The 51068-nt window shown below is 35.1% G+C and overlaps 2 protein-coding genes across 6 annotated transcripts; both read left to right on the forward strand.

Annotated features, from left to right (window-relative positions):
- Positions 14179 to 15306, forward strand: LOC109326775. The gene is made up of 2 exons (XM_019559579.1): positions 14179 to 14756; positions 14871 to 15306. The coding sequence occupies exons 1-2, from the start codon at positions 14179 to 14181 to the stop codon at positions 15304 to 15306; spliced, it is 1014 nt and encodes a 337-aa protein (XP_019415124.1).
- Positions 19482 to 39776, forward strand: LOC109335617 (CST complex subunit CTC1). 5 transcript variants are annotated; one of them, XM_019571793.1, is made up of 17 exons: positions 19484 to 20654; positions 20789 to 20907; positions 21233 to 21307; positions 21413 to 21491; positions 21588 to 21650; positions 21742 to 21819; positions 28748 to 28945; positions 29155 to 29259; positions 29369 to 29647; positions 34028 to 34513; positions 34625 to 35266; positions 35353 to 35444; positions 36107 to 36308; positions 36382 to 36496; positions 37277 to 37542; positions 37690 to 37729; positions 39145 to 39238. In XM_019571793.1, exons 1-16 carry the CDS (start codon positions 19566 to 19568, stop codon positions 37714 to 37716), a joined length of 3915 nt encoding a protein of 1304 aa, XP_019427338.1. In that variant the 5' UTR covers positions 19484 to 19565; the 3' UTR covers positions 37717 to 37729; positions 39145 to 39238. The 5 variants fall into 5 exon arrangements, with proteins under 5 accessions (XP_019427345.1, XP_019427338.1, XP_019427322.1 ...); XM_019571777.1 differs by lacking the exon at positions 37690 to 37729 and adding an exon at positions 39461 to 39776 and having other exon boundaries at positions 19486 to 20654; positions 39145 to 39331; XM_019571768.1 differs by lacking the exon at positions 37690 to 37729 and having other exon boundaries at positions 19486 to 20654; positions 39145 to 39776.

Raw genomic sequence — 51068 nt, forward strand, 5'->3', positions numbered from 1 at the left:
CTGCTGTTCCTGGACAGCCCTCCACACCAGCACCTTTTGCAGTCCCTACTGTTCTTATTCCTACTCCTGAAATAGTGCAGCAAATTGTAATCTCATCACTCTCTGCCTTAGGTATTCAAGGTAAGCCCAATCATAACTCTACCCCCTGATTTGTTGATTCTGGGGCCTCAAATCATGTGACTGGTTCCCCAAACTATTTACACAATGTTCAATCCTACACGGGAACACAAACCATTCAAATCGCTGATGGTAATACCCTTTCAATTGTTGTTGTGGGGGATATTAATTCCTCTTTTCAAAATGTGTTTGTTTCTCCGGGACTTGTTTGCAATTTAATTTCAGTGGGACAATTAGTTGATGATAATTACAATGTGAATTTTTCTCGGGATGGTTGTCTTGTGCAGGATCAGGCGTCAGGGAAGGTGATCGCGAAGGGGCCTAAAGTGGGCAGATTATTTCCGTTACAATTTACTCTTCCTAGTATTTCCTCTTTTGCTTGTACTAGTATCTCAAATAAATGTGAGGCCTGGCATCAAAAGTTGGGTCATCCAAATTCAGTTGTTTTGTCTCATTTACTTAAAACTGGTTTGTTGGGAAATAAAAATGTCATGTCTAGTGTATCCTTTGACTGTCCTATATGTAAGCTTGCTAAAAGTAAAATTCTACATTTTCCATCTAATGGTCAGCGAGTTGCACACTGTTTTGATATTATTCATAGTGATGTTTGGGGCATATCTCCAGTGATATCTCATGCCAAGTACAAATATTTTGTGACCTATATTGATGACTACAGTCGATTTACATGGATATATTTTCTCCGTTCTAAATCTGAAGTTTTCTCAACATTCCAGAAATTTTTGGCATATGTTGAAAATCAGTTTAAAACATGTATTAAGACTTTGAGAACTGATTCAGGTGGCGAATATATTTCTAATGAATTTCAGGACTACATGCAGCAAAAAGGAATTGTTTCTCAGCGTTCATGTCCGTACACGCCTCAACAAAATGGCATGGCTGAACGAAAAAATAGGCACTTGCTTGATATCACAAGAACTTTACTTCTTCAAGGCTCTGTTCCCCCTCAATTTTGGGTAGAAGCTTTGTCTACTGCTGTCTACTTGATCAATCGTCTTCCTTCTCAGGTTATTGACTTTGATTATCCTTTCTTTCGTCTCTATAATATGCAGCCTACTTATGATAATCTTCACACCTTCGGTTGTGTCTGCTTTGTTCACTTACCATCTATTGAACGTCACAAACTTGGGCCACAATCTGTTAAGTGTGCATTTATGGGTTATAGTAGCATTCACAAGGGGTTCAAGTGTTATGATGTTGCTGCCAATCGTATACGCACATCAAGGAATGTGATTTTCTTTGATGATCAATATTTTTTTCCTAGTCAAGCACCTAGCTTGCTTGTTTTGGCTACTCTTCCTAACTTTGATGAGGTGCCTCGTGTTATCGAGCGCTTTACACCAGGGATTGTTTATGTAAGACGCCAACCCACTTTGCCACATCCTGACGCTGACCCCTCTCCTGAGGATGCTGATATATCTCCTGATCCTACACCACTTCGAAAGTCAACTCGCATTTCTCATCCCCCGGACAGGTACGGGTTTTCTCATACTTATCTTAATGCGTCTTTATCTACCATCTTTGTCCCTACGTGTTACTCACAAGCTGTTAAGGATGTGATTGGGTAAAAGCCATGCAAGATGAGTTGTAGGCACTTCAGGAGAATTATACTTGGGATATTGTTCCATCCCCACCAGGCGTCAAACCCATTGGCTGCAAATGGATATATTTTGTGAAGCTTAATTCTGATGGCTATCTCAATCGTTACAAGGCTTGATTGGTTGCTTTAGGTAACAAACAGGAATTTGGTGTGGATTATGATGAAACATTTGCACCAGTGGCTAAAATGACCACCATAAGAACTGTTCTTACTATAGCTGCCTCCAATGGATGGTCCCTCCATCAAATGGATGTGAAGAATGCATTTCTTCATGGTGACTTGACAGAAGATATTTATATGACTCCGCCTCCAGGCTTATTTTCCTCTTCTGAAGGCGTATGCAAGTTGAACCGTTCACTACAAGGCTCCTCGGGCATGGTATAACAAGTTTCGGTCTACTCTACAAGGCTTCTCTTTTCTTTAGAGCCAATATGATTCATCTTTATTTATTCATAAAACACAAGTTGGTATTGTTCTTCTACTTATTTATGTTGATGACATGGTCATCACTGGCTCTGATGATGTTTCCATACAACACCTCAAACGCCAGCTCCAAGCTTTGTTTCAGATGAAGGATCTAGGTTGCCTACACTACTTTTTGGGCCTCGAGGTTCATTCTAACTCCAAGGGTGTTTTACTTCACCAACATAAATATACAGAGGATTTAATTTCTTTGGTTGGTCTTCAAATGGCTAATCCCGTTGACACTCCTATGGAAGTCAATGTCAAGTATCATCGTGATGAAGGTGACATTCTACCTAATCCTCTACTATATCGCCAATTAGTAGGCAACCTAAATTACTTGACTATTACCCGTCCTCGCATCTCCTTTGCAGTCCAGCAAGTTAGCCAATTTATGCACACACCTCGCCATCTTCATTTGACTGTTGTTCGCCGTTTCATTCGTTACTTGAAAGGAACTTCTCATCGGGGGTTGTTTTTCCCAGCCGGTTCCTCTCTTCAATTGCTTGGCTACAGTGATGCAGATTGGGCTGGTTGCCCAGATACTCGATGATCTGTCACTGGCTGGTGCATGTTCCTAGGTCCAGCACTTATTTCTTAGAAGAGCAAAAAGCAATCACGGGTTTCTAAATCTTCTACTGAATCTGAATATCGGGCTATGTCTCTAGCATGTTCTGAAATTATTTGGCTTCATGGTCTTTTGGCTGACCTTGGCTTTCCTCAACCCAATGCCACGTCTCTCCTTGCTGACAATACTAGTGCTATTCAAATTGCCGCCAATCCCGTTTTTCATGAACGTACTAAGCACATTGAGGTAGATTGTCATTCCATCCGTGAAGCCTATGATGATCATATCATTTCCCTTCCACATGTGACCTCTACACTTCCGCTAGCAGATATTTTTACCAAGGCTGTTCCTCGTCCTCGTCACCAGTTTCTCATTAGCAAATTGATGCTTCTGGATCAGCCGCATCAATTTGAGGGGGGATGTTAGGCAAGGATTCAGAAGAATCCATTTGATCTTATTGGCTATAAATGTATATAGTTGATTTCCTATTATTAGTTATATAAATTAGGAAATCATATATTCACATATTCATTGTATTTATTTAGGTTTCCTAATATTCATACTAGGAAATAGGAAATGCAATAATCATGTAATTATTAGTTGTAAATGGGAAAGATTTCCATTAAAGAATGATGTACTATATATATGAGGGAGGAATAAGAGAAAAAGGCATCAAGCCAATTTTGTGATACAATGCTCAAAGAAATCAAAATCATTTTTAAGGAATTGGATATGTCTAAAATGCAAAGTTAAATTGCTAAGTAATGAGTTACTTGACCTGTGTAACAGGTTACCAGAACTAGGTAACAGGTTACCTGAATTGTGTGGCAGTCGATAATAGGTTACTAGAATTGTGTAACAGATTACCTGACAAAGAAAATAGTTACAAAGAAAAACTGACTGATAAAACCGATTAATCAAGTGTATTAATCGATTACCACGTTGAACAGAACATTTGGATAATCGATAACCACATCGTGACAATCGATTACACAGAGCTATTGAAACCATATTTTCAAATTCAAATGAACAACGTTCATCCAAAGTGAATAGGTTTCATTCCAATGGTGTCTCCCCATCATGGAAGGATATCTTGGCTGATTGGAAGCCTATTTAAAGGCATTGTGACATCCAAATTCAATATACACGAAACACACAATAACATACAATCACACAAAAACTTTTAAAACTTAGTAAACAAAATTCTGCATATTTTGTTAGCAACTTTGTTCCTAAACTTTCAGATTTTCTGAAGTTGCTTCTAAAGTGCATTTGTTCTAAACTTTAAAAAGATTAAGAGCATTGTATACTGAGTATTTATATTGTGAGATTAAGGATTGCAAGTTATAGAATTGTCAAAACTTGTAAAGGCAATCCAACCATTGTTATATTCTTCATCTTGGTTGTAAACTTTTCATCACAAGGATGTCTTGAGAAGGGGAAAAGAGTTCACTTGAAAATAGAATTTTCAGGGTAGATAAGTTGTGAGTGTGTAAGGCATAAGGGTCTCGGGGAGAGAATTTGTAATTACAACTCAAATTATCTAGTGGAAAATCTTTTGTGTGGCAAGAGTATTGGATGTAACCTTCGATGGACAAGAAGGTGGACCATTATAAAATTCTCTGTGTACTCTTCTACTTTTTCTCGATATTTATTTTTGCTTTACTTGGTCAAATTCTGCATAAATAATCTGCTGCACATACACTTTGATAACATAGTAGAAAAATCAGCTATATTTTCCCAACAACTAATTCACCCCGCTCTTAGTTGGCATCTTAAACTTATAGAAAGAAGTAGGCATATAGAATTAGATTATCATATAGCAAGGGAAAAGTGTGCTACGAGATAAATCAAGCTTCTACTAGTCTCATCCAATCTTCAGCTAGCAGATGCATTGACCCAAGCTATAGGAGCCAAGGTGGGCCTCATCAATATATGTGCCCCGTCTAGGAGGGGTATCAAACAATATTAATATTAAGCAAGACAATATGCCCAAGCAAGTTAAATTGGTGCCCGAGCAAATTAACTTGCTGATCAATGAAGTTGGTGTTAATGCGCCAAGTAAGGGCCATGGTGTGCCAAGCCTTACTGCTCATGCGCCAACTCTAGGATCTAATTGTGTCCTTATGCAGGCCAAGATTGTTGGTGCGGAGTCTCTAACTGAGGAAACTAGAACCAAGGCCAAGGTTGCTGATGTAGAGTGTCTGATCGAGGAAGCTGAAACTGACGCTAGGATTCTGACCAAGAAAGTTGAAGTTGGCCTGATCAGGTCGAGGCACCCACGCCCCAAGCCGTCTGATCGAGTTATCTTGGTCACGACCAATGACACATTTAAAGACCATCTGACCGAGGTTTCTTGGCCACGTTTCCCTACCATGCCACATCAGGCCTGAGTCACTTGGTACACCTATGATTACGTGAAAGCCAAGCAATGTTGTTTTCATCAGTATTTTCCAATTTTTCACATGTGTAAATTAAGTTAGTTAATTATTTAGGATTCCTTTTTTCTATTTTTGTATAAATACTTGGGTGTTCTCTTTTGAAAGTGTGCTTTGTATTCTTTCCATATATCAATAAAAGTAAAGAGGTATTTTTTCTCCTTCCTCTCTTGTTCTCTCTTTGTTGGGATGTCATTAACACCCACCATTGGTTTTTGGAAAAATCAGGTAGCTTCTTCCATTTTTTAGATATTTGAATCCTGAAAATTGGCAAATGAAAATTGTGTTTCGGACAACAAAAAATATTTATTTTACTATCAAGGGTATTCATTTACTCTTTTTTTGTACAACAAAATGAGTTTAACTTGGCAAAAATTCAGGGGATAATAGGTTATGTAATCAATTTCTCTCCATTCCATTGATTATTAATGGATTAGACACATGATCTTGTGCAATTTTGGGTTAGTTAATTAATTATTGATTGATTAAGCACGCGCTTTTGATACCTAGTGCATTAGATAATTCATTATTAATAAATTATGATGCATTTATACCTTATTTTCACTTAATCTTGTCAATTCTGATATTCATACTTCTAAACATTAAAAAAAATCATATAATCAAGGATTTCAATCAAAATAGATAAAGAAAATGTGGAACAAACATATATAAATCTAAGACATGAAATCATTTAATCAGATTCTAATTAAGCTGAGACTTTGAAACAATTAAGCTACCTAGTTTTCATTTAGAATACCTAGTTATCGTATAATCTTATAATATAGAGGAATATGTTTTTAGGAAGAGGTTTTGTACAAATATCAACTCATTGCTATCAAATCTCAACAAACTGTATAATGCAATCTCTTTTTTATACAAAATCTCTTAAGAAATAATGGCTAATCTCTGTATTTTAGTTCAAGAATGCAAGATAGATCTCTTAGGTTGGATAAACTAGTATTATCATATCGAGTTGGAATATGGGGTTGTTGCTTTATCCAAAAAAAGTTGAGCCTATGCCAATATATTTCGCTTTAGTCATTGAGATATTGACAAAGCTACCTAACATTGTTTTTCGTTATGCCAATAACCTAAAGATCTTCCTAATAAGTGATAATTACCACCAATATATTTCCGACCTATTTGTATTTGGTAAAGTCGGAATTAGAATAACATATTAGATTTAAGTTTGTACTATTGGGATACCATAATCTTATAATTATTATTTCTTTACAATATTGCAAAATCCTTTTAGTGGTTTACATATGTTAATCTTTTAAATTAGATTGATATCTATCACATATACATATACTAAATAGAATATTGGTCTAATGGTCATTAATTAAATATAATAAGTAACTAATTAAGTCATGACACTTTGTGACCTCAATTGCTTGTCCTCTATCATCTTTGTCTCAATAACATGATATTTCATTCTTATTGTGGCTTTCTTAATTTTCACCATATCAAACTTATTCAATAATTCTTTGAAATATTTATCTTGATTGACTAAAGTTCCATCACCCAACTGCTTGATCATAGTCCCAAAAAGAAATTTAGTTCTCAACATAACACATAGATATTTCAACTCGCTCGTCACATAGTTTTAAAAGTTCTTGTATAAAATATTGTTAGTAGTACTAAATATAATATTATTAAGATAGGTTTTGTACTAACAATATGTAATTCTTACTTTTATAAATAAAGAGTGTTGAATCAACTTTCCTTCTTTAAAAACTTTTTTCTAAAAGAAATTTGCTTAGCCTATCATCTCAAGATTTTAGGGTTTGTCTCAAACCATATAAAGTCTTTTTAAATTTGAAAGAATGATTTGAAAATTTAAAATTTTGAAACTAAGGATTGACAAACATAGACTTCCATTGAGTAAAACCATTTAGAAATGCACTTTTCACATTCATTTGATAATACTTAAATTTCATAGAAGATGCAAATGTAAAAGCATTGCGATGACTGTTATATAGCTACGAGTTCATAAATCTCATCATACTCTATTCCTTATTATGTACTAAAGTCTTTTGCTACAAGTTTAATATTGTTGTTAATGATAAAGCTCGATTCATCGTATTTGTTTCTAAAACACCATATTGTACCATGGGACGATTCTTGGATTTAGGAACTAAATCCCAGATCTCATTTCGTTCAAACTGATTTATTTTGTCTTGCATAGCTAATTGAATTACAAATATTGCGAAACAAAAACTAAAAAATTACAAATATTGTGAATTGAATTTAAGGCTACTACTCCATTACTTATATTGCCTATGATTTTGTCAATAAGATGACCCTTTACCATTTAAGATTTGGGAAACTCTTCTTGCACTAATTGACTTGATGTATTGGTTCTTCCTCGCCTTTTTCTACTTCTTGTTCTTTCAGAAATCTTCTTCCCAATATATTTGAAAGCTCAACGACAACAAATCACCTTTCTCGTTGAGAGTTAGATTCATCAAATGCAACTTGTATAGACTCCTCAATAATCATGATACCTTTTGAAAGATTATATTTGCTTTTTTATGTAAGGAACAACCCAAAAGTATGTCTTCATCACTTTTATATCAAATTTTCACAAAGCTTTTTTTATTATTTAAAATAAAAAATTTCACACAAATATATGGAAAAATGAAATTTTTGATTTTCTATCTTTGTAAATTTTATAAGATGTTTTCTGAAGAATATATTTAATTAGAATCATATTCATCACTTGACTTGCAATATTAATTTCACTCCAAGTAAATCTTGAGTAATCACCACCAATAAGCAAAGCATAATAATATTTACTAAAACTCATAACTTGAGATAGCCCAAATAAATTCATGTGAAGATCCAAACAAATGGTCTTGTTGTGGATATCAAATTAATAGAAGGAAATAATTTTTAGTTTACTTCAACTTTTGACATGCATAACAAATTTTTTCCACATGAAACTTTATTTTTGTTAAGCCAATTACTAAATATTTTAAAACAAGTTTACTGATATTTATATGCATAACTCTGCTATACTAAATCCACATATCATCTTCCTTTGTAGATAAATAATTAATATTCAAAAAAGTAATATAATCCAAATTTATTGCATACTTATTATTATCTCTATGACCTATAAAATTAATTTCAGTTTTCATGTTTTTATCACATAAAGAATTAGAATTAAATATCACCTTATTACTTTCATCATAAACTTGGATAATTCTCAAAAGTTTATGCTCTAAACCTTTAATATACTGATCTTTTCAATTAGAGTTTTAAAGACATTACCAATTTTACCGACTCCAATTATTTTACATTTGGTGTTATCTCCATATGTGACATGTATTTTTTTCCTGGGATACAATTCAACAAGCTTTCTTTTATCTTTGTTCATATGCTTCGAGCGCCCAATACCTATATGTCAATAAGTTCCATGGGTCTTAAGGCACACTTTGAAGATAGAGTTAATTTGGATATTTAAGCATCTAAATAGTCTCATACCTTTTAAAGTTAGCCTTGAGATCTTGTCCCTTCCCAATCCATATATAATCACTTGGTGGAACACTATACTTTAGAATATTACATGAGTAAGATGTATATTAAAAGTGTCACAATATAAATAAGTAGGAGATGAATCAAATGATTTATAAAGAATGTGCTACAAGTTTCCTATATGAAATTTTTGTGATTATAATTTTTATAGCTCAAATCATATTTGTGAATAAATTTCATATTTTTGCCAAGCAATGCATTTAGATTGTTATGCCCATTGTGAATCTTACTACAAACATTTTCAAATCGTTATTCTCATTTTCCAAATCTTGCAATTTTTAGTATGTGGTATAATAAGTAAGATGCATAATTACATGTGGAATTTGCATAAATGAGGTCTAAGGTTTCATTTTGAAGATCAATTTTTTTACTTCACTTTGAAGCTCAATCATCCTTTTGTAATGCAACAAAGTTACGTTTTCTTTCCAACATCTATATTTTTTGAAAATTTCTTAATTTTCTATTGCAATTCAACACAAATATCATAAGTTGATCATAAGTGGGGAATTATCAAAATCATTTGCACTCATCTCATTATCATTTTGTCTTCTATCACATTGAGTCATTAGATATATCATTTCACTTTTTTCATCGTCCGGACCGTGTGAGTAACTTTCCTCTCCATCGCACAATACAATGTAGGATCTTCTGCCTTTCTCATCCTTATTATTTTAGGCTTCTTCTATTTGACATTTCTCTTAAAATAACCATGACAAGTAAATTTAATGTGTCCTTTTCCACATTCATAGCATGTGACTTTTTCTAGAGAAGTGTTATTGTTCCTCTTGCTTGAGTCTTTTTTCCTTGACGTTGGAATTTCCTAAAGCCTCCATTCTTATTTAGTAACTTTCCAAATGTTCTCACAAATAAGTGTAGGTTGTCTTCATCAATATTGGATGAATCATAACTATATATGTTGGAGAATTTCTCCATCTATAATTCTTAGATTGAATGCGGAAGTCCTAATGATCATGACTTTGTTCCTTTAATACAATGTTTATACCCATACATAAATCCAAATGGAACAACCATGATTCAGACCGAAGAAACCCCAATTGATTTCATGGTGAAGAAGAAGAACATACCTTGATTAGCCATTTGGAATCTCGAAGGTATGAGGGTGTGATAGCACTTGATGGTTTTCCTGATCCAGACCGAAGAAACCCCAATTGATTTCACGGTGAACAGGAAGAACATACCTTGATTAGCCATTTGGAATCTCGAAGGTATGAGGGTGTGATAGCACTTGATGGTTTTCCTTTTGCTTCTCTAGAGGAGAATGAGAATGCCAAAAGCTTAGTGTGTTAACCTTATGGTGAGAGTGTTTTCTTTATTTCTATTTTATGGATAACCTGATAGTGTTTTTATCCCTATGAATAACATTATTCTAATCCACCTTTATTCTCTTTAACCCCACACCTGAGAACCTATTGCTCTACAAATGGGGAACGTAACCCATAAAAGTAACCGAAGCGGTTACTGCTTAAGTTGCAATAATTCTGATTCAGTCCCTTCATCAAATCAGAAATTGCCTGAAGGTATCTACACTTATAATATTTCATGACACATATGCCCTTAGCCACCAAATTAATTACTGAAGATCATTTTTATATTTTGGCAAATTAAATAATGGCCATAACACAATTATAGAATTATATTTGTGACCCACTAATTGTCAGAAATTCTAACACTATATTCATCTTGATAATGTTGCTCTTCATCATTTTATGTTCTTGAGAATGTTGCTTTAAGAGTGATGTCATTCTTCTTTTGGTCAATTTCTTCATGTAGTATTAGACATCAAGTTTCATTTCATGTTTCTTTATCTTCCCAAACAATATAGTAATGGATATAATAACGATCACCTTGGATTGTCAATTCCCATCAAGACATCTCAATACTTTATTAGCGAATTCATCATCACAATAACTTTACTTAGATTGGTAAGATCACTAATAACATATGAGATGAGAAATATTTTTTAATATTACTAATGTTTTCAATTTGTAACATACAAACCAATTCATTTTCATGCATTATTGTGGTGATTCTAGAAAAAAATTACTTCATAATACCTTACGGGTAGCTTGCAAACTATCAAACATATTATTGGCACTAAATAATGATATCCTCTAAAGAATTCATCATAAGATAATGTAGAACTAATAATGTTGGGTTTATTCAAGTGCGAAGTTCCACATTGGATATGCGGGGATGAGTGAAAGAGTTTATAAGAAGGAAAGACCCATAGAACTAAGACCTTAAGGTTTTGGTTCAAGATGTGGTGTCTCACTTGTGACTCTTCACTCTTCCCATACCCATGTAACAATGGAACTCCCCGGTAATTGGAGGCTCCTCGGTCGCAGTCTGGTCCAACATGTTCTTAACCTAAAAATTGTTTATACTTTATTTTCCTCATCAATGATCCATAGAGATTTAAGCTTAACCATAACCATGTCATCAACCAAGTATTGTTACACATTAGTCCATTCTCTATAGATTCTCATATATCAATATATATAGCTTCAATGAATATTTTTATTCTTGATTTTCAACAACCATAAACTTCACACTCGAAGATTGATGGCCTATGAATTGAAACACTTTCATCATTAGAGCCAATCACTTTGGATCTCTTCATATCAATTATGTGAATCTCTCAAGAGTAGCTTTGATACCACTAATTAGTAAACATGGGCTCTACACATAAATAGAGAGGATGAATATGTGCTAGGCTACTTCATTGTCTCAATTTGCCAAAAATACCAAAGAAGCCAGACAATTGATGTTTAAACAAATATAGTGACTTAAAGTAAAATTTTAATAGATTAACATACTCATATTAGTTATGTTCAGTTAATCGAATAAGAAATATTTTGCATATATTATTTCTACTTAATTGATAGATAATAAATTACAGATCAATTAGCAACAACAACAAAAAATCAATTAAATCAGGAATGTGGCTTTAAATTGTAGATTCAAAGTTTAACAATGATTAACATAAAGCGAACATGAAAGGTACAAATTATCATAAGTAACTGAAATGAGGTTTAAAAGAACTTAACATATTATTTTATCTATGTTCATGCCAATCCATCAAAACTACATTCAGTCCCACACTCCCACCTTCTAAAGTCAACAACTATGGATTAAGTTGAAAGTAAAGGGATAGCATATTAAGACATCCTAAAAAAGAATTGAATGGACTAAATATTATTTCTCAATTTACAAATCTCTTCCCAAAATGGATATACTCGATCATGCAGATCATACTACGAAGCACACTTGAAGAAGACCATTGAAGCGACTAGACTGAAATAGAACATTTATTATAAATACTGAAGACTTCAATATTAATAGCGGGACAACTCATATTAAATATATACATCTAAGAAAATTGTTAGTGACACTCTTTCTTTGTACGAGATATTTGTAAAGAAGTAAAGAGAGAGAAAAAAAAAAGAGTTGAGTTCATAGAACATATCTAGAGAAAGCTCTTAGGATAAACGCCTAGAGTTTAATAAGCTCTAATATGTTTATATAGAAGAACAATATAATTTAAGAAACTCTATTGTGATTCTAAATAATATTTAAGACGGATCAAGCACAACAAACTACTACATTAGATTGGATACTTGGGGTTAAAAAAGGGAGTTAGGATGGAGAGACTTTGTAAGAAAGAACACTTGGAAACAATTCTGGAGATGCTTGTTTAGAGAAAAATATTCAATAGACCTAAAGACGTGAAAATACTTGTACTATTCAACACAATAAATGATTGTATTTCAATTGATGCTGAAATAAAATAATCCTTGTTTGGAAGTTAGGAGGGAAAAGGAAGGAAAGAGATGAAATGGTGAGAAGGGAATGAGAAGGGGAGGCAAATTCAAGTAAACTCCTCCCTTGTTTGGAAGTATGAAATTTAGATAAGAGTTGAATGGAGGGTTAATGTAATACAAAAATATTATTTTACCCTCCTTTAAAAAACAATAATATGTTATGTATTATATAATGCACAACAAAAAGACATAAATGTAATTAGAAAATATTAGTAATGATAATTATGTATTTAACATTGTTTTCCTCCCAAAAAACCTCAATTTGGGGGAACAACAAAAAATGGTATAACGAGGGCTTTGGCGGGTTTTAAACATTCTCCAAAATTCTTCCTCTTCTCTAACTAAACTCTCAAACAAGAGAATCCTCTCCTATGCCCCCCCCTTCCTCCTTTTCCTTCCCTTCCCCTTCAATTGATCTCTCAAACAAGGCCTTAGTGAAGAGTGTTGTTAAAACCGCATCGATTATCAAACCGATCAAGGCACTACTAGTATAGTGGTACAGTGGTTCAACCAGTGGTTTAGTGGTTCAACCAGTGGTTCAGTAATTAAACCGCATGCCGATTAAACCGGACATACCAGCTTATATTTATATATATAAAAATCTATAACAATTTTTTTTAAATAACTAGATACTCAAATTTATAATTCATATTCATAATCTACTCAAATTTACATAAACAAACAATTTAAGTCTTTACCAAATTCAAAGTCTAAATTGCAAAACATATATCAATCCAAAAGTATCACTTAACAAACACAAAATATAAATAAATGATACAAGTTCATAACTCACCCTACAAAACAAATAAATTTGGTTTTTTAACATTTAACACCAAAGAGTCAAAGTTATCTCATATCGAGGTTCCATTTTTGCACCAAATCCTACCTTCAGATAGTTGACTCCAAGATTACACACCAATGTTAGGAACCAAAAAGTATAATCTACATATGCCTTGAAAGCTTGTGCCTTGAAGTGTTGAAGAATGTTTGGAAAGAGGAGTCACCATGTAATAAATTTTTAAGTATTTTAAAAAAATGTGTATAAACCGACCTGTTTAGTCAAATTCCGACCGCTTCATCGGTTTCGACTGATTTTGATCAGTTTTCAACCGATTTTAATACTTGTATTTGAACATTTTAACTCTAAGTAATGATTTGTATCAATTGTAATTTGCCTTCTTATTATTCTTTCGGTTTCTAGAAAGTAGTTTCTAACTATGGCAGTTAGCCATTTCTATTTTTAGCAAAACAGTTAATCATTTGTATAAATAGGGTCTTTGGCTCTGCATTCTATGAATGAATAATAGAATAATTATGATGTGCACAAAACCAATATGGTATCAGAGCAAAATGCTCTGAATACTGCTGCAACCTCTGATAACTACTGATAACCGCTTCTTCTCTTCTCTTCTTTCTTCGATCATTCCTTTCTCACAAAGTTCTTCAACTTCTTCCAATTTCTCTCTGAATTCTCATAAGCATCATTACAATTGCGGATTATGTTTCAGAAACACAAGATCACAATCCTCATATCACTGCTTATAACAATGAAATTCGATCACAAAACCCTAGGAGTCCATATTATTTGCATCCATGGGAGAATCTGGAGCGATTCTTGTGTCAACAACACTTGATGGATCAAATTACCAATCTTGGAGTAGAAATATGAGGCGTGCGTTAGGATCAAAGAATAAATACAAATTTGTTAATGGTTCAATTCCAGTGCCTAATCATTTGGATCCTGACTTTGATGTTTGGGAGAGATGCAATAACATGGTAGTATCATGGATTACAAGATGTTTATCTGCACAGATTGCACAATGTGTAGTGTACATTGATAATGCTCAAGATCTATGGGAAAATTTGAAGGGGAGGTTTTCTAAAGGTGATCATTTTCGAATTTCAGATTTATTACAAGAATTACAGTCAATTAAACAAGGTGAAAGAAACATTTCAAGTTATTTCACTGATTTGAAAACTGTTTGGGAAGATTTGGAGTCATTAAGGCCACTTCCATCATGCACTTGCCTCATCAAATGTAAGTGTGACGCTATGAAAATATCAGAATATGTAGTGTGCTTCTTGAAAGGATTAAATGATGATTTCAATGTAACAAAGGCTCAGATTTTATTGATGGAGCCATTGCCTACTATAAACATAGTATTTCATCTGTTATTACAACAAGAAAGACAAATTGGTGATCCTAACACCAAAATTTTGTTCAATTCGAATGAATCAAGAACTCAACAAAACAATAGTCCATGACAACAATGGAAATGCAACAGAGGAAATACACATGGTAGAAACAACAATAACTATCAAGATAGAGGAAGAGGCTTTGGTAGAGGATATGGTGCAGGGAGAAATAATAACACTAAGGTTTGCACCTTTTGTGGTAAGGAAAGACATACTGCAGATGTTTGTTATTATAAACATGGTTTTCCTCCTAACTTTGGGATGCAAAGATTGAAATCAGATGGAAGTAGTACTCATAATACATCAAGTACCAATATTGTATCAGTTGGAAATTATGATGAAGTACAAACAGAAACCTTGTCTCAACCTACTCTCAATTTCAGTCCTGCTCAATATGCAAAACTTGTATCATTGATGAATAATTCCGTACAGTCCAATTCTACACAGTTACCTTTGACTCACAAAATTAACCAGCTTAGCATCATGCCACTTGATGAAAATGATGCTAATAATGACACTGGATAGAACACATGTAATATTTACCCTTGGGTTCTTGATACTGATGCTACTGATCATGTATGCCCACACTTGTGTAGTTTTGTTACCTATCATTCAATTAAGCCAGTCATTATTAAGCTGCCTAATGGATCAGTTGTTAAAGCCAACTATTATGGGATGGTTATGTTTTCTGAGTCCTTAATCTTACACAATGTTCTATTTGTTCATGAGTTCAAATTCAATCTTATCTCTGTTAATAGACTAGCAAAAGGATTAAATTGCAGAATGATTTTTGACATATCTCAATGCATGATTCAGGATATGAGTACATTGAAGATGATTGGACATGCTAAAGTGTAAAGCAATCTCTACATTCTAAATGCTCCCTAAAGATCATTGTTGAAAGCAAACTATTTTGTTAATTCAATAGCTAATGGACCAGTTTTTGATTTGTGGCATTTCAGATTAGGTCATCCTTCATTTTCTATATTGCAAAACATGTGTAAAGACTTTGCTTATGTTCATTTTGATTCACAGAAGATCTATGATCTGTGTCACATAGCTAAACAAACAAAGTTGTCATTTCCAAATAAAATGCATAGATGTTCTGAACCATTTGATCTTATTCACATGGACATTTGGGGTCCTTTGTCAATCTCTTCTATGCATGATTATATATATTTTCTTATTGTGGTGGATGATTTTAGTAGGCATACCTGGTTGTACTTAATGAAAAAACCAAATCAGAGGCAAGGGGATTAATGCAAAACTTTGTCACATTAATACATACCCAATTTCACAAAACAGTCAAGTCAATTCGTACCGATAATGGAGTTGAATTTAATGTGCCATCTTACTTTGACAATCTTGGTATTATCCATCAAACATCTTGTGTTGAGTCTCCATAGCAGAATTTAGTTGTTGAAAGAAAACACATACATTTACTTAATGTGACTAGAGCCTTGTTATTCTAAGCCAAACTGCCAAAAGTATTTTGGTCACTTGTTGTGCAACATGCAGTTTTTCTTATCAACAGATTGGTAAGTCCTAGACTTCAGAATAAGTCACCATATAAACTCATACACAAGCAAAAACCAGATCTTACTGAGCTGAAAGTGCTTGGTTGCTTGTGTTTTGCAACTACTGCAATAAATCATAGAACTAAACTGGATGCTAGAGGAAGAAAATGCATATTCTTGGGATTTAAAACTGGTGTCAAAGGTTACTTGTTGTTTGACTTACAAAGCAGAGAACTATTCCTATCCAGAGATGTGCATTTCTATGAAGATCATTTCCCTTACATTAATACTTCCCTTACTGCCACTAACACCAACAATCCTCTTAGCCATGACCCATACATATTTGATCCTCTTACTCAGCAACCTCAACCACAATACACATCCAACAACCTAACATACCAAACAAATACACCCATCCATTCACCAATTGCACACATAAACATACCTGACCCTCAAACAACATCCTCACATATTCCTTCCTCACATCCAAAAGACCAACCTGAACAAAATTCACAAACACCCACTATTAGAAAATCAACCAGAATACGCCATCCACCCAACTATTTATATGACTTTCACTATAATCTTCTCAACACTTCCACCAATTCCTCTTTAAAATCCAACATCACCCATCCTCTCTCTTCTGTATTATCATACTCATCAATATCTTCATCTCATTTAAATCACGTTCTCTCTGTGGCAACCAACTTTGAACCCAAGTATTATCATCAGGCTGTTAAATCTTCACATTGGATTACTACTATGGAAAATGAACTAAAAGCACTTGAACTCAATAATACTTGGAGCATAGTGGATTTACCAAATGACAAAGTTCCAATTGGTTCTAAATGGGTGTATAGAATCAAGTATAGATCAGATGGAAGTATTGAGCGATACAAGGCAAGGTTAGTAGCTAAGGGTTACAATCAAACCGAAGGAGTTGATTTTTTTGACACCTTTGCTCATGTGGTGAAGCTTACTACTGTAAGATAAATTCTGGCCACAACAGCTTCAGAGAATTGGTTCTTACATCAGCTGGATGTCAACAACGCCTTTCTACATGGAGATTTCAATGAAGAGGTGTATATTCATATCCCACAAGGAGTGGTCTGTTCCAAGCCAAATCAGGTTTGTAAGCTCCATAAATCACTTTATGGTTTAAAACAGGCCAGTAGGCAATGGTAAAGCAAGTTATCTAGCACACTTTTATACCTGGGATACACACAATCTTCTCATGATCACTCACTCTTCACTAAAACATCCTCCAACAGTTTTACTGTCTTGCTTGTGTATGTCGATAACCTGATATTAGCAGGGAATAACATCACAGAAATCAACTTGGTAAAGCATCAACTACATGATCTATTCAAAATTAAGGATTTGGGACCATTGAAGTACTTTCTTGGCTTAGAGATAGCTAGATCTAGTAAAGTGATCATCTTAAGCCAACGAAAATATGCATTGGACATTATGGCAAATACTGGTTTTTTTGGCTTCTAAGCCTGTTTCCACCCCAATTGCAAAAGGTACTTCTCTTTCACTTGATGCTTCTGGTGCTTATTCAGATCCTGCTTCTTATAGATGATTAGTTGGAAGATTGCTCTATCTTACGAACTCAAGGCCTGATCTTAGTTTTGGAGTCCAACAACTTAGTCAATTTATGAGTAGCCCTACCAATGCACACTACCAAGCTCTCACACGAATTCTGAGGTACATCAAGGGAACTTCTGGACAGGGATTGTTCTATCCCTCATCATCGTTTTTATAGTTAAAGGCCTTTAGTGATTCAGACTGAGCTACATGTATTGATTCAAGACAATCCATTTTTGGGTTTTGTATTTTTCTTGGTAATTCTCTTGTGTCTTGGAGAACCAAGAAACAAACTACAGTTGCTAGATCCTCGTGTGAAGCTGAATATCGGGCTCTTGCTGCAACAACTTGTGAGATTCAATGGTTGTCATACTTATTAGAAAGTTTTCCTATTCTTTTCATCACACAGACTTTGCTCTATTGTGACAATGATTCAACACGTCATATAGCTTCCAATTCCATATTTCATGAGAGAACGAAACATATTGAAATCGATTGTCATATTGTTCTGGAAAAACTTCAAGCTCATCTATTTCACCTCATGCCCATACCAACACTTGAGCAACCAGTAGAATTATTTACAAAAAGCATTGGATGTTTCAACCTTTTCTTATCTTCTTGGCAAGCTAGGAGTGATTAACATTCACTCACCAACTTGCAAGGGGGTATTAGAGCATTTTAACTCTAAGTAATGATTTGTATCAATTGTAATTTGCCTTATTATTATTCTTTTTGTTTCTAAAAAGTAGTTTATAACTATGACAGTTAGCCATTTCTATTTTTAGCAAAACAGTTAATCATTTGTATAAATAGGGTCTTTGGCTCTGCATTCTATGAATGAATAATAGAATAATTATGATGTGCACAAAACCAATAACTTGGCCGATTCAACATCCGTACCGTACCAGTTAGGGGTTCAGTTCGTCGCTTTTCCGTTGAACTGGCCAACACGGTACGGTTTTAACATTAATGATCAAAAGTATTGGACATATCCTATGTTGAGTGAACCAATGTGAGTCATTTTCCTTTTCTTACCCTTAACTCTTTATTGATTTGTATTTATTATTAACGGTGATGCTTTGGATTCAAAAAAAGTTAATTGTGCAAATACTTAAATATCTTTGTTTATATTGTTTGAAAAACAAACACATCTTTCTCCATCTACATTGTCTAATATGTGTATGAATTGATTACTTCAGGAAATATTTTTGAAAAAAAAGAATTTTTCGAAAATAGTTAAGAAACACAATATAACCTATCTATTTGTTAAACTTGATACTTCACTTTCTGGCCACTCTTAATATATGAGCTAATTTTATATTAACACGAAAACACTCACGTAACAAAGGGATCAAATTGAAAATTTTAAAAATAATAGAAGATGGCAATAAATAAAAAAATAAAGTACTAAAAATTTAATAAGTGTAATATAATATTATTAATATAAAAATTTAAAAAAATAAAGTACTTTTATTAAAAAATTCATGATTAAACATAATAATAACAATGCAATGACAATATCTAAAAAGTCATCTAATATTAATCATACATCTTGTTTTCAAGCATAAGAAAATATTTGTGATAAAACCCTGCTTTCCCTCCTTCTGTGGAGTTGGAGTAACACCTACTCCACACTCTTCAATTAGCGCGGGAAATTGTACATCAATCGCTCTAGCAATGGAAGACTCCCCCAACATCGCGAGGCTAGGGGACCTTCTCCGCTCCCCTCGCCCTCTAACCGCCACCGCCTCTCCCCACTTCCCTTCCACCGCCTCTCCTCCACCTCCTCCCCCGCCACCGACACTGCGTGCAACCGACCACCATCGCATCATCACCTCCCTCAACCGCGCCACTATCATCGTTGGAACCCTAAACCTCGCCGCTTCTTCCTCTCCTCCTCCTCCCTGCTCTTGCTTCCGATTCTCCGATTCCTCCGCCACCGTCTGCTGCGACGTTCTCCGGTTCCAACCGTCTTGTATAGGGAAGGAAATTCGCGTAACCGCTTGGAATTTCATTCCATTTAAGCACCACCGCCGCGGTGGCAGTGGCGGATTCTTGGAGATTATTCAATGGTCGTTTTCTGATTCGAGTGAGGGTTTAAAGGGATTACACCATGTGGATTCACTTCCGTTGGTGCCAAATCATCGCAATGATGATAGTTCTAAAGCACAGTATCATGTCTTCGGAGTGGTGGAATCGGTTGGCCCTGTTTCTGTGGTACCGTGTTCCATGGCTGTGAGTATTTCTGCTTTGAATTCGAGTTCTAAGGTCAACTTGCCTGGGTTTTTGGTACAATTGATGTGTTGTGAGTGTAGGTTATGTTGTTCCAAAGAATGTAATACCGATTTTATAAGTGGTACATTGGCCGAAAATCAAAATGGGAATGGTCATTCTTTTACTAAGATGCAGATTGTGTATTTTTGTGGCAATGCATATACTTGGCACGCCACGATGACTAAGTTAATTTGTACCCAAATTATGGTATCTTCTTTGAAGAAAAAGCTGATTTACATTACCAAAGATGAATCTCGTGTGATGTATGTGACTGCGGATATGTCAGTTTTTCATGTTTGTCGGTTTTCTGAGAAATGGATGCCATGCCTGAAGAGTGACAATATCATGGGGAAGGGCGAATGTGGTGCATATACTGGCGTAATCAAAGATGTCTACATGCAAGGGATGGCTTTGGAGTTGGACCATGATGTATGGCTTCTTTTAACTGATGAACTTCATTCTTCTGTTCATGGTCTGAGAGTTGGCACCATTGTAAGTGAAGGGAATTTTCAATGTTTATGACACTGATACCAAAGAACACCAGGAGAATTTCATTTAAGATTATATATGCTATGCAACCCTTTTGGACTTTTAAGTTTTGCCCCTAATTCGTGGCCATTGTGTAGATATCTGTGCGAAATGTCCATTTCATGGATCCGAAGTTTTCATGGACAAAAATTATTATTCTTGGGGCTTGCATAAAGACTAGCATAATTGTGGAATCCTTCTCCCCACTGGAAACTGGGTACGTATTGCTACCATAATCATGCTTGCTTATGATCAGACTTGCATCACGGGAATGCTCAAAGTGTAACAGTCCCGAGTCCTGACATGTGGCCAATGAGAAAGTCTCTTATTTTGTTTTCTGCATATTACCATCCTTCCACTTTTATTTGCATCACAACTGCATCTAGCTGAAGCCTGTTATGTTCATGATCTGATATGTTGTATGTTTTGCACGTTTTGTATTAATAGTAATTGTTCCTCGACTATTTTGGACTTTTTTAATATTTATTGTTGCTTAGCCATGCCTCTTGCAGATAAAGTGATAGTGCAGTTTAGTGTTGCAGGTGTAATGTAGTTTTGCAACCTCGAAGTATGCTAGGAAAGTTCATTCAGTCATTACCGTTTTCTGCAAGACTCTGGTATTAAGCACTTTGATTTCTTTTTTTTTTAGCAATTGATTTGCAACTTCGAGTTTTAAAGATTGCCTGAATATATTATTCATTTTTATTATCTCTGGTTGGCAGGGTATTACTTCTTGTCTCAAGCTTACGCAAAAAGTTTGCTGGTTTCTTATCTGACAAGGAGATTTTGGGAACACAACATGTAATTTACTTCCTTTGAATTCAAGGAGTTCTTATTTGGCTGAAGCTTTATGTTCTGTTTCGATTCTGATGAGCTATTGTTGCAAGATTTTACCAGAAAGAAGGCATAGTTCAGATGTATGCTAGTTCACTGTTACCACCATCAATGATTCAAACTGAGGTATGGTAATAAGTAGATTGTTAGAAGACTACATTAAAACCAAATTGTATGTGTTAATTGAGTTATTAATTATTATGCTTTCCTTTTCCAGCATGGTGCTTTCATGGGGTTTTGTAGGCATGACTTAAATGGCTGCGGTAGAGAAATGCATTGTGATTTTCTGAAACTGGTATTTTCCTTGTATTTATGTTAAATTTTCTCTTGGTACTTTATAAACTTTTGATCTGATGTAGTCAGCAGAATACATTCATATTTTTACTTATTAGAACGTTAGAGGATTATGTATACCTAGGGCTGAGTTAGCTTGCTTATTAAGCAAGTTGTTACTCATAATACATTTATATAGACTCATAGCTTGCTGTGGAAGCTTGACCATGTGTATATCTCTATAAATAGAGATGCACTCTTATTGCATTGACAATTTTTCAATAACAATAAAATTTCTAGTAACTGAATTCTGTTACAGGCAATTACTTTTTTTTTTTCTCTCTCTCTCCCCTTCTCTTCCTATTTTCTTTGTTCAGACCTTCTCTTTACATGGCATCATGCTTCCAATGGGTAACACTGTAGATGTTGGTTCTCAACCTGCAGCAATGGCAGCTCCACTGCGCTGGTCTCGTCCTCTCCTCATACCTATGAAGCAAGGATACGTTGAACACTTTCACGTGTCGGTGTTAGACACATATCCGACACGAATACACTCAGATCCGTGAAGGATACGTATCCCTAGAGTATCCAAAAATTAAAAATAAATAAATAAATAAAGATGAAGATACATATCTGATACAAAAAATAGGATAAGATAGGATATGTTTTATCAATTTTATGAATTATTCTATTATATTTTCTAGTTTTGGAACTTGGAATTTTGGAGGACAATGATTTGCAATTTCCCTTATATTTTCTACTTTGAATATTTTGATTTACACTTATAATTTTATCACATTTTATGTATTTTTTACTATTTTATACACGTATCCCTGAATGTATCGTATCCTATATTTTAGAAAAAATGTGTGTCAATGTATCGGATATGTATCGTTTCCGACACACGTATCCGTATTCGTGCTTCAGCCTCATACTACCTCTTCCCACAACAAAGCTTACAGAAGGAAATTTTCTGGTTGGCAACAATTCACTATTGCTGTTCTTAATTCTAATCGTGCTTTTCGTTTTGTCACTAACGTGAAATTCCAAGTCAGTTTCTTTGTGATGAAGATCAAATGATCCTCTCTTGGTTACTCAATTCGATTTCTGAGGACCTTCAACCACGAGCTGTTGGTTGTAGGCATGCCTTTGAGCTATGGAGTGAACTTCGTGAATACTGCCATGCTCAAACCAAGACATAGAGTAGGCAACTCAGATCTCAGCTGAGATCCATAGTGAAAGGTCCCAACACTGTTTCAGAGTACTTTCTGAAGGTTAAGGTGATTGTTGATTCTCTAATTTCAGTAGGTTCTCTTGTAACCCTAGCTGAACATGTTGATTGTATTTTGGATGGATTACCTGAAGAATTTCGACCTCTTATTACCACTATTGAAGGCCATGAATAAATTCCTTGAAGTAATGTCCTTCAATCCTATCTTCTCACATTTGAAGCACATATTGAAAGAACTCGTCACAAGTCTATTTCTGATACACTCTATGAATATTGCTGCCAAATCTCCATCCGGTCCTGCTTCTTTGACTTTGCATCACCAAGAATATCAAATTCGTTCACCTATGTCACCTTCTATCCCTAGAACTTGTAGTAAAGGCTTCTCCTCTCAATTTCACGGTCCTTTTGGTGGTTTTCATGGTGGGCGTGGTTTTGGGCCACATGGAGGCATTTATTTTTGTAAGTATTGTAATAAATATGGTCATGACATCTCATATTGTTACTGTGCACCTATTGGTTTTGGTTCTGAGTATGCTGCCTTGCGCTGGTCTCGTCCTCTCCTCATACCTATGAAGCAAGGATACGTTGAACACTTTCACGTGTCGGTGTTAGACACATATCCGACACGAATACACTCAGATCCGTGAAGGATACGTATCCCTAGAGTATCCAAAAATTAAAAATAAATAAATAAATAAAGATGAAGATACATATCTGATACAAAAAATAGGATAAGATAGGATATGTTTTATCAATTTTATGAATTATTCTATTATATTTTCTAGTTTTGGAACTTGGAATTTTGGAGGACAATGATTTGCAATTTCCCTTATATTTTCTACTTTGAATATTTTGATTTACACTTATAATTTTATCACATTTTATGTATTTTTTACTATTTTATACACGTATCCCTGAATGTATCGTATCCTATATTTTAGAAAAAATGTGTGTCAATGTATCGGATATGTATCGTTTCCGACACACGTATCCGTATTCGTGCTTCAGCCTCATACTACCTCTTCCCACAACAAAGCTTACAGAAGGAAATTTTCTGGTTGGCAACAATTCACTATTGCTGTTCTTAATTCTAATCGTGCTTTTCGTTTTGTCACTAACGTGAAATTCCAAGTCAGTTTCTTTGTGATGAAGATCAAATGATCCTCTCTTGGTTACTCAATTCGATTTCTGAGGACCTTCAACCACGAGCTGTTGGTTGTAGGCATGCCTTTGAGCTATGGAGTGAACTTCGTGAATACTGCCATGCTCAAACCAAGACATAGAGTAGGCAACTCAGATCTCAGCTGAGATCCATAGTGAAAGGTCCCAACACTGTTTCAGAGTACTTTCTGAAGGTTAAGGTGATTGTTGATTCTCTAATTTCAGTAGGTTCTCTTGTAACCCTAGCTGAACATGTTGATTGTATTTTGGATGGATTACCTGAAGAATTTCGACCTCTTATTACCACTATTGAAGGCCATGAATAAATTCCTTGAAGTAATGTCCTTCAATCCTATCTTCTCACATTTGAAGCACATATTGAAAGAACTCGTCACAAGTCTATTTCTGATACACTCTATGAATATTGCTGCCAAATCTCCATCCGGTCCTGCTTCTTTGACTTTGCATCACCAAGAATATCAAATTCGTTCACCTATGTCACCTTCTATCCCTAGAACTTGTAGTAAAGGCTTCTCCTCTCAATTTCACGGTCCTTTTGGTGGTTTTCATGGTGGGCGTGGTTTTGGGCCACATGGAGGCATTTATTTTTGTAAGTATTGTAATAAATATGGTCATGACATCTCATATTGTTACTGTGCACCTATTGGTTTTGGTTCTGAGTATGCTGCCTCTTATGGTGCTTCATCTCCTTATGGTGCTTCATCTCCTTATGGTGCATTTGCTTAAACTTCATCATTTGTTTCTCATCATAGAAACTTCTTTCCTTATGCTCCTACTTCCTATCCTCATATTGCAAGGAATTTTAGTCAATTTTCTGGTCCTAGGTTTTCCTATCCTAGAGGTTCTTTCCTTCATCCATCCACAATGAACTATGATCCATCTCCTTCTCATTTTCCTGTATCTAACCGTGGCATTTATCATTCTTTTGCACAAGTGCCATCTGGTTCTCCTTATGCTATGGCAGCCTCTACTAGTGATGCAAACTTTAAAATTAAAACTAATGCACCAGTGTGGTACCCAAACTCAGGAGCCACAAATCATGTAACTCCTAATTCTGCTCTTGTGCATGAACCTACTGAGAAATTCACCTCATAACATATCTACATGGGTAATGACTTTGGATACCAATTGTTGCTAATGGCAACTCTAAATTTGACTCTATTTTTAATCCTAAACTACTATTGTCTCTTATAAACTTACTTCTTGTCCCATCTATCACTAAAAATTTACTTAGTGTGTCTCAATTTGCAAGGGATAATTCATGCTACTTTGAGTTTCATGCTCATTCTTGTTTTGTTATATGTCAGGCTATTGATCTAATTTTGCTTCAAGGCACTCTCACTTCAGAACGACTCTATGGCTTTCATGATCTAATAATGCCCTCTTTTTCTTCCAGTTCTTCTCCTAGTTCTTTCTCTAATGTCAAGAATTCATATATTACTAGTTCTAGTACTATTTCACCTTTTAATAAATCTGTACATAGTTCTATTAGTACTTCTTCTGCTTATTTCCTTTGGCATCGCAGACTAGGGCCTGCTATTAAAAACATTGTTACTAATGTACTAAATCACTGTCATGTTTCCTATGCTAATAAAGGTGTTTTGGATTTCTGTTCTACTTGCAGCCTAGGCATATCTCGTAGATTGCATGCTACTAATTCCACTAATCACTATTCTAATCCTTTTGATCTTCTTTATGTGGATTTGTGGGATCCTGCACCAATTGATTTCATCACAAGGTTTAGGTATTATTTCTCTATTGTAGATGTTGCTACTAGACTCTGTTTAAAACCTTTCTCACAATGATTAAAACTCAGTTCAATAGAACTATCAAATCTGTTCAAAATGATTGGGGTGGGGAGTTTAGGCCCGTTACTTCCTATCTAAAAGAATTAGGTATCATTCATAAAATTGCTTGTCCCCGTACGCATCATCAAATTGGTGCAAGTTAAGAGAAAACACAGACATATTGTTGAAACTGTTTTGGCTTTATTCACTCATGCTTGTTTACCCTTAATGTTCTGGGATCATACCTTTCCTATAGCTATTCATCTCATCAATAGTAGTATCCACTCCTACCTTGCCCTACAAATCCCCATACACTCTTTTGTTTGGAAATACCCATGTTTATCTTTCTCTTAGAGTCTTTGCCTGCTCTTGTTTCCCCATCTCAAACATTTTAATAAACATAAACTTGATTTTTGATTCTCATAGTGTACTTTCTTGGGCTATTCATTGTCTCATAAAGGCTATAAATGTTTAACAAGGGAAGGGAAGATTGTTGTATCCAAGGATGTTATCTTTAATGAATATAGTTTGCCTACGCATCTATGGCCAAGTCAGCTTCTTCCTTTCCCTCACAAACCTCTCACTCCCTTGAACAACTCCTAGTCTTTCATAATCCTACTAATGTCTCTCAATCTACTCATCCTCTCTATCTGCTTCTCCTCATCCATCACCCATTGTTTCTGATGAGTTAATTTCTACCAATGTTTCTAATGAGTCTTTTCCTACCATTGATTCTCTTGATTCTGCTACTACTCTTGTTTCCTCACTCCCTATTCCAACATCTTTTCATCCTATACAAACCATGTCTAAGTCAGGCATCTTCAGAACTATTTATCCTAGAGTCCACCTAGCTTATACCGAGTTTACTTCAACTAAAGCAACCTTATCTGATCCTGTTTGGGTTTCAGCCATGCAAAATGTGTATAATGCTCTCATGAGCTTGGGTACATGGTCTCTTGTCTCTCTTCCTCCTACTAAACAATCCATTGACTGCAAATGGGTGTTTAGAGTCAAGCAAAACCCTGATGGTACTGTTAACATGTATAAGGCTAGGTTAGTGGCTAAGGGGTTTCACAAAAAACAAGGTGTTGATTATAATAATACCTTTCCCCCTATGGTGAAACCAATGACTGTTAGAGTCCTTACTGTAGCCTTAACCTACAATTGGTCTCTCCAACAACTAGATGTTAATAATGCCTTTATTAATGGTACTCTTGTTGAGGAAGTCTATATGCAACAACCTTTGGGTTTTCAACATAAGGATAAATCCCTCGTCTGCAAACTTTATAAGTCTCTTTATGGGCTTAAACATGCATCTAGGTAGTGGCTTGAAAACTTGAAAGGGACTCTTAGTCTTGGGTTTAGTCCAAACAAATGTGATAATTCTTTATTCATTCACAATTCTAGGTAATGTGGATGATATCACCATCATAGGGTCCTCTCAGTCTCAGATAAAGTCTTATTCACAATCTAAGCACTACTTTTGCTCTAAAGGATCTTGACACTCTTGACTACTCTTTTTGGGATAGAGGTTAAGTATCTCAAAGATAAGTCTATCATTCTCTCTCAATCTAAGTATATTAGAGATCTTATTAAGAGAGCAAATATGTCAGGAGTTAAGTCTATTAACTTATGGTGTCTAATTTCAAATTGACAAAAACATACTCAAACTATTTTGGAAATCCTTCTTTATATAGGTCTATAGTTTGTGCTCTCAATATGCTACTATTACTATACCTGATATTGTTTTCTCAATTAACAAAGTTTGCCAATTCCTGTCTGCTCCACTTGAGGAATACTAGACAACAATCAAAAGAATTCTAAGGATATAAACGGTACTCAGCTCTATGGACTTCTTTTGCAACCAACTTCCTCAATTTCACTTCTATTTCTTAGGGGTTTTTGTGATGCTGATTGGGCATCAGATTGTGATGATAGGAGATCTACCTCGGGAGCTCGTATCTTTATAGGACCTAATCTTGTTACATGGTGGTCAAAAAGCAGCAAACTGTTTCTAGATCCAACACTGAGGCTGTATACAGAATTTTGGCTTTACTTGTTCTATAATTTATGTGGGTTCAATCTCTCCGAACCGAACTAAAGTTTAGTTACACCGCCCCTTTAATTCTATGTGATAATCTTAGTACAATAGCAATGACTCAGCCTTGTTCTTCATCAAAGAACAAAACATATAGAACTTGATTTGTTCTTTGTTAAAGACAAGGTTCACAACAAGTTTATTCAGGGCAAATACATTCCAACCAATTTTCAGTCTGCATATGTACTTACGAAACCCTTGTCACCGACAAGGTTCGTCACTCTAAGGAATCAACTCAGAATCTGTGGCCCTGCTTCTTTGCATCACCCATCTTTGGTTTCTAAGGGATTGTATTAGAATGTTAGAGGATTATGTATACTTAGGGCTGAATCAGCTTGCTTATTAAGCAAGTTGCAACTCAGATTACATTTGCAATAGATTCCTAGCTTACTGTAGAAGCTGGACTGTATGTCTATCTCTATAAATAGAGATGCACACTTATTGTATTGACAGTTTTTCAATAATAATAAAATTTCTAGTAACTGAATTTTGTTAGAGTCAATTACTTCTTTTCTCTCTCTTTCTCTTCCTATTTTCCACCTTCTCTTTACAACTTAACGAGAAAAGAAATACAGTCTTTATGATTTTCTTGCTGAAAGGATTTGTTACTGACAATTGGAGGATGCAAGTTACTAAGTCTATGTTATTACAGATAATACCAATGTCTATCTTCATCTATCACTGTATAGATACATTACAGAGAAAGCGAAAGTTGGAAAACCACTGTAAAGTATTGCCTGTTGGCAACCTTTCCAGATTTTCATCACATGAAGCAGGATATGATGGCATATCAGTCAGGAGGATCATTTCAAGTGAAGACACCGGCATTGTTTTGATTGGATATCTAAAGGTTATTAGTTCAATTTATCTTTTATTTCAATATTTGCAAGTATGCTGCATTTGCAGTAGATGTATCAGTTCTGCTATATTCAAATTTATGACCTATTGTAGATCTTTTCCTATCTTTTGAAGATGGAGGCAGCACATCGTTTTGACAAAATCTCTGATTTGTTGGAATATATATTGATATTAGAGCCCTCATGATCTTTGAATATTCAGATTAATCCATCAACTAAAAGACTACAGCTGGTTGATGCGACTGGTGGCATTGATGTTCTTATACCAGACCTTCCCTTTACTTGGAATCCCAACAAAATATATGAGGTTACTTCTCTATTTTCACCTTATAAACTCTTAAAAATACTTTGAGCATCTCTAACTTTGCACATATTCTTCAACTTTGGATGACTATATTATTATTTTGGATTCATAGGTGAAACACTATGATATTGTTGTCGATGGCATAGGTGAACTTGTAAATCACTCGAAATTGCTTGAGAGTTGGTCATTATCGTGTAGAAAGATCTTTAATTGCACCCAAGCAACAAGAAAATCAAGCACATCAATTTTTGCTTACTTTCTTTGGAAGAATGCTAATTGCAGAAAATTTTCCCTTTATCCTTATTGCAATAGGACAAATGAAACTGGGATTCTTGAATCTGGATCCTACCATTTGCTTAGGGTATCTCACAAATTTCCTGTCCAAGAAAAGGTATGTTTTAGCTGTATATTTCATCAAAAGTTGTGTTCATTAATTGCATTGCGATTTTCAATCAAATATTCATTTGAGCAGTTGTTACTTATAAACGAAAATAGAGGGTTGTAACCCCATTAAAGGGTGATTCTTCTTGTACCCACTGTATTGAGTTTTATTACACCCACCTTTTAAATTTTTGCACTGGAAGTCCAAAAAATCTCATTCTTCTTACATGCACACTCTTTAAACTGGCTATTCGACAATTTAAAGTACATTAAGCTATCGAATGGCCTATCTGAAAGTACAAATAATTTGCATAGTCACATACCCCATCCTAGTGGCATAAAAAGCTTAAAATACTAAGGCACATTTGGATCCGATAGGTACTGATAGAATTTAGAAGAAGATAATTTGTACAGTAAGATACCCCATTCAAATGGCTTAAAAATCTTAAAAATAAATTTAACATTCGGATAGTCTATTCAATAGTTCTATGTACTTTGAACTATTGGACATTAAACTATCAATAGACTATCTGACACTTGAAAGTACTTTGAACTATACTTCATCTAAATCGAACCAAACACCGAAAAATGGACCCGAATATGATGAGGGTACATGGGTTGTTGATGGGCTTAGGAAGGCCCAATGCTAGGACTTGAGGTAGAAGGTTGTGCCAAAGCATAAGGAGAGTGAGTTAGAAAGATAATGAGGATCCATATAGGAAGGATGAAGAAGGTGCTGACTAGGATAAAAAGGATGGTCAGAAGTATGTTGCTGATGTGGCAAAAAAGGAATATGATACTGACCAGTGTTAGATGGTGTACCATAAAACTAGGAGTATGATACACCAAAATTGGGATGTGCATAGTGGCAGAACGCTAGGTCATGGCCAAATCTAATACAAAAGGTGCATAAATAACTGATTTTTGAGGGAAAATGACCTCCTCCACCACATGCACCACAAAAGGCACATAAACCACCACGAAAACCACGTGAATCACCACAAAACCCACCAGATCCATGAAACTATGCCCTAATCAGTTATGGACAAGTGTGAAAAAACGAATGATGAACTACATAATTGACAAAATTGAAGGGACAACCTGAGGAGACTAATTCAGAGGAATTCAAAGGTGAGACAGCAACAACATCAACAGAAAGTGCATTTGAAGTGGAACGATTGTGATTGCATTCTAGGGGAGCTTCAAAAGTAAGAAGGAATGATTGAAGAACATTAATAGTAGGTAAATATTGTTGACTCTCAACAGATATGATGGTAGGCTGGAACTCCTCAGATAATCCATCCAAAATGAAGTCAAAGTACTCTACTTGAGAAATGGGAGAACCAATGGAAATCAATGAACTTTGATTTGTGTAAAATACTCTGAAATAGAGCTAGACTCCTTAATAATTGAACCTAACTGAGAACATGAATGCTTTTCACTTGCTTTAGTTTGAGCTTGGCAATAATCAATGATCTCAAGGCTTAATTGCCTAGAAGTAGAGCAACCAACAACACATGGTTGAAGCTCCTCAGATAAGGAATTGAGGATCCAGGAAAGAATCAATTGGTCATGTTCTTCCCAACTAAGAAGGGTAGGGATGTTGAAGACGATAACATCATTGAGATATTGAAGAGGAGTTTCAAAATCAAAGATGAAATGTTCAACACAATTAGGAACAACTAGGGTAAATTGACGCAACACAAGGCAATTCTTCTCTGTGAGCTTAGTAGAAGGCAGTGGAAGATTAAGAACATGAGAAGAAGGTTGAAGAGGTGCAACAATAGTTGAGAAAAAGAATGAACAAGTGCAGCAAGAGTGGAAGAAGGTGAATCACCATGGAAACTAGGATCTGAAACGTTATCAATAGCTGGCATAATACCATGTAAGGGTAACTACTGAGAGAGAGAAGTAAGAAGAGAAAAGGAAAGAGAGAAAATAGAATTCTATTATTTTATTAATGAACTGAAAACTGCCCTATTACAAGAATGCCTAACTCTATTTATAGACAAACTATAAGGAAAGGTCATTAGCAAGCTAACTGATTTTGTTAGCTTGACTAATTTACTATCCACACAAGCTAACAACTAGGCTAACAAAATATCTTAAGTATTATTCCCTAATAAAGTGGAATGTGAAACAAGTTGAGTAGTGTTGTCAACATGGACATGAGAAGATGAAGTATTTCTGTTTTGTTAAGTTGTTGGTGGAATAGGAGGAGATGGAGAACCATGATTAGAATTGAGAAAAGAGTTAGGGGTGAACTAAGAAGAACAGTAAGGGATGTGGTCAATGAGAAAGTAGTTGACTGAGGTTACTCCACGAGAATCGAAGAGAGTTGATCTCTGGCTCAGATTCCATGTCAAGGTTCCACATCAACACCAATTGGCAATGAGAGGAGTAGCCTAACAGGTATTTAAACCATTACTGAGACAATGAGACAGGCGATGTAGAATTTACTGCCCAACAGTGTGTGAGGACATATGACTCTATAGTGATTACCTTGACTGTAAGAAAGGTCTTAAAGGGTCTAAAATCAGCTCCCCAATCACTTTGCACTTCAATTATTTGACCTTGAAACTGAACCTTAACCAAGGGCTGAAATTGTCTAAAAATGGATAAAGCCTCTGATTTTTGTTTAAGGAGATAGAACCAAGTGTATCTAGTATGATCATCTATAATGAACATGTAGTATTTAAAACCATTGGATGATCCTATAGGTGTAGGTCCCAGAGGTCAATGAATAAAAGTTCAAAAGGTTTATAATAAATAGTAGTAGAAGCTCGAGAAGGAAGTCAATGAGATTTATCAAGAGCACAAGCAATACAAAATTTAAAAGTACTTTTATTTGATTAGGGTATATTGCAATGAGACAATACTTTCTTTGCTACACTTTCATTAGGATGACCTAATCTCTAGTTTGCCAAAGAGAGTAAAGACTAGAGGCAATGACTACATTATTAGTTGATGGGAAAATTTTACAATATGGATGTACAGAAACAGAACAAGTAGACTTGTCAGCTGCAGTTGAGCAGAGCAGCAAATCAAGGAACACAGCCCATATGGACCAAGAGAGTGGAATTATAACATTTGATTTTTCCCTTAGCTCTAGTAGTCGTCCTGCTGCCCGTTATCCTTCTATTTTGTTTTTGGGGCCGGTCGCTATCCGCTGATTACCTAACCTCTCTAAGCACCTTATATGCCTTTTTTCAAATCAGTGAAAACCATTTGTAAGTTCCTTTGGTATCTTTGATATCTTTTCATCAATCGTCATAGCAAGTATATGGCCTCCATGTTCGACCTCCTCGACATAAAACAAAATTGGTAGAATCAACTATTGATATGTAGTATTTATAGCCTAGATAAGATGAAATAAGTGCAGGTCCCCCATAAATAAAGAGCACAAATCAAAGGGATTTTTGTAAACTATAGAAGATAGAGATGAAGGCAATTTATGAGGCTTAGCAATAGCATAAGCTGAACAAAACTCAGCAGCATTCTTATTATTGCAAGATCTATTAGAGTTTCAATATATGTTTTACAACCCCTTCATTTTGGTGACCTAACCTACAATACCCTAGAGAATAGGAATTTGAGCTATTCTGTACATTATTTACAGAGAAGGGAAATTTACAATGAGAAGACAACACCCTAGAACAAGTATACAAGTGATTTAGACTGGACTGATGGTAGCTGGAGATTGTGGAAGACTTAGAGACCATCAGGTCCTAGTGTACCCTCAAGAAGTAACTTGTCACCAGCCTGAGATTTGTCAGAACAATAGGAAGGGTGAAACTCAATATACACATTGTTATCTTGAGCAAAACGACTTACACTAAGTTTTTACTGATTGAAGGAATAGTAAGAGATTAGACAAAGGGAGCAGGACTTGGACCTAGTATGGAAGAAGAGGAAAACAATGTAGGTTGCAATGCATAGCCAGGATATGATGAACCAATAGACCTAATGCCTGATAGCTATTGTCCATGATCTATAAGGCAGTAAGCGAGGTGCTTTGATGTTATGCCAATGATCAATATTCCAAGAGGTTAAGCTATTAGGTATGCCTAGGAATAGTTTTAATAACTAGCAATGCTTAAACTCCTTTAACCATTTTACTTTCCTGTGATTCCAGTAATGAATTTTAAAAAGACAATGCTCAGAGAGAGACAAAAAGCATAACAACTGTGAAGATTTGTTGAGTTGCATGTGGATCCATGTAAAAAAGTGTCTAGAAGGTGTGTGCTTTTGTTTCTAAGTTTCCCCTGTGTACAACCTATTCAAAAACGTTACATTGCTGTATAGTATCAACTTTGTTTTTCTTCTCTTTTTTAAGTACATACATGTGAACAATTTTGCACTTCTAATGTCCCTATATCAATTCTTGCAGTCTTCTAGTAATATGAGATCAAATAAGTCAAGTATTTTTGTTGAAGCCATACTTTTGCCTTATACCTTATTGCTTGCTGGGAAGAGTGAGGTTTCACATTCATGTAATGCTCCAGGGGAAAAGACAAAGGAACTTTCAGAATATTGTATCAGTGATCACAATAAGGAACAAGTATCGAATAAGAGGCAGAAACTTGCTGAGGAATCAATAAGTTCATCGATAGACGACTTTCACACTTCCATCTATAAGCTGAATCCTTGTTCTAATTCATTCATGAAATCAAAAGAGATCAAAAAATGTCTCGAATTGAATTCTTCTCATGATATATCTTGTCTGGTCACTTTTAGAAGCCTTCAAAATGAGAAAGTGGTTTGTCCGGCAATATTGCAGTCTACATCACCTCTGAAAGATAGAGGTTTTAAACCGAAACCAAGTGCAAGGAAAATTTTGTTAGAGTTCTCATTTGAAAGATTTTTGAAGTATCAGGTATTTTAGTCACTCTTTGACTTGCTTACATAAGGCAGTATGCATTAACTAGTTTAGTGCTCCCCTTTGCTATGAAAACCTGAGTGTTATTTCATTTCAACTGAATTTCAGTTGTTGCAGATTGGTGGTTATTACATCATAGAACATAATAAAAAAGATTGCTTCTGCACTACAAAAGATGCTGGCTTTGGTAGCTGTTCTAAATTTCTTGTTGATTCTGGAAAAAATATCTGGAGCCTTTCGTTTATTTCTGATGAAGTTCTTCTCAATTATGAATCAATATATAAATCTGCAGAAGACTCTTTGTATCATCCTAGCATTGATGGGGTTTTGCCTAAAGATAAAATTGAGCAACTTCTGCTGAAGTCTAATATTGTTGATTATTCAGGTGCCTACTCAGATGTTTTTCTATATCTCCCAGTGAAACTTACAGGTCTCCTGGAAGATAATATTATGGAATCTAAAGATAGTCAAAGCCAGCAAGATGCAGTATCAGAAGAGAGTGCTAACATTCCTTTGAGCAATGGGACTGTAGTGGCTATGCCTACTCTTTGTTCTGGGTATCAGAGTTCAAACTGCCTGTTTCCTGAGGGCAATTTGGTTTCCTTTGAGGGCAATGTGGTTGAAATTCAGGACATGGGCTCTAGTTTCAGTAATTTATGTTTAAGTGGCAGCCTTGATGCTCTTCGGTTGAAAGGCCTTGTTGGAACTAAAAGTAGTTTCTGCATTCATGTATTAGTGCATCATCATATTGTAAGCTCTTGCCTATCTCGCCCAATTTATATATTCACATTTTATGTGTTTTAATAACTTAGTTATGATGCTTTGTTTCTTATTAGGTGAGGATTTTTGGTTCGATAAGTAAACATGATTTTCCTACTGGTTTTGGACCTGGTGTAACTGCAACATTTCATCGAATTCTTGATGCAAGGTATGCACCAGAAGCCTTAACGAGATATATTTGGGATTCAATACATTTTTCATTATACTGTTAAAGTAAAATTAATGTTAGGAATGGGTGAACCACACCACAATAGCTATAGCCGTTGTGGTTAGAGAGCCCAAGACCATACAACCCCACACCGGAATCCCATACTTTCAGTGTGGGACTCATGTCCCATCCCTTGCAATTGGATCTTAATATCTCACTATGCTCCTCATTCCAGGGCCTGCTCAAGCTGACTATGCTCTAGCTCTTTGACTATTCTTGGACGAATACTGCAATGCTAGTGTCACCACCTACACTGCTTGTTTGTAGCTGAGATATGGTAGAAACCTCTGCTACCAATTGATATGAATCTTGGGAGAACCAAACCACAAAAGTTAACTGTTATGGTTGGAGAGCCCAAGGCCATATAAACCGACACTGGAATCCCACAGTTCCAATGTGGGACTAAAGTCTGATACCTTGCAATTGGATCCTAGCATGATATTTTTCAGTGATTAGGATGTTGTGTTTACTTTCATACCAATCTGTTCTCTCTATTCAATGTTTCTCTTCCATTTTACCATATGCGCTTATATGAAGGAATCATAACTATTATAATTTATTATCTTTTGCAACAAATTTGATTGCCTATCTTTGGTTTGCAGGGCCCAAAATAAATTTATGTTGCTGCCTGTGTCATTTATTGTGATAAAATCAATAGAAGTGTATGATAAGCAGTGCAGCGCCAGGTCCTCCCGTTTAAGGCCTACTAAAGAGCCATGCAATGCATCTCCAGATTCTTTCACTTGTTTAATTTCCCAATTGCATTGGTGCCCTAGTCACAAGCAAATAATGCTTCGATGCAGGGTAAATTGTTTTGCATTTACTATGAATATGTGTGTTTCCAAAGAAGATTATATTTACTGTTTGCTGTGAACAGGTTGTTGCAGTCGTTGTTTTAATTCTAGAGAGGAAGAGTACAAGTTTAAATGCTGAAACAAAAATGAATGCTAGGGAGACTAATTTGGACATTCCACTAGCTTGTTTTTTGGTGGGTAAGTTATGAAGTTTTAAAGATCAATTCAGTTGATATAACACTAAAGAGAAGTCAGCTAAAAACGACTCACTTTCTAATTTATATTTCCTTGATGTGAGTGTAACCTTGATTAACTTCTGACAGTTTTATTTTATCTTGCTTTATGTAGACAACCTTATTCGGTGTATTTTTTAAATTATTCATCATATGTACCAAAAAGAAATCATAACTTATATCCAATTATCCACTTTTTGGCTTGTTTGAGTTTCTATCCTAGCTTTTACCCTCTGTTGCTCTTTAGTTTCTTCGGACACATGGTTTCTTAATTTGTTTGTGTGCTAATCATATTTATTCAACTGGAAGTAACTTCTGTGTTGATTTCTTTCATATGGGCGCTATCTGTCACTACTCGTGCATTTTATTAAGATATCAAATTCTTCCTGGAGCCCAATAACCCGCTCTTATATTGAGATATCAAATTGTTGCAGAAAATAGAAACTTTTTAGATTCTAAAATTTCACAATATTGTAGCCTGGGTATTTTGCAAGGTTTCAAAATGTAGTCTTAATATAGGGTTGGAATATACAATTTCTTCTATACTTGACTAGTTCAATCTGTTTGACATCTAAAAGCAAGCTTCTCTTTTACGATTGTTTAAGTGCTGCACTTGCCAAGAGTAGTCACTATCACTACCTGCACCTTTTCATATCTCATGTTTTCTGGATTCACCATACTGTAGCTTCTCAGTTGAAGATTTTTGCTTATTAATATTTTCCCTGGCATTTCATGTTTCATGCAGATGATGGGTCATCGTCATGTTGTTGCTGGGCTAATTCTGAAAGTGCTGCAACCTTGTTGAGACTTTGTGAAGGATTCCCTGCATCTTATAATCTAGGGAATGTTTTGAAGAAATACAAGAGAATTATTGCGAAAAACCATGGATCATTCATCGATTCTCCTTACCAAGATGTTGTGGTTTCTGATGCTTCTGATAATGCCCTTTGCAGTTCTGATGAAAATCTCCTCAAGTTCGTAATCTTCAATGCTTGCATCGGTAGAGTATGGGTACGTTTACATGTATTATATGAATTTGATGCATTTACAGTAATATTAGTTTATCATGAAGTTTATGTAGAATAGAGAAATTAAAGATAGAAAGTTAGAACTAATATACTTTGTCGACTTTATTAAACCAGCTTTATTCTTAGCAAGCGAAGTAAAAGAAGAATCCTTTGTTAATATGAAAACATAGGTAGTCAATTGTGGATAGCAAAACATAGCAGTCGACCCAAAAAACACTATAGCATGTGACCAGATGGCCCTTATAGTTAAGGGAAATAAATACACTGAAGTACTAAAAGTTTACATAATTTATATTCTTTAGGTTTTGACTTCTTGTGTTTGGCACTACTGGGAGTGGGTGTGGCAGTGGGAGGTTAAGATGAGGCCATGGTTATGCAAAAAGTGGGCATGTTACAAGGGAAGTGAGGGGAAGAAGCTTTGCCCTAGAAGTTTGTATGAGGGAGGTTGAGTGGCCAAAAACTGTAGAGCTTATTCACTGCTGCAGAAAGAAGTAAAGAAGGGGAAGATGGTTTCACTTGCTGAAAAACATTTTACTGCTGCAGAATGATTTTTTTACCGATACTACTCACGTGTTTTATATGAGAGGGAGGGGTAAATTACCCAAAACCGTATTAAAATGGGCTTTCCCCTTTAATAATTAGGGTTCCATGCACAACCTTGTTGGAGCAGGCTTTGACCTGCGATTTGGCCATCGAAGTCACTGCTCTTTGACTTGCGACAGGTGTGACGGCCATCCGTGCCACTATACGCCCTTTCGTCGCGTAGAAGAGCCGACAACCACTGCAATGCCGCTATCCCAGCGTGATAGCATGCTATTGACTAGTTAGATGGAAACAATTATTTTGTAAAGAAATGTTAGTAGAGAAGGAAAGAGATAGAAGTACAAAAGATTAGAGGATAAGACAGTCTACAAAAATAAAAGGAAAAGAGAAAAAAAGAGACAAAGGAAAACTTCTAAAAACTATCAAATATAGGTATAGGAGAGCTGTCTAGTCCCTTTGCAATTCCGAAATGCTAATTACCCTTAAAGAGACCATGTGCTGACCACCAAAGAGATACTGAGAAAATGATTCTATCTAATCACAAATTCAGAGAGGAAACACCCTTGAAGATGCGAGCATTCCTTTGCAACTATAAAATCTACAAGCCCATAAGCAACATATTGCCACAAGATTGTACTTTCTTTCTGACCAAACTCTTCAAGATGAATTTTTAGAAACTTATCCACCGAACTAGGAGAAATCCAATAACACCAAAAAGATTATTCCAAAGGAATTGCGCAGCTGGGCAATAAAGAAATAAACGAGGCATAGTTTTAGAGGCAGATCTATACATGACACACATATGCAGGGAGGGAGCTTTGTGAGGGTATCATATGATTTAGAATGACTTCCTATAAGCAATATTAGCTAATGTGATTAAGACTGATTTCCTATTTTTGTTGCCAGCTTCCTGTTCCACTCTTCTGCTGGCCGTTATTTTAAAAAAAATCATAGTATTCTCCACTTGCTTCCTTTCATTTTCATTGGCTCCTCTTAAATATTTGTCTAATAAGATTCTTTTTTTTCGTTTTGATTTTTGCAGAATGTAGTTGCTAGTGTGATGGATGTAGAGGAAGTTAAACAGTTGAAGAAAGAATACCCTAAAGAAATGGTGAATATGCAAACCACCCAGAATATTTGGGCCGAAGAAGTCTCCTGCCCTCACACTGTGGCTGAAGCAAGGAACATGATACAGAAACTTACTAACAGCTAATGCTTATGATAAAACTGTGAGGACTCTAAGATTTCATGTGAATGAACTGATGTCTATGTAAATTAGCAGAAGTAGTGAACTTTATAATTGTCACCAAATGTTGTTTTTAAGGTTCTGATATTATGCTTAACATTCTTTGATGCAGAGTGATGAATTTGTCTAAATAGAACATTAAGATGTTGGATTACTAACACTACACGCAAGGCACGGTTGAGATTAGTTGACAATACTTTTGTGAGGAGATTGTAGAGTACATGAGTACATATGAGGTTTGTCTTGATGGCACACACATACCCTTATTATAAAAAATGATGTTTATCTCTTTAATTTGTTTTCTAAGTTGCATATGTTGTTTGAGGTTACAAATGTTTGTAAATGGCATTTATGGCCCTAGAGGGGTTGTGTATCATTAAGGCAAACATGATGGGTATCAGAGGACAATTTCTATATGCTTAGGATTCTTTAGTGGTGATTTATTGTAAATTCTATATCCTTTGCTATACAAGGAATATCTAAGAAATATATGTTTATTGAGCATCAAACATTTTCAAAAGTTTTTTCCCATTATTTAAAATAAAACACTTATAATCAAATGTATGGAAATATGAAATATTTGGTTTTCTCCATTTATGAAGTTTATGGAAAGTTTTCTTGAGAATAGGGGTCCAATTAGTATCTTATTCATCATGTCTAGTGTTATTATTAACTGAACCATCTAAAAAATAATGGAGTTTTGAGTCATTAAACATAGTTGTTAATTCCTCTAGAGAGCAATTTTTTATCTCAATAACTCCATTTTGTTGTAGAGTTCTAAAAGGTGCAATACCACTCTTAAAAAATATGCTGATTTTGTGATTTTCAAACTAACCATATGAATAAGTGTAATATTAAGACTTTATTGCAAGCTTTTTGAATGACTTACAAGCATGATTTTTATAAGAGAAATAATGTCCATATAAATTGCCATTGAAGCTAATAGGTTAATTTGAGAGTTGGATTTTGGAGGGGAAGGAAGGGAAATGGGAGGCTTGGGAGCCATGAAATACACTTGTGAGATGACTCTCAAACCTTCCCTTTCCCTTCTTTCCCCTCCAAAATCCAACTCCCAAACTAACCCTTAGATGATCCAAAAAAGTCCATGCGGTAAGATGAGTGTATGGATCATCAACCTCATAAATATGATTTCTTCTTCAGCCTCAACAATTTTCATTGTTCTTACCAATTTGTAGAATTTGGTAAGATGAGTGTATGGATCTTTATGGTCAAGTCCTGCAAAAAGTTTAACGTACATCAGTTGACTAATGTTGTCTTCTTTTGAGGTGGTCTTTGAGTGTCGGCTGTTATGTCAATTCCATGATTTCTGTTTGTGGTGGATCATTGGAAGAAGATTCTTATTGCTCCCTTCTCAATTTTGCTAGTTTATCATTTTTCTTGCTTTGTTGTTCTTTTTAACTGTCTTTTCTATTTCTGGATCAAATAAGAGGTGATTAGCCAAAATTTTGCTTCACATAAATAAAGAAATGGTGCAATCTAAACAAGAAGATTAGTCACAAGATAACCAATAATAAAAATAAAACACTAAACTATTTACTATATTCACAATTGCTTCAATATAACAACTAAAGCAATGCTTTTATATATGATGTAATTTACCAGCGACACCATTTTGACGAAAATTTTATTTATTCTTCCTCTGTGTATTAATGAAGTTGTTTTTATAAATTTATCATTTTATTATAGAATTCTTTCAAGATTCAATTGTAGTATAGTATAGGATTTTATCGTATTCGCAGAAAATTGGTAATTAAATAATCTTCTTTAGTTTAAATCTTGAAGTAATGAGAATTCAATAGAGATTTGCTTATTGTTGTGACTTAAACAAAAGCACAAAAGGTAAAGGTAATGATAAGTATTAAAGCAATATGAGAATTATGTTGGAGTTGTATTTCACTTTTTAATTTTTTAGTAACTGATTGGTTTGATATACAAATTTTGTTTTATGCTTGATTCATCATATCAGTTCTTATTATTTTTACAGTTCCCTCATAAAAGGATTATTCAACTTACTTTCTAAGTATCAATTCCTTGAGTAGTTAAGAAAGCAAGTTGTATTTTGCTTAGATTTTGGTTAACAAATGAACTAAGTCCATCCTTATATCTTAGATTTATAACATGATAAATCCATGATCATATTTGAATGATTAGTTTCCACATAATATATCAAATCTAAAATCATATTTTAGGTGATCAATCTAAAATAAACATTAAGCACAAGTTTATATTATTGATATCAAAACATAGAAACAAAAACTTGTATTAAGAAATCAAAAGAGAAAATAGAGTCAACGAATTTACACCAATTCCAACAAGGGGGATTAGTAACCATAGCTATGGATGCTTTCATGGTCCAAGTGAAGACTAGAGAATATATTTCTCTAATCTCCACACTCTTTCTACTATTATTCTCTCTATTTTTGGCAAGTCTTCATTTCCAAGATGATGCTTTGGTTGCCAAGAAAGTATATTACAAATGAGAGGAGGAAGTCTTCTTATATAGAGTTTTTTGGGCGACCAATGCTCCATTTCCCTCACTTGAGGGTGTCCTCATGTGCTAGGTCACCCAACGCCTCCAAAATCTGACCTATTGCCCCATTTCTTAGCCAAGTTGGTTTGTTGTGTAATAGGCTGCCCAGTCTATAGGCCTGCAGGGCGCCCAACACCCCTTCCCTTCCTTTGGGGGTTTGCTCAGACTGCCCAACTTATTTAAATCACACCTAGCACGATTTGTATCCTTCACTTCTATAATGAGTTGAGTGGTTTTTTCATTCTTCAATCTTGAATCATCACTTCCTATGAATTCTTCAACCTTACAAATCAAATTGAGGTTAGAATTATGTATTAAACATTTCCTTAATCAAAATTTATGTTTTTATAGATTTTAATACAAACAAGTGTAAAGAGGTGAGGTATTTCTCATGAACCACATAGATAATTGCCCGAAAATGTAATAGAAAATATGGTAAATTTGACACTTATGAATTGTGTATGTCGATATAGTTGGGAAAAAAGTGGAAACTATCACGACAAAATATGAGTTAGAGAAGTTCAATGAGAGAAATTTCTCCTATGGAAATTGAAGATAAATGATATCTTGAGGAAGGATAATTGTTTAGAAACAATTGAAGGTAGACCCACTTAGTAACTAATGATAAGTAGAAGGAGATGAACGATAGTATTGTTCCAATTTGCACCTACCAATGGTAGATTCAGTATTGTAAGCATCATAGAAAAGAAGACTACATAGGAGATTTGGGATGTACTCATTAAAATATATGAGATCAAGTCATTTCACAATAAAATATTCTCAAAGATGATACTAATAAATTAAATAAGGCTTGCGCAGGGGCGCTCACGTTTTTTGGCTGAGCCGTATCTTGCTGGGTGGGACCGAGAGCAAGAAAGGACGGGGGGCAACCATGCATGGTACTTCTCGACCGTGTCTCCGAGGGACAGTTGAACGAGCGACTCATGAATGCTGCCGGGTTGGACGAGCCAATAACTCGAACGCGTTCGGTCTGTTTTTTGAGCAAGAATCACAGCGTTACCTTACCTTCACCATGATACGGACTCCAAGTTATTATGGCAGAGCGCGAGGAGATTTATCATCAATATGATGATGGGAATGGAAACCAGAAGCACGACCGACCGGGGTCTTCGTGGTCCAATATAAGAAAACCTTCAGTAAAAGTAGTACTCTATACTCTTCGGATGTGTGAATCCACATTAGTGATGGATCACATCATCAATCTGAATATACTATTTGTTCAACTTACAACAACAAATTTCAAAGTAGCGGATAATGAATATACAGAGCTTCTACTTCAGAGTTTACTAGATTCTTATGATTAAATCATCATCAACATTAAAACTAATAATGTTTTTGACTATCTATCTTTTGATGATGTTAACATAGCTGTTCTTGACGAAGAATCCATGTGAAAGAACGAAGAAGATAAATTGGGAGGTTTGAAGAAATCATAGGCTTTGACGATGGTGAGAGAAAGGTCAATAGAACGTGATTCCAGGAGCCACTATCATGATAGATCAAACTATCCAAGAAGGTAGAATCTGAAATGCTACAATTATGACTTGAGAGGTGCTATTATAGTGATGACATTCTATATGCGCTTCTAGAATATACATGGCAAGAGAGAGATACATCAGTTGCAGCAAGCGGCCACGAGGAAACAAAGATGATGTGACATTATAGACTAAGGTACATATTTGAACGAGACATGAAACTCCTCGTATGACATAATCTCTTACCCAAGTTCAAAACAGTAAACTTACCTTTCTGTGAGCACACCGTGATTAGCAAGCAACATAGATTAAAGTTTGATAGATCAAATGCTAGGAGCGAACACATTATAGGTTTGATTCATTGTGGTGTATGGGAGTCACTAAAAATATCCCTAGGAGGAACAAGATAATTTTTATCATTCATTGATGACTACTCTAGGGGATTATGGGTGTAACAATAAAAAAGAAGTGACATGTGTTTTTAGTATTCAAGAAATTCAAAGAACAAGTGGAACTTGAAACTGGTGAAAGAATTGAGTGGTTGAGGAGAGAAAATGGTGGAGAATATGTAGGGTTTCTCTCTTATTGTAGGCAATATGGTATTCAAAGGCAATTTACAATTGCTCATACGCTTCAGCAAAATGATGTAGCATAGTGGATGAATAGAACTCTCCTGGAAAGAACAATGGCTATGATAAGAACTGTAGGACTAGCTAAGTCTTTTTGGGCGAAAGTAGTCAAAACTACATGCTATATGATAAGTAAGTCACTATAATCGCGATTGAGTTGAAGTCACCAATAGAGATGTGGATTGGAAAGTCAACAAGTTATTCTTCTCTCTATGTGTTTGGATGTCTTGTGTAGGTGATATACAACTTCCAATAAAGAAAGAAGCTGCACTCAAAATCTAGGAAATGTATATTCTTGGCCTATGTTGACGGTTTTAAGGGGTACCACCTGTAGGACCCCACTGTCCATAAGGTTGTGATCAACAGAGATGTGATATCTGCAACAACAAAAAAATGAACTGCAAAGTTAAAAGAGAAATGACAATAATATTAAAGAGACTATTACAATTTAGATAAATGAAAAAATATGGAGAGGATGATTCTTATTAAGATGAATCAGGGCACGAGGTACAAGTACCAAATGAGGCTAATGATAAAAAAGCCAGACAATCAGAGCAACTGAAAAGACCACCATCATGGAACTCATACTACGTGACGGTAAGCCACGATGCATATTACCTTCAAAATAAATTAGGAGAACAATCAACCTTTCAGGAGGCTGTGAACAGTTCATATGCTTCTCTATGGATGGCAACAATGTTGATTGAAATGAAGGCCATAAATAGAAATAAAACATGGGAGCTTGTTACACTTTCAAAATGTCGAAAAGCCATTGGTAATAAATGAGTCTATAAGATAGAAGGATATGACATTGATCAAGTCGAATACTTTTGTGCAAGACTGGTGGTAAAAGGACATGATCAGAAACACGACATTGATTTCAATGAGTTATTCTCTATAGTGGTTAGACTTACGACTATAAAGTAGTTCTAGCTATGTGTATTGCATTTATTTACATCTTGAATAACTAGATGTAAAAACTACTTTTCTTCATCGAGAACATGAGGAAGAGATATATGCTCCAACCAGAAGACTTTGAAGACCAAGTAAATTTGGTTTGCATGTTGACCAAATCTTTGTACGGTCTAAAACATGCACCCAAATGTTGGTACAATAAATATGATTCCTTCATTATTAGCCTTAAATACAATAGACTGTGTTCATATAATTGTAAGTACTGCAAAAAGGTTTGATGTTAATAATTTCATCATCTTATTTTTGTATGTGGATAACATGTTGGTGGTAGGCCCCAACAAAGATCGAGTAAAGGAATTGAAGACAAAGTTAGCTAGGAAGTTTGATATGAAGGACTTGGGACCATCAACCAAGATTTTAGGGATGCAAATTCACTAAGACAAAAAAAATGTGAAAATTTGGTTTTCTCAAAAATATTATTTGAAGAAATCTTTACAACACTTCAACATGCAAGATTTTAAGTCAATATCTACCTACTTCCTATCAATTATAAATTATCCTCAAGTATGAGTCCTAACAATGAAGTAGTGTGGATGAAAATGTTAGGTATCACTGGCCTAGGAACACATAGAAGGGGGGGGGGGGTTGAATAGGTGTAGTGGTTATCGATCACCTCTTCTTGAACCAAAACCCAACTACTGGAAAATAGTCCAGTTAATCGATTAACAACAAGGTTTAATCGATTAACTACTGCACAAAACAGAATGATCAGACATGCAATTTGTACAGTAATTAAAACAAAATTGAACAGATATAATACAAATATTTTTACGCACAATTATTAAGTATATGACAGTAAACAAATATCCAACTTTTCAATCACAGATTCAATTTATAATGGCAATAAACATAAAGAAGATAAAGAGAGAAAGAATAGTGCACAAAGGATTTTTATCCTAGTTCGTTTGCGGTCCACTACAAACTACATCCAGGCCTCCCCTTCTGGACCAGGGAGATTTTACAGATTCAATTTATAATGGCAAGAAACATAAAGAAGATAAAGAGAGAAAGAACAGTGCACAAAGGATTTTTATCATGGTTCATTTGCGGTCCACTGCAAACTACATCTAGGCATCCCCTTTTGGATCAGGGAGATTTTCTTTCTTCACAATATTGAAATATGGATACAAATACCAATTCAATTTACAAGCACATAGGACGCTCCCTTCTTGAAATCTAGGACCTCTAAATCCTTGGTTTGACTCTACCCTTCGCTTCTTGAGAAAACCTTTCTCGCGAACTAGCCCCAACCAAGATTCTTATCCTCAAATCAAGACCTCCTAGCCTTGGTGAAGAACCTCAATCTCTGTGGTGATCTCACACCAAGAGACAAATCTAGACTACACAAAAACACGTTAAACAGTAAGGTATACTAAGCACAATAATGCTTAAAATATGACAAGATAAGGACTAAAAGATTAAACCTTTTACTAATCACTTTAGCCATCAAGATTCAAATGAGTTAATCAATATCAGTATACAGATAATTTCACTTTAACAATATCTAATGCATGAGCATGTGAGCAAGATAAGAATGAATGCATAATTATGCAAAAACAGTAAGCATATAACAAAAATTAAAACAACATAATCTCTAGCATGCAACTATCTTGCAAAAATATAGTAAAACACGTATGCAAAATGCTCTCTAAACAACCCTATACAATAGAATGCAATGCTATGGTTCTCTGAACAATGCCTTGTATTTATAGCATAGAGAATAGGCGGTTACATTTGTTGTAAAACAGTTAAACAGTTAAAACATATTTAAGTTATAACAAATAACAGACTAGTTAATCGATCACGACTTCTCTTTAATCGATTAACGATGCAACAGAATGATACATAATTCAGTTCAAACAGAAAACACACATTTAAAAGAAAAGTAGTAGTGTTAATCGATTAAGTTACCACGTTAATTATAACTGGAACATTTATGCATATGTTTCAAATGGTAAACTTCTCATATGTTATGCACAATATATATACATGTTTTACTAATTATATTATGCCTAATATGCACATATAACATGTATGATAGATGCATGAACATACAATTAACTAGATGATATGTCTCATGGATATGATATGACAATTAAGATGGCTTAAAAGACTAGCTCCTAGGTTCACCTAACCTATACTCACTTATTACGACACACATCCCATACTACTTAGATTGTAGACTCAATTTACATCCTAGTCTAGATATGACCAAATGAGCATAAAGCATGTTGATTGTTGAGCCATCTTCAAGCTTTGTTAGAACCTTGTCTTCATCAAAACATAGGCAAAGACATGCTAGTGCTATCCTTGACACTTTGCACTTTCAATCTCCCCCTTTTTGATGATGACAAACACTTCATCAAAATTCTTCAATTGTTGATGTATAAGCTTGATGATGAATTTGTAGAATGGTTGTTAAAGGCTGTTTTTCGAAGAACAAAGTTAAAGCGCATTGCTTCCTTGTAGGTAAGCAAAAGTATGTACATAAGCTTGATAAAAACAACCTGCAAAAGGCTTTATACAACCTGCAAAATGTATGTATCACAACAAGCAACCTTTCTCCCCCTTTTGACATTATAAAAAAGATAAACGTATTCAATTCTAGTCAAAAGTTAGGAGAGTTATTATGGTTATGACAGACTGTAGTTAATCAATTAAACTTGGGTATGTAACTGATTAACCACTTATAAAGAAGCTTGAACAAATTCACAGTTTTGTTTTATGATTTAATCGATTAAGTGAAGTTGTTAATCGATTAAATTGGTAGCAGATAGCAACAGAACAATTTGAATGGCATGAATGGTTATGCAGAAGCAAATCAAGCACATAATGATTAAGCATTGGATATATTTGAGCAGTTTGCAATAGGCACAATCATTCAATATAATCACATATACCAATCATGATCAAGATCCATGTCAAACAAAGTAAAGTGCTATATGCAACATAATTAACAATCAAGTATGAACGCGATAATTCGAAATCATTTTTACACAAAATGTAAAATAGTAGTTCAACAGTAGATATAGAGTTGTTAAAATCCAAATAAAAACAACAATGCAATACAAAAGATAAGATCTCAAGAGGAAACCTGTTTAGGATTAGGACGAAGCTTAGGATGATGTTGGACTTGTTCCTCTGAGATTTGAGAGAAAAAGGGATGAATGGGGTTTTTAAAAATGTCCAGAAATGCTTCTGTTTCTGATATACTGATGACGTTAATCGATTAACATCATCTCTTGATCGATTAACCCAAGTTGAAAATGTCAGTTTTAAAAGTTTTGACCCAGGTAATCAATTAATTGATTTACTTAATCGATTAAATGCATCAATTTAAGCGTTTTGGATTTTTTTAAAAGCATGCATGGATTTCAAACTTAATTGGATAATTTGATTTTAAGCTATCACATATATTTAAAGCTTTTAAGCACAAAATCATGGATTATACAAGGAATCATAAGCATTCAATCATCATTTACAAAGATTCAAAGGGATCATGCAAGGCAATCACAAAATTATTAATCAAGATATTTTTCATCAAGGATTCCTAGTTCTCTTCGAAGAACATAGAAAGTATCTCGTGAGAGGGGCTTGGTGAAAATATCTGCTAATTGTTTAGATGTTTCAACAAATCCTAATATACAATCACCTTTTTGAACATGATCACGCAAGAAATGATGCCTTATTTCAATATGCTTAGTTCTAGAATGCAAGATGGGATTCTTGGAAAGGTTAATGACACTCGTGTTATCACATTTAATAGGGATCTTTTCTAATATGAGCCCAAAGTCCTTAAGTTGCTGCTTCATCCAAAGGATTTGAGCGCAACACACGCCAACGACAATGTATTCCGCTTCAGCGGTGGACAAAGCAACACACACTTGCTTTTTGCTGTGCCATGCAACTAGGGAGCTGCCTAATAGGTGACAAGTCACACTAGTGCTTTTACGATCCAACTTGCACCGAGCAAAGTCGAAATCGGAGAAACCTACCAAGGATAGGGAGGCATCCCTAGGATACCATAATCCCATATTAATAGTTTCTTTAAAATATCTCATGATACGTTTTACAGCAATATAATGCGATTCTTTTGGCAAAACTTGAAACCTAGCACGCATACAAACGCTAAACATAATATCGGGGTGGCTAATAATTAAATACAGTAAGGAGCCGATTATCCCACGGTAACATGCAGATAGGCATAGGTGTAGATGCGTCCTTACACTACTCCATATCGAACTTCTTCAGTAATTCCTTGCAATACTTCGACTGATGGATGAAGATGCCGCTTTCCATTTGTTTGATTTGAAGTCCAAGAAAGAAGGTCAGCTCATCCATCATCGACATCTCAAACTCCCCCTGCATCAACTCAGAAAACTCCTTATAAAGGATGTCATTAGAGATGCCAATAAAAACCGAACGCGTGGGTACCTGCCCGAAACGAACCCGAATTTAATGGGGAAAACCCGATGTGATTGGGTTCGAGTTTTACCCGGGTTTAAATTTTGGGTTCGGGTTTGGGTTTGGTATAGCAAAAACCCTAACCCGAACCCGCACCGAAGTAAGGTAATTCAATTTAAAATTGAAATTTCTATCATTTGCCAATTCTTTTTAATTTCTAATTTTACTTTACATACTATTGGATCTTCAAACATAAAAGAAATGAAATAATACAAGAGAAAATAGAAATGTTAGAGAAAAATTACACGGAAATAATATCATATTTTCCTTAATACTTTATCATTTTCGGGTTTTTTTCGGGTTCGGGGATGGTATTTTTATTTTCAACCCCGTTGAGTTTGGGTTTGGGTTTTGAATTTCGGGTTCGGGTTTGGGTATGTGCAAACCCGACCTCAAACCGCCCCGTTGCCATTCCTAGATGTCATTAGTAGATCCGAAGATGATTTCATCAATATATTTGTACGAGTAAAACATGATTATCTGATCTACGAATGAAGAGAATGGTGTCGACCAAACCTCTTTCGAACCCTTTTTCTAGTAGGAACGAACTCAATCTATCGTACCAGGCTCTGGGAGCCTATTTTAGGCCATAGAGGGCCTTCTTGAGTTTATATACATGGTTCAGGTATTTGAAGTTTTCAAACCCTGGTGGTTAGTCTACGTACACCTCCTATTGAATATATCCATTTAAAAAAGCACTTTGAACATCCATTTGAAATAGTTTAAAGTTCATGATTGATGCAAACGACAAGAGTATCCTAACGACCTCAAGTCTGGCTACAGGAGCGTAGATCTCATCATAATCGATGCCCTCCTCCTAGTTGTAGCCTTTGGCCACTAGGCGAGCCTTATTTTTAATTATTAAGCCAGATTCTTCTAGCTTATTACGGAAGACCCGTCTAGTGCCAATTACAGGATGATCTTTTGGTTTGGGGACCAAGTCCCACACATTGTTTCGCTCGAATTAGTTTAGCTCTTCTTGCATAGCTATACCCCAATGTACATCCTTGATGACTTCATCGGTGGTCTTAGGCTCTAATTGAGACACAAATGCAACAAAATTATAAAAGTTCCGTAAAGAGCTACGGGTTACCACTCCCGTAGATATATCACCTAATACCTTATCGAGTGGATGATCCTTTTTAGTTTTCCATGCGATAGGCATATCCTAATGCTGCTCTGCTACTATTTGCTATGCTTCTTGTTGGATTCCTTCCATGTCCTGGTATGGCACTTCTTCAAGTGTACCTGAAATATCATCAGAAAGGACCTTTCTCTTCTCTTTTGGAGAAGATTCGTCAAAATGGACATGAATAGACTCTTCTACTTGCATGGTATATTTATTAAACACACGTAATGCTCTGCTATGTAATGAATGCCCTAAGAATATGCCTTCATCAACTTTTGAGTCAAACTTTCCTAAAATTCTTTTTCCATTATTCAAAATAAAACATTTGCACCCGAAAGCATGAAGATGAGCAATATTTGGTTTTCGACCTTTAAAAATTTCATAAGGTGTTTTTGAAGAAGTAGGTCTAAGTAGTATTCTATTCATTACATAACATGCTGTGTGAACTGCATCAGCCCAGAAATACTTTGGGACCT

Source organism: Lupinus angustifolius, chromosome LG02, assembly GCF_001865875.1.
Source record: "Lupinus angustifolius cultivar Tanjil chromosome LG02, LupAngTanjil_v1.0, whole genome shotgun sequence".
NCBI classification, from domain to species: Eukaryota; Viridiplantae; Streptophyta; class Magnoliopsida; order Fabales; family Fabaceae; genus Lupinus; species Lupinus angustifolius.

Excerpts from the sequence above, each read along its gene's own strand:
- LOC109326775 (XM_019559579.1), top strand. The coding sequence starts at position 14,179 with ATGGGAGAATCTGGAGCGATTCTTGTGTCAACAACACTTGATGGATCA. Across the intron at positions 14,757-14,870 it reads ATAAACATAGTATTTCATCT|AGGAAATACACATGGTAGAA; the intron begins GTTATTACAACA and ends GAAATGCAACAG.
- LOC109335617 (XM_019571768.1), top strand. The coding sequence starts at position 19,566 with ATGGAAGACTCCCCCAACATCGCGAGGCTAGGGGACCTTCTCCGCTCC. Across the intron at positions 21,308-21,412 it reads CCGTTTTCTGCAAGACTCTG|GGTATTACTTCTTGTCTCAA; the intron begins GTATTAAGCACT and ends TCTGGTTGGCAG. Across the intron at positions 35,267-35,352 it reads TATTAGTGCATCATCATATT|GTGAGGATTTTTGGTTCGAT; the intron begins GTAAGCTCTTGC and ends GTTTCTTATTAG.